The sequence below is a fragment of the Micromesistius poutassou genome, assembly GCF_964030765.1.
Source record: "Micromesistius poutassou genome assembly, chromosome: 15".
Classification (NCBI taxonomy): Eukaryota; Metazoa; Chordata; class Actinopteri; order Gadiformes; family Gadidae; genus Micromesistius; species Micromesistius poutassou.
In genome coordinates this window covers 15,924,092-15,981,591 of record NC_140285.1, presented here as the reverse complement: position 1 = coordinate 15,981,591, position 57,500 = coordinate 15,924,092, and the positions used below count along the sequence as shown (strand labels likewise).

Sequence of the window (57,500 nt, the reverse complement as noted above, 5' to 3'; positions counted from 1 at the left end):
ACTCTTCCATTAAGAGTGATGGATATGCAGCTCTTAGGCCATAAGACACTCCGAGGTTACGGGTCCTTCCAAAGATTGTACTTAACACTGAAAACGTGAAAGGCATATACATACATTCATTCACGTCCATGGACACAGGAACCACACGCACAAAGAGATCCCATGCACAACATTCATCATCGATAGAAAAATATTTCCAGACGTGTACAGACTAACAGGCAAAGGACTCGTCTGCGTTTGAACCAATTTCAAACAGGTGGAAACATATCTATAATGGTAATGGTTTGCAAAACATGTCTGAAATGTTGTATTTGACTTTACGGTTTTCAGTAAGGGTTAGCTTTGCTATCACATATAACCGCTTTTCTTTTCTTTTCACAGAATCTGTGCTCCCTCTGGTGGTGGTTCTCAGCTATGCGATTTAAAAAGATATAGCTCAGCTATTCGATATTTTCTTCAGAATTTCCGAAATACTAAGTAATTTATGATCAAAAAAAATAAGTAATATTAAATATGAATGAATACAAATTTGGTATTTAATTCAATTATGCAAGTAGCTTCATTCACATATATTTTGTCAAAAGGTCATGCCAGCTATACTTTCATATAATTTCACATTCATTTTACGCTTTATTAGATAATTTAAATGAGATAAGAAATGATGAGATGGAGAAATATACAGTGATAACAATATTTACCTGTACATTCCAAGTAATCCTTTGCATGCACATGTTTTTAACATAGAAGGCTGTGGGTGGTTGGCTGTTCATTAGAGAAATCCGCCTTGGCAAAAGACCCACATCAACGCATGTCCGAACAGTTCAGCAGCTGTGTGTGTGTGTGTGTGTGTGTGTGTGTGTGTGTGTGTGTGTGTGTGTGTGTGTGTGTGTGTGTGTGTGTGTGTGTGTGTGTGTGTGTGTGTGTGTGTGTGTGTGTGTGTGTGTGTGTGTGTGTGTGCATGAATGCGTGTGCGCGTGGGAAAATGTACTTGGCAAATTAGACGAATAGTTTTTTTTATGTGTGTATATTGTCATCCGTCTTTGTTTATCGCATATATGGGGATATTACAAAGATTAATAGCAGTGAAGCGTAACTCCAACGCAGGAATAGATCATAGTTATTAAAGGTTTGGAAAGAAAGTGGGCGATTCTGGCATGCGAAGAGAGCAAGTTCAAAAACGACAAACATGAGCCAAGTTGTTAATTAATTCCCAAGAATTACAACTCCGTGTATTTGTAAGTTAACAGTCAATAGGTTATGAGAGCCTGGGGGGAATGAAACAGAACTGTACACCGCCAAAGACTTCGCCAAGGAATGGATGGATGTGTGTCTGCGTGCCTGATGGACATCTAGTGTGTGCGTGTGTGCGCATGTATGTAATGTAATGTATGTGTAGCAGCAGGCAGGGGGAGGCCAGTGACGGGCGCCCCCTAGTGGTGAACAGCCCAGCCCTGCAGTGTTGACCATTGAAGACCATTGTATCACCAGACGTTATAGCCGTCCGGTGATACAATGCATTTACCTTTTGCTGTTTGTATGCGTGTGCGTGTCCTAGTGTATTGTTGTTGTGTGTTACGACCTGTTCTTATAAAACACACCCATCGTTTTGCAGAGAAACTCTGATCCGTGTGTGTGTGCGCACGCGCAGTGAGTGTTTAGAAAGATCCTTTGTCTGAGCCGGCAGCAGGCGAAGCGTGGACACCCCCAGCCAAGGCGCTTGCGCATTGCTTCACTGGACAGCACAGGCACATAAAGCCTGGTAAATTGCACCAAGGCAATAAAATGGCAATAAAATGACAACAACAGTGCATTAATCCATCACCAGGGAGCGCTGGAGGTACTGTAAAGACCTCCGGCTGGAGTCAAGAATGATTTCTAAGGTTTATCACCGATTGCAGCGCCTATTCATAATGCCAGGGGGCAGTGAGGAGCCTGAAAGGGCTGAGTCCACTCGGCCATACAGATATCAGAAAGACAGGAAACGAGCCATAATCAATACATCATGGATTTTCATTAAATAGTAGAGTTTCTTTTACTTATAGAACCATATAAATTATGTGACTATAAGTAGGGGTTTGAGCAGACAGGGGAAGATGGAAACACCCAACGCTCTGCTTTTACTGGCATATTCAATTTAGCTGTAGTATTTTCCATGACACAGCAAGCAGGGAGGCAGAGGCTGTGCTGTTCCAGCGGCACGGGGGCGCCCTGGCGGCCTTCTCCCCCCGCAAGCTCCCCGCGGCTCCCGAAGACAGAGAGCACCATTCAGGAGCACCTGAATTTATAGGGGAGGAGAGGATCAGCAGGTGTTGGAGACTGCCAGCCCAACGGCCTGGCTGAAGGGGTCTCTAGCTGGGCTAGCCCCGTTGGTTCAGAGTCGGACTGTGATTCCTGTTTCGGTTTGGCCCCGCGTTGTGTTTGCCGTGTCCTCTCTCCTCCTGGCATGCCTCCTCTCTCATTGCCTGCTGCTGCCGCGGCTCTGGCCTGAGTCATTCCCCTCAAAGGGGAAACAGATGAGCACCTAGACCCCGCAGTGCTGGTCCCATCGCCACGGCAACACATCTGAAAGACATTTTCACGTAGCTTGGACCGAATTGTCACATGTTGTGTTGAGGCGAAACACATGTGTTTGTAACATTAATTAATGTTGAAACACAACCATGGGTATCTACATTAATGTCCGTCTGTCCATCAGTCTGTTTCTCTCTCTATTTCTTTCTTTCTTTCTTTCTTTCTTTCTTTCTTTCTTTCTAAGCAGCAAAGGGCCCGCAGGTTGACAGCCCTTTTTATAATTTGCATCTTCACCACAGGCCCACTGCGTCTCAGCTGTTTATTTCTGCATCACAACGCTGACATTACAGCAACTCAGTCAAGGGTGACACATAAACTTTCTCTTTGTGTACGTTACTTCACTGCGGGATAAACATTTAGACCATGCCCAGATTTGTCTGCAAACTGGTTTGCCGACAGCAATTCTGCTGCAGCAGCAGCATTCTAAAACAAACCAGGTGTGGACATGCCATGGAGGAGAGGTCAAAAGTGGAAACACATGACACACTCTTTCTTCTTCTTCTTCTGCTTCTTCTTTTTCTTCTTCTTTCTATCTTTCTTCTGATATTCTGTACCCTCTGTTCATCTCATAACCAAAAGCTGGAGGAAAGGAATGTGTGCACAAATGATCGCTCAGTGGGAACTCTCAGGTTTGTGGAAACCGATTTGGAATCAGGATACAAAAAGGAAAAATATGAAAGAAAACAAATGAAATGAAAAGGGAAGGAAGCGGGTTGAAATAGGAATGGACGTGAGGTTAGACAGGGGGGAGAAGGGGAGAGAGGGGGGGGGAGAGAGAGCAGAGAGCCATAAAGACAGAAAATGGAGGCTACTAGACAGCACGGAGGAGGAGGTGAAGGAAGCCGGGGGTGTCCATGTTGTGGGGCGACATCTGTTTGGTCTACTCTGCTTCCCAGATTCTCTGGCTTTTCCTGGATTTTTGCCACACTGCGTATGCCAACGTTTATTTCAGGCCAACAGATGAGATGAAAGACTCAATGTTTGGACATGAGCTGTTTAGATGAATCGCCCTGTATGTGTTAGATATCCAGCATCAAAGCCCCCCATCACCCAGGCACCCTCAGAAGTACGACACCGACCACGGATAATATTTCACCCGTGTGCTAGCATGAATCAGCCGGCTGACCATCTCAGCCCATTCTACCAAGTTTTATTGCGAACTTGTTTACCACTAATGACCGTAATGGACTAGTCTGTGAGCACTCGAATGTGTGTTTAATGTATATATCCTGCAGGCCTCGGGGGACGACAGGAGCCCTAATAAGGACAGCGTTTATACTATGGAGGCATAAAAAGTATTCATGAACCTTTCATGAGGCCTGCTCGCCAGCACCCTAGATCATCTATTCTTTTTTTTTATGTGAACGATTTGTTATGCATTGCCGCTTTATTGAAGAATTTATCAAGCCTTTGTGAGCCATTAAAGTTGTAGTTCAGTTGAAGGCTAAGGCTGGTGCTTTATGTTGGGTAGAGAGCGTTGCTACTCGGAGCCAGGGCCTTTTTTGGGCAGCCCTTTCAAATTACCGTTATGCCAGAACTAGTCCTGGTGGATCAATTAATATGGACCTCAACATCTCCTGTTGAAATAAATACGGCCAGAGAAAATCTCGGGGATTTCATGCACTCTCTGAACTCTAATCCTTCACAGGAATGGCCGTCCTGAAACATTATGTTTATTTGACATTTTAGAATTGAAACGTCGGACAGGGGGAGCTCTGTAATAGACAGATGTTCCTCCCACCCTCCTCGCTGCGTCGGGCAGAATGTGTCTGTCACAGCTGGGGGGTTCTCACTTGGTAATGGACATCGTGTTATGGATCTACAGGCGCATAATACCTCTCATTCATAGATGGTGTAACCTTATACAGTTAATGGTGAGGTATCAAGGCTGTCGTGGAGGCCCAAGGCCAGATCATGTCGTGGTCAGTGCGGGCCATGCAGACTACCCAGGGCTGACTGTAAGGCAGCCTACAGTACGTGTCTCCACCGAATAGGAATGGATTAACGCAGCCACACATCCAGCTCCACTGCGGAAACCCAAGACGACTTTTAACAGTAAGAGGGCGACAATAAGTTGCTATCATTAATACGGAGACACATGCTGACCAAAGCGGTTTGGCGCGGGGGGGGTGGGGGGTGTACTGAAGGAGGCATGGCTGGACGAGCCTCTCGCTGGCCGGGCCAGATCATGATCAGTGTGTCCCAGCAGCTGTGGCCTCACTCAAGCAACACCCCTTGGTATCATGTGCAGCAGGTACCATGGCGGCCAGCCTTCCACACTAATCACGTACAGTGCGGCCGACCGTGAAATCATGCACACACTAACATGAGAAGCCGGGCACCCGATGCTGTGGCATAGAGACTAGGCTCAGCCTTTACTAAGCCCATGGCGTGTTTTTAACGTATTCAGTGCTTTAAACTCATACCCTGCTGAGCTTGCATTTTCCGCCACAACAGCAGCCCATTTTGTGGCGTCGTTTCCATCCAAATTGCTGTGAGTAGCCAACTCAGGCTTGTCTAATGTGTCTTGCCACATGGCAGAGGGAGCTGCAGAAGTAACGCTTACATTTTGCAGTCGCAATCACAATCACCACTTGTAGTTTAGCAGTGGGGGACTCTGAGCTAATCTTACAAGGGAGAATAATCCCAATTTAAAATCAATCAGTATTCATTTACCGTTTAAAAGCCTCCACTTGGGCCTGTAAATAAGAACCCGATTGAGTTGTAGTTGTACTGCAGTATTAAACCGAGTGAGTCATAACACTTGTCTCTTCCGGGCTTTCATTTTCAACATTTTCAATTTTTATAGTTTCTCCGCGCAACTCACGCACACAAACACACACCCACATATACAAGGTGTACTGAGCCGTACACCCACGTTGACACCGTGAAGCCTTTGGCAGACCATGCATACAAAGGGACCTACCAACATGAGGTCTCGACCTGCAGGGGACAGCGACCGGTGGCTCAACGTGTCTCACCCTCCTCCAGCATTTACCTCTGGGCAGTTAAAAATGATATCAGCTCATGGAGGGCAAGCATTACCATTTGCATTTTATTGGAGGCACAGAGATTTAGAGGAGGGGATATATCAGCTCTGAGCAGACAGAATTAGTTAACAATGCATTACCTGCCTTTTATGGCAGCTATAACTCTTTCCCCTGGTGGGGAGAGCAGATGAAGGGGGAGACGGGAGAGAGAGAGAGAGAGAGATAGAGAGAGAGAGAAGGATAGAGAGAGAGAAAGCGAGTGTGTGTGTGTGTGTGGTGTGGAGGATTTGGAGGAAAGCTACACAAGGATACTGGTGGCATGGCGCAGTGGGGGAAGGGCGGTGGTTGGTTGAGGGCGGTGGGGGTTGGGTGAGGGTGGTAGGGGTGCCTGGAATGAAGGCGCAGCCTGGCTGCGGAGCTCGGTGTGATGCACAGGGAGTGTGATAGGCACCCAAATTAGGACATCACGCCGCAATCACCTTCCCCGCGGACGGGCCCGCCCCGCCCGGGCGTTGGGCCGGGTGCTCACTGCGGACCTGCGGACGCAGCCACGGCCAGACGGCTGACTTCACCTGCACTGACACGAGCTGCCCCACACGCCACGGGCTTTATTAGGACAAGGACCGACAGGGATACTTTATTTGGGTGCGTTTTCTGAACAGGGTGAACGATTTATTGTGTTGCAATTTCCCGATTGTATTGCGCTGAAGAAGAAACGTTTTCAAAGGTTGTGTTTGTTGTTCTCTGGCGTTGGTGGAGAAGCTGCTCGACCTTTGCGAGGCCGGGCCCCATGGCAGCGAGGGCTTCCCTTCCCACGACTCCTTGCCAACGGCAGACTGCAGCTCACAGCGCGCTGCAGGAGGGCCAACCTCTGCCAATGTCAGAGGCCAATGGCATATTAGCACCGAGTTAGATTCCCTGTAAGGTTACAGCTACGTGGTTTAATGCCGAGAAAACAACCTTACCCAGACTCTTGTATGCTGCATACACTAATCTACGAGTGTCAATTCACTTTTCGATGGAAGTTATAGTAAGGGTCTATCAAATGTGTCTGTCTAACGAGGCATCTAATCAGCCAAGGAACAGTATATCAATATATATATATATATCAAATATTCAAATTCTAAAACTGAGTATACACATTTTTTATGTTTCCCATTATGTTTGTTTATGTACGTTTATCACGTTTATATTTTTTATCATATCGCTTTTTTTGCAATGTAACCATGCACCGAAACCAAATCCCCTAGATTGCGGGTTACAGGCAGCGCAGTATAGGTCCACCCCCCCCGGATCCCCCCCGTCCAAACCCATTGGGCCAGGTTTGTCAGCAGAGCTCTCGGCGCCATAAAATAGCATGCTGCTCGAGCCCTTAGCCAGACTTAATGGTCCCAGGGGCTGAGCGTTTACTAGTGACCTTTGAATTCCATTTGGAGTGGAACAGCCTCTTTTTCTGCTAGGAAAATTCCATCGCCTTAGAGGTGGAGCGATGCACCACTCTGTTGGTCCGTGCACATAGTGTGTGTGTATGTTTGGTATGTAAAGATCACATCCAAAGCCCGTTTATTTGGTGGGGAAGATTAATACGGGACACACACAATCACAGTGCCATGTGTAGACGTGTGTGCAATGTGGGGCTTAGCAGGCCCTGTTTTTTATTTAAATGCTCAAATGAAACCCAGAAAATGTCACAAATCAAAAAGTGTGAGTTGATATTAATGCAGAATAGATTAAGTATTATAGGACATAACCAAATTACATTTGGATTGTGCAAGTAAAAATCTAAACATGAACGCTCATGTGTTAAAAGGTATTCATAACATTACATCTATTAAGGGCTCTGTGGAATGATCCCTTTTATGAGTTTCAGTGTTTTATGGCCAACATGAAGTGTTTGTCTTGTAAATGGTTTGTATTAAGGACGTGTGGTTATATCTCATTTTATGCCAAACAACGTCCCCTGCTGGATGAATCTAGCCAACGTTATGGAATTATTAAATAAATAAACCCTATTGGATTACAGCCAAAGGCCGTCAGTCACAAATACCATCCGTGTTTGCACTCGATTGAGAATGCGATTGACACGTAAATATGGTAAAGAAACGCAATTAAATCCTTAAATAATAAACTTCCATTGCAAAACACTGGAATTGTTTATTAAAGATTGATACTATAGAATTGGGAGGCCACTGTTAAAATTCTGACAAGATTGATAAAGTCGTATTCAATTCAAGCAATGGCTAGCATATGTTGAAATGATGAATTGAAAGTCAATTACAGCAAACAAAAATCCTTAATTAGTTTAAATTACATGTTTTAAGTTATACATTTGATCCAGATAAATAATTTACAGTTGGTTGGTTACACTGGCTCAATAACACACAGAAGGAATACATCCCATTTCAAAAAGCAACAACTAAGCATCGACAGTAGAATCACATTGCATGCTCATTGCCTAACACAGTTTAGGAAGAAAAAAAGGAAGCACACCACTAAAGACATTTGAATTTGGTCCTTTTCTTTTTGACAAAAATAAAAACCTGAATGCCCTATCGGAGGATACTGCAGTGGGACAAAGTAACAGGTTTACTACAATATTTAAAAATCACATGTTACAATAAACCAAGTATATGAACACTTCAGGCGCATGTCACGTATGGTTACAAGAGTATCAAAGACAAGTCCCCTAAACATGGAGGTTACACTTCTGGTGTTGTTGAATATTATAATTAGGTACAATCACAATTACAGGGACTTATAAATGGACAATGGTTGCCTGAAGCAAATAACAAAAAGCCATCTAAAGATACTTTCCTCCACAAGGTGGCAGACTGAAATGACTGAGGAATGCTGGTTCTGTATGAAGATTGTCTGTGAATTCACGACATTAAGGGGGAAGATGGTGCTGTTATGATGCGCCTAGATTCCACATATTTATAATTGAAAGGAACAAAGAATCGTTTTATTTGAACTCTTTATACAAGTGCATAACAAATGTACAAATCCGGAAAAGACAACAAAAAAGAGAAAGCATCGCGAAATCTGATGCCTGATCAACAAGAGGTTTGCTTTTACAAACACCAATATTACCACTGCTGCACCTCATTAAATATCTGGAGAGCCATCAGGCTATAACATGAAATGGGTTTGTGTGGAGTCCATTTTAAAAACCGTCAACAGAAAGTAAAAGTGCACAGGATGCAAATAAGGTTCATGGATAATGCTGAATGTTGCCAACATCATCAGAAGAGGGTGGAATTTTGGCAATATTTCATACAACCTTAAAATGTACAAAAATAAAAACCAACAAATGAAACAGACTTGTCCCCAAATTGAAAAAAAGTGTAGTTACAACATTCAGGAAGCTGCAGCTACAGAGTCTGAACAGACTTGATAAAGACGTCACTAGAACATGATGGAGGGAACATTTCACAGAACCAAAGCACAGCTACGTCTCAAGTGGACTGAATGCCTACATGTCCATGCAAATGCCAAAGAATAAAAACGGAGTCAGTTTCACTTTAAAACTACAAACACATCAAAAAGACAAAATGGTACAATGCAATAACTCATGGTACAATGCAATAACTCCCTCCAACAGGATGTCTACTGTCTTCTCTGGGTCCTCTTTGATCATTTTCAGCCATGTGGGGCCGTTCTGTGATGACCGATACACGGGGCATCGCCGGAGATATAGCAGTTTGTGTGTGTGTGTGTTAGGGAGTGAGGGTCTTCCATTTGCCAAGGCAACTGGCCGTCATTATGGAAAAGATGAGGTTCTGAAAATGTCAAATCCGTCCCTGCATCAGAGGGTCTCTACGCCCACGGCAGGCGCTGTGCTCACACACTCACAGCATCCTTCTCCTTCTTGTCGCCGTCTTCGTGCCAGGTGAGGCGCTCCTCGTAGAAGGCGATGACGATCTGAGGGCATTTGTGATTGGCTTCCTTAGCGAGCACGAGGTCTGCCTCGTCCGAGTCTTTCCTGCACGAGACCAGAAAGAAGGCAATCAGTTCAACGCAAAAGGTCTACGGGGACCAGTGGTTCCCCCTGGACCTCTAGGGGGGTCCAGAAGATGTACTTTTTATTTTGTACATTTCAGGTTAAATTCATCCATCTGCTGCACTAGAGAGCAAGATCTATCCTCGTAAAATATTTTGCACTCTAGTAGACAATTATATAAACACATTTATAGATATGAAAGGTGGTGAAAAATATATTCCAAATCCAAACACCACTTGTAGATTGAGTTGCATTAGAAGGCCTGCCTCCATAACCCTACCTAGAAACTAGTTATGTGGTACGTTTCCACCGCAGGAACCAGGGTACATTATTCCCCCCCCCCCCCCCCCCCCCCCCAAAAGGGGGAGAAGGGTCTAGCTGCAGACCTCCAGCCTCAGGCCCCTCTCCAGCGTCTAACCTTTTCTTGCCCCCAGATTGGAGAAGAAAGTGACGTCTGAAATGTTTACACCAGACATGACCACACGATGAGGATTCGATAGCTTTGCTCATAGTACCTACATCCATAGTGATAATCAAGACCTGTTATTATGGCCGTTATACATATGGGTCATACTGCAGTCTCTACAATCCAATGTTTACCGCGGGATGTGAATAAAGGTTGCTTTTGATAAAGACAGTGTGCAGTTGTATCGCAACAGTCTCATTTTGGATACAAACTTAATCCGAAAGAGACAGTATTCTTTTAGTTATCGAAAAGGGAAACAACCTTAAAACTAACGTCTCAAAAGCTGGATGTATTAACGAATGTACACCCACTTATAATCCCCCTCATCCACAAACTTCACGCCACTATTTTGTACTTGGATTAAAACTCAAACTCTATCATAATTGAATCCTCTAAATACATAAGATATTGTTGTGAAAGTACGGGGCATACATTCCTATTCACCCTAATGAGGATTGGATAAATTTGTCGTCACTGCCGTGAATGGGAAATGCTGCATATTTGCACTGAGACTGAGGCATAGTTGGCACGATTTTGTTGGTCAGATATTTTCCTCACTATTTCTCGCTGGTCCTTCATCCGTTATGTGCGTGATGTAAAAGGACCTTCATTTGCCCGACCTTTAAGGATCTTTAGATAGTGTTGGAAACGCAGACAAAAAAGGGTCTGAAGGAACTGGGGATGCACGATAACTTTTTTTTTTTTTAACCAATACCAATAACCGATAACTTTCAGCTCCTAAAGGCTGATACCGATAACACATACACATATAAATATATATGATCATGACATTGTTGCTCAGACATCAGTAGAATCAACGGGGGGTTTAGGGGGGCGGGCTTGCAAGGGGCGGGCTATGACGTAGGGTCCACGATGGTCCCTGTCACTCAGGTGTGTTTTGGTCTGACCGCAGCAACGGAGGCAGAATAGGCAGAACTCATCGCGATCATCTTAAATGTTGCTGCAGCGATACATCATATATTCCGTTGCATCCACAACAATCGATGAAAGATTGGAGCATGAGTTAGACAAATAGAAGAAACGACGAATAAGAAAGGCATCGCAAACGGCTGCATTACCAGAGAGCGAGAATGGCAGTGTGTGTGGGTGTGTGGGTGGACGAGTGAGGAGAGCGAGCGGTAGCGGTAGCGCGGTGTCAGTTTAGTGAAGTAATTAACGAGTCTGGTTGTCTCTGTGTCAACGTGTACTGTAAAGTTAGTGAAACTAAGAATAAAGTACACAGCCTTTCAATAATCTGCGGCCGCTTCATTCCGACCTATAAGCAGACCCACTGCCGGTCAAAGGGAAGGGTGGTACCCCCGATAGAACAAGGGATGTGAATAACTCAAATTTTTCATGGTCGAATAATCAGTGGGTGGTATGAACGAATAATCGATTATTCGATGTGTGCCGACATTCACAAAGGCAGCCATGGATCATCGGCAAGAAATCACTTAATATCTTAAACGCAAAAAAACAAACTTTAACAGTGATCAGTGTTTGTGTTGTAATAGTGCTACAGATATCATATTAGTATATCATATCAGATTAGTTCCGTGCGTTAATTCTTGTTTATTTGAATAATTGAATATTCTGACCCATCCCTAGAGAGAACATCGACGTCTCCCCTGTGCTCTCGACTACGGTTTGGGAGCCGACAGCAGGAAAGGTGTAACATAATAATAATAAAAAACATTTTCTATATACGCGTGCAGCTGTGAACTCATGTATTGTAATTGATTGTATGATGTGTACTTTTAGGGTTACGATAAGACCTTCATTTAGCGTTTGTGGGAGCGGGGCACTGAAATTATATAGGCTATGTTATCGGGGCTATTCGTCATGATATCTGACTTTTTTATTTTCGGTTCATAATGTAACTCGAAATTTGGCAACGGCAGGCCGCAATTCCAAGTCATTAATGGGAAACACTGGGGACATAGTCGTGCCATGGTCATGAAGGATAGTCTGTGGGAGTCTAGCCTGTAAGGGCTTCCCTTACAGGCATTTTGCATCCATGGCCCACAAAATTAATTCAGCCGCTGGTTCAGAATTGCATGGAATGTCATGAACTAACAATAATAGGACTCTGTAGAGCTGTTCTCCCCACTGAACTCAAATGGGATGAGCAACTTGAACAGTGACAATCACGTCATTAATTACAACCAAATAAATCCTGAAATAGGGATGCAAGAGGTAGCAAAAAAACGGATTGAATGAATATACAGCCAAAATCGCAACAAGTGCTTTTGTTGGAAACTGTTTTAATTATTTGATGGTTTCCACCAATGTACACATATCTAATGTCAGTTTAACCCGTATTCTATATACTGTCTATATGCGTAACAGCCACAGCAAAGAGCCACTGGGGACGCAGTTTATTTTACCTGCCTTTCACGGCTATAGAGTGGGTACACTTCTAAACAGTGATTTGATGTTATAGCCATTGAGAACCTTTTGAAATGTGAGTCATACCAAGTTAGTTGCATTCTAGTCAGGCTTTTGTTTAAGTCCGGGACGGACAAGTCTCCTCGGCAGATATGCACCCCTGTACTCATACTGGTGACCAATTCTTTAGTCTGGCACTTCAGATCGTTGTAACTCTGGTTTGTGAATACCTATTGAGTATTATATCATAGTATTATTAGTAGTATATATTGCGTATTATTACATATATTTAAAAATAGATCAAGACTATAAAACTACAATTTGAGATATGATTAATAATTAGCACTATAATAATTAACAGTAGCACTACACTGCTTGACATTTCACTTAAAAAAATAAATGAATATGAGAGGGGCTTGCACATCTTGAAGACACATCCCAATGGCCGCCACTATTTTCATGGCAAAGGAGCATTTGAATGTCCGTTAATGTGTTGGTGGTAATGTTTTGGGTCATTGTTCAGTAATGAATCGCGAAAGGATTCATCATTATGGAAAGACATTGTGGTTTAGGACACTGCTACATAGTTTCTCACTTGAGACTGGTAAAACGAGGGGTTTCATTAGCCCAAGTTACAGTATATTTACCCAGCAGTGCAATACCCTGTTGTAAGCACTGCATGTGCGGCAGGCCCATAACAAACTGACTATGTATAATATAGACCGCCTTATACAGTTTGTTTGGCTGTGACACTTTGGTTTAGAGAATAAAAGGATTGATTTTAACATGTCAAATACCTTGAATGTGAACAATTGATTGCGGGCTGACCTACTGGTCACCGTTTCACCGGTCAGAATTAGTATCATTGCATAAGTTAACCAAAGCTTCCCCAAAGTTTTGGGCTCTTTAGAATATAGCATTAGAGGGATAACTATGAACTAACTTGCATTAATCATAAAAGCCAAAGACCCACCACTTCATGAGGAACATCAAGTCCCCACATGAATCTGTAGCTCCGATGATCTTCTCTGGTTCCAGTCCTCTCTCAAAGCCACGCGCAACAAGAACTTCATCCTGAAAAACACATACAATGACTGATGGCCGATTCAAGAATTTGTAGCCACCTTCCAACAGGTCCTCAATATGCATGACCATCATCTCTCCCTTGTATAATTATTTGAGCAATCCATGTTTATTTTAGTACGAGATTCTTATCCCACTTATCTAGGCCAGCAAATTTTAACATAAGCATCAAGTTTCAATCCTCAAAAGAAGTGGAAGTCAGTGGCAGTGACATGTTTGCTGCCGCTTTGTAACACTAGCCATGAGATACTTACTTCCTTCTTCTTCTTGGGCTTACTACCACCTTCCTCGTCATCAGAGTGCTTTTTCTTTGAGCTGCTTGTTTCTTTTTCTTTGGAGCGCGACACATTTGTGCATGATTTGCTCGCACTGCTAGGCGTGGAGCTTCCGCTAGTGCTGCTGCTCTTCTTGTAGGTCTTCATGAACTCAGAAATCAACTCTGGGCAGTCGAGATTTTTCTCTGGTTCCCAGGTGTTGTGCTTCCTGTAACAATACAAGCAAAAAAAAAAAGAATCACAGAAGGTAGTAAATAAACCCCCTTGAGTCCAAACAGTAAACATTGAATAAAATGCAACATCAAACTTACTCTGAATATCCCTTCCATTTAAGGAAGAACTCCACTCTGCCTTTCACTACTCTTCTGTCCAGCACTTTCTCAACAACATACTCTTCCTCTTGGGAGGACGAGGAATCGTCTTCGCGAGATTTCTTGCCCATTGCAACCAGTTCGCTTATTGACCCTTAGAAACTGACTTCAAAAAGGGACAGACACTTCACCCTGGCGTGTATAGAAAAGACAAGCGTAATTAAATGAATTCCAAGTAAGATTTGTCTATTTAATAACCGAGCACTATCAATAATTATGAAATACTGTCAAACATGTTACATGCAAGTCTGTTAGCACACATACGATAACATTAGCCACTAGCTTCCTTTATGCATTATGCTATTATGCATTAGACGGTTTATCAGACGTTTGCAAGGCAGTAATTCGTTTTAGTCATTAACACTTTACACATTAAGACAATTGAAGTGATGTTGAACAACACACTGCATATCTTCAGCGAAAGGTTAGAGTCGCAAATAGGAAATTTAGTCACCGGATTCCCAGCTAGCTGCTCTGCTCTGAGAGGCAGACACTGCTAAAGCCGGTAGCATTAGCACTTAGCTCGTCGATCTCAAAATGGAGCGAGTTCATAAAGGGCCCCAGCTAGGATCACTCAAAATATCACATTTGCATGTGTAAGATGACATGTGGTACTGACCTTCTAAACGCAGGCTGTTGTGCACGACTGCGGGGGCTACAGCTGTCCTGGTCGCTCCGGGATAACCTCTGGTGCGGAGGACTGGAGTCTGAGGAGCCCCGGACGGAAAAGCGCGGGTTGAAGCGCACGGGGAAGCCCCGCCCCTCCGTCAGCTGATGAGGCCTCTATCCAGGCGTCTATCTAGTATCTACTTGCGGCATTAATCCATCCGATATCTCCCTTTGTATCTATTTTACACACACATACACACATGCACACACACGCGCACGCACGCACGCAGGCAGGCAGGCAGGCACACACACACACACACACACACACACACACACACACACACACACACACACACACACACACACACACACACACACACACACACACACACACACACACACGTATCGCCAGGTAATATTGCACATACTAGGATTTGCACAGTTTTGTATAAACATTCAATTATACAAAACGTGCACTTTATTCAAATGAAATTACATTGCAACAATTTAGCAAAAAGGACGGCTTTCATGAAAACAATGATACACAATTAACCACTTCACAGGGATAATGCCGTTTTTGAGTGATTCCGTTAAATTAGTTATTTAGTTTCATTGATTGATAAATATTTATCACGATATTGAACGTAGCCTTATATCTTTCCTTTTCTGGACCGGGGTCATAGGCCTTTTTATTCAAAAAATTGTAATTGGCCGCAAGCTTTGATTGAAATCCTTTTCGTCCACTACATGTTTCCGTACACGATGACGGAAGGAAGCGGGAAACGTCCACCAATCGGTGAGGGCGGGGGGCGGGTCTTGTGTATTTATCAGCCTACTGGACCGCCTTGGGTTGTCCGCACATTCTCCATTCGCAGCTATCACGCAGTCTTCAAGTGTACTGCAGCAAGATGTCGAAAGACGTAAGTATTTACTATTCACTCCTTCGCCGGTATGCTTATTACAACTATGTCGGAACACGAATTTGGTATGCTAGCGTGGATCAACGTGAAAATGTAGAATCCATTCATGGTTGATGGCGCAGTACCGTTTTTTTTTGTATAAAGCCGCCATTTTACAAAAAGTAGGCCGCATGGCCTATTGTTCAATGTTATACATGTGAATGAAATGGGCTCTTCCGTTTATCAATGGGGTGAATTGGTAACGACGCCGGTATTATGGCGAGGTCCCCGGCCAGCCAGTGTCGTGCGTTTCAGGATTATGTCTTGTTGAATCTTACAAATGTAATATTTTTTTATCGAGTAATGGCGGCGCCGCGGCCACCCTCCTCCACCCTCTTGTGTAACGCGAAGGGCCCTGCGACGACACCATTCGTTAGCCTAGCAATGGCAGACCCGCCGAGCTTTGTTATGAAGCGACTGAACTAAGAGCTTAATCATCCGTTTTTGACTTTCATTTTCAGTGTTCTCATGATCAAGGCGCACGGGAACCGGAGCAGCTCCGCAAGCTCTTCATCGGAGGACTGAGTTTTGAGACGACAGACGAGAGCTTGCGGGCCCATTTTGAACAATGGGGCACACTCACCGACTGCGTGGTTAGTGTACTATTTCTGATTAGCCTTGTTTATAGTAAGGTCCTTTGTTAGTCATTGGTGTTTTTAATTAAAGTGAATGCATTTGTGTCTTCAAGGTGATGAGAGATACTGGCAGCAAAAGGTCCAGGGGATTCGGCTTTGTGACCTACTCCACTGTGGAAGAAGTGGATGCGGCCATGGATGCACGCCCTCATAAGGTTGATGGCAGGATGGTAGAGCCCAAGAGAGCAGTTTCCAGAGAGGTTAGTTTTATTTTACATATTCACTATTGTAGTAACAATAGTTGTTGTAACGATTTCTTGTATTCTGTGTTGTGAAACAATGTTTTCTCACTTTCTTTTTACGTCAGGACTCTAATAAACCCGGTGCGCATGTAACGGTCAAGAAGATTTTTGTTGGTGGCATCAAAGAAGACACAGAGGAAGCCCAGCTGCGAGACTACTTCAGTCAGTTTGGAAAAATCGACTTGGTTGAAATCATGACCGACCGCAACACGGGCAAGAGGCGAGGTTTTGCATTCGTTACGTTTGATGACCATGATGCCGTGGACAGGATTGTCAGTAAGTAGACGGCAAACAAAGTTGACGTGTGACTCTTACTTGTAGGCGATTTATTCATGTGTATACATTTCTTTTTATTTACAGTTCAGAAATACCACACAGTGAACTGCCACAATTGTGAAGTGAGGAAGGCCCTCTCGAAGCAAGAGATGCAAAATACGGGCATGAGTATGAGACGTATTTCAGCACTAAACATCTGTACATTATTGTTTTTGTATTTTTTTATGTCCCAGAACTGACACAGCTCTTGTTCACTCTCAGGTCGCCCCGGTAACTTCAACAGAGGGGGTGGTTATGGAGGTAACGATTTTGGCCGCGATGGATACTTCGGTGACCGTGGTATGTGGTGGTAGTGCCGCCAAATTTGATAATACATTTTGAATTTCTTAGTTTATAAAAATAATTCCAGAGACTTAAGTGATTCCAACTATTGTCTTTGAAGGTGGCAGAGGTGGAGGATACGGTGGTGACAATTACAACAATGGCTACGGAGGGGGAGACGGGGATAACTTAGGTTGGTGGTTTTCCCTTTGCACTACTCTATAAATGATGCATGGTTAACCACTCAGATGTTAACAAACAATTCACAATTCCCCTTAGGAGCTGATGTACTCAATACATCTGTTGCAGGTTATGGTGGTGGTGGATACGGAGGTGGTGGTGGTGGGAACCGTGGCTATGGAGGCGGACAAGGCTATGGCAACCAGGGTGGAGGCGGCGGGGGTGGTTATGGTGGAAACGGCTACGATGGCTACAACAACGGTAATGGAAACTACGGCAGTGGTGGTGGAGGTGAGTTCAACATTCTCTTCTCCCCTAATGCAACAGTTTTCTAAGGCGTTGTCTAATCAACAGATTCCTCTATAGGTAACTACGGGAGTGGAGGAGGTGGCAGCAGTGGAGGCAACGGTTACAATGATTTTGGAAACTACAACAACCAGTCGTCCAACTATGGCCCAATGAAAGGAACTAACTTTGGAGGTGGAGGCGGTGGTGGTGGCGGCAGTGGAGGAGGTGGTGGAGGACGGAACAGTGGGCCTTATGGTGGTGAGTGACTGCCGTAGTGATTAGACATGTGCCATTTATGAGTGGGTGGTATTTGATGCTTAATTCTCCGTTATGCTCTCAGGTGGCTATGGTGGTAGCACTGGCGGAGGCGGCGGTGGCGGATATGGTGGTGGTGGCGGAGGATCTGGCAGACGGTTTTAACATTGACAAGGTGAGGACTTTGCTTGACCCAGTAAAATTCACTCTGAAAACAAGTTCATGTTAAAATAGTGGAGATTATCTGTACATGTAGCTCCCAAGTATTAAACATCTCATCTCTAGTACAAATCTCTCTGGATGTCAGGTCGTTGGAAGTGAAGTTCACAGTTTAACTATGTTGTTCCGTATTGTTCAACAGGACTGAGTACTTAGGAGAGGAGAGCAAGCGACAGGGAAGGGCAGGTTTACCTCCTAGATCTGCTCAGCCAAACAGATGTACTGCTCAGTGATGTACATTAGGAGAATCATGGAGGAGCTTCATTTTTAAACAAAAAAATATGTGTCCAGGATTATTTTATGTTTCTGGAAAGGCATTCCAATGGGGTATATGTAGATTTCTTTTTAAGTCTGGTTTTTATTTTTGTGTATCTGCATCTAATCAAGTTGAAATAAAACACCTTTCAGTTTTTTTTAAACCGTTGTCTTGTTAGCCTCTTTGAGGGTTTGGGAGAGGGAGGGAACACTTGTGTCACCTGGTAAGATGGATCATGGGAAGGAAACCATCGGTGCAAGAGATGACATGGGTGAATGTGGAATTTATGAAAAAATTCAATAGTGGCAAATGATCTTGCTATGAAACTGCAACACACTAAGTTGATGAGAGTGGTGCACGAGTACAATCAAAAAGCCTCACGGGCATACTGAGGACAGATGTTGGAGGGGAAGAAACATCCGGAGGAGGCTAGCGTACATGCCAGTCTTTTGAGGCTAGCCATGGAAGCCAGCTGAGGGAGGGAAGTAGCAAAACCGACCCCAGGAGCAGTGAAGCAGGGGAGTGAGAACAGTGCTGAGGCTAGCATGCAGCAGCTACCAGAGAGCTTTAAGGCTGTGTAGGTAAGACAAGACTTCTCCACTCCCGTTAGTTTGTTTACATACTGTGTTCTGTAGTTGGTAGTAAGTTACGTGGCAGAGTAATTTAACTTTGAAAACATGAATTATTTCCTAATGGCAACTGAGAACTGGCTGTTATACTTTGCAAATGTTATGCATGCAAAATCCTAATAAATTACATTTTATTTTTAAAATAAAAAAGCCTTCCTCACGCTTGGTATCTCATTTCACAGGAAATTGGCATTGCGCTGCTGCAACATTGAATGAATGACGGTGGATCAGGCACTTTATTAAGGTTTGTCTAAAGGGTGGTGTAACAATGCAAGCACATTGACAGTGTTCTAAACTTGTTCCCTGTATGCCACCATAGGTTTCATGGACTGACGGTGTATGAGGCTGATAGGCTTCAACAAATTGCATGGCTGCTGTGCAGTCTTTTTTACTTTTCTAATAAAATATTTATACAACGATGTCTTTGTATTTAAGTTTTTCTCATGTTTATTCATGTTAAAAATGCAGGTGCTAAGCTTGACCAATACGGACAATTAAAATGAAATGAGCTGAGGCAGTGATATACGTTAAGAAATCATTCAGCGTTGCTGCCTTCCTTGCATAGCTTGCGGCACCAGGTAGACTTTGTCATCAGGTGTCTGCTGTAGGCAATACTCATCTATTGAATACGGCTGACCATGTTCATCCTTTAAGTAGGTAAACACTTTACTGTAAAGGTCTGTGAGATGGCACTTAACAATAGCAAGGCTGTGTTGAAACTTTATTCTCTGCTGAGCCAGCTGCTCTTTGTGTGCATGTAGCTGGTCCAGTTCTCCTTCAAGGTGAACAATATTCTCCAGCTTCCTCTTCCTGCAGTTCTGGGCAGCAACCTTGTTCTTCCCTCGACGTCTTATATCCCTGACCAGAGCCAGCTGAGACTCAGACAGTGTGTGCTGTGTCAAGAGTTCATTGAAGTCGTCCACTGGCAGGTTGATGATCTTTTCCACAGTAAAGGGGATTTTCAGGGCCGTGGCGCGTCTCTCATCTCTGCTTAGTGGTGCTGGGTTGGTGTGGATGTCTTGTGGATTAACATGCATGCTTTGATAAGAGCACCCTCTGCTGGACAACTCGGTGCCATCTATCTGGTCATTCAAAGTATTTTCATGGTAATGCTGGGGCTTAAGGGGTAGAGGGGTCATAGAGTTGGGTTCATGATTAAAGTAAGGTTGAGAGGGGAGGTAGGAAGACTGGGCTGGGTGAGAATACAAATGATGGTGCAGCTGATGCTCCACAGGGAAATGTGACTGAAGCCCTTTGGGTTGTACACCATTACTCTCTCCAGTGCTAAAGGTAATGCTGCGTACATCTGTATTTAGATATGATGAGGCATTCTGGGCATCATCTGGGGAGGTTAGGGGAGGACTAGAACCCAAAGACAGGCCAGAGTCGGACTCAAGGTCATCTACAGAACTATGATGCAGGTTTGGTCTGTGAGTAGTCCACGGCGTATTTGTTCTCCTGTTAGTGATACAGCCCATTTTCATCTGCTCTTTCCCATTCAAATGATGGGTTGGAGCCGAGGAAGGCAGCATTCTGGGTCTGGGATGAGTAACATTAAGAGCAAACATTGCCTCTGCAGTGGTGCCCAGATGATGGCAGGCTTGCCCAACCTCTGCGTAGGGTTCCTCATATTGAGCAGTGTTGGTTTCACATGCTGCAGAACGTGACTGGGTCATGCTGTAGGCCCCTATGGGGACCAGGGGCTCAACAGAAGTGTACGGTGATGGTTCATAGGAGCTCTCAGCAGGGACATCGAACCCCTGTAAAGAAGGTGACACAGAATAAAACTTGATTTAAGTAACTTCATTCTAACTTTTTGTTATACTGGTATGGCAACACATACACATATATAAATAGTTAATGATTATGAAACCTATATAAAAAAAGTGGTTTGTTCATGGTCATTTTTGATCTGTATTGTTATTCATCTGAATCAAAAGGCACCTGCCCCGCCATAGAACATCCCTCAGTGCAGCAGCCACCCAAAGCTTCTTCACTTCTTTCTTATGTATGATCAGGTTTCACATGGAAACAGATGGCCATTGTGCTGTCGTTGGGTTTAGGGGTAGCAGGTAGTGCTGCTAGTAACTACAGTTCTACACCCTTCCTACCGTCACTCAATCACTCCGTTATTACCCGTCTGATTGTGGTCAACATTCATCAAGGAAACATTTTATACCCGCACAATATTGTGTTTTATATACATTTCCTGCACAATGTATTATTTAAATACAGGTTTTAATTTGCATCCTATAGAGATATTAATACACACTGTTACTACTGTAATATTAGTTGAAGCGGCATTAAAATAACAAAGAACACTGTCTAATGCAGCCATAGGCGGAAACAGCATTCAGGATATACCTTTAATGTGAGTTTGAACATAGACAATAGGCTGATCTCCAAAGTGCTCATCATGGCCTTCTCCAATGGTGTCATTAAAGCATCAGGATGGCGACAAAGCGTGTTTTACCTGTAAATCTGTGATGGTCATCAGCTCCTGCCAGGCCAAATCCATGTCCTGGCCCATGTCTTCTGCCGTACCATGAGGCCGCCCACCCTGGAAGCTGGAGGCCATGGACCCCCCCCCGTACCTCCTCCCCGGGGCCCCCAGAGCCTAATGCATAATGACAACAACAACAAAAAAAAGGGGTTACATACAAACAAATAGTACATCTCTGCCAGGGTTTCTCCTGCAATGGCTTTGAACCAGACTCACCTCACAAGTTCTCCTTAGTGGGAGAACATAGTTGGCTGTTGAACACATTCACAACGCTTTTTAACAGAGTCCCCCTGGAGAAAATGAAAGGTATAAAGTGATGAATAGTGATGTATTTGTAATACCATTGTCTACAGCTAACATATACTGTATTAATATAAAACACACATTTCTCTTAAACCACAAGCGCAATATACGTTTGATGTTACTGTACAACCACTGAGTTACAAGTGATAACATTTAGACACATGAGCGCTACAGTTCCGTTGGGTCGGCTCCTCCCATCAGCTGAAGTTCAGCAAGGCTTGGGCCTGATAAGACAATCTGCTGGATGACAGTAGACTCGAGAATACCAGAGTACTAGGTTTGGAGTTCCGCAGTAATCCGTCTTCTTATTCTCCATTGCACTAGGGGTTTTCTTATTGAAATTAGATGTCTTATGTCAGTCAGTCAAGGACTTCGGTTCATCCAATTTTTTCAGTCTTACCATGATAACTATCTAACCTATCTAGGTTTTGGATGGCAAAATGTAGTTTTGCTTCTGAGACAAGCTGACACCCTTTCATTTAATAGTAAACTAACTTTGAAGTGTTTACGCCAGGATGTGGGAAAAATGTCCAGTCCAGAGGCATTCAATTCATAAAACAAGATTACTGTACGGTTAAACTCCGGCCACCATTAATCTCTCTGAAAATGTTATATAGTAGTAAAATTTGATTACGCAGTTAAACCAATGTTAATTTTTTTTATTTTTCCGTAGCCATTTGTATAACTAAGGATAGTAATAACTTTTATCATTTAATCAGAATAATTAATAAAAATGTACATAGACACTGTCTATGTAGGCTTACTTTACTGATTGATGTATTGCATATAAGCCTACAATATAGGGTCATGTCTTATATATATTGAGGGATATATTAACATTTCGGCTTAGTGTGCCTGTGTTTGGTAGTAACACAATAGGCTATAAGAGGTCAATATATATGTATATATATATATAGTAGTATATATATACTATAACTATATATATATATTATAACTCTTGATATGCCACAGCAAGTTTCTTCTACTGCCCACAATTCTTTAAATGTCTCTTGGTACAACAGAAATGGTTCAGCATAGCTGAATTTCCAATACATTTTACACTAATGGAACATGAAAGCAATTAGATCAGACCAGTCCATAATAGTGAACTGGTTTAAACTGTGTTTATGTCAATTTACACGGGACCTTGTGTTGAGAGCCTGTAGTTGTTAAGTAAAAGAACATACCTGTATGACATAACCTGCCTTCAACAGGTGAAATGGACGGAGAGTGGTGGTTCAGCTGTGAAACATAATCCTTGTAAATTAGAACTGAATGTCACTTTTCTTGGATGTATCTTTTGTCGTTGATCCCCTCCTTATATAAAAGGCATTTGCTCTTACTTGCTATCCTATTCACTCTGTCTGTCTTAACCCTGCACAGCTACAGATACAGCCACTGGCATAAATGGGATGGGCCTACAAGAACCACGCAAACTTCCTGTAAAGCACCCACACCGTTCTTAGTAGTAAACTTATCCCTGAACCCCAAAATTTCCCGTTTCCCCACATGACAAACCACAAACCAACAGTCTGGCATTCAACATAACAATCAGTCTGAAGCATTACCCAAAAAGGTAGCCATTTACAAACTGCTAGAAACTTAACATGACATACAGTTAACTTAAATAATAATTATTTTGGATGATGATTTGTCTTCCTACTTTACATTACGCTTACAATGGTTATATATGTCATGTGCAAACTAAGCAAGAACAATGATGGTACAAATGAACGGTGTATGAAATGTTTGATGCAGAGCACCTGGAACTAGAATGTATCTTGCAGAGATAGCCCTGTCCTAGCGGGGGTGGGTCGTAGGCTGGATTGAGACTTAGTTTAGGAGAGAAAGAATGTACACCTCCAGCAGGTAAGAAAGACTACATTGTTCCTATATCTGGCAAAGCAACCGCCAAGGGAGAGAGAGGAGCAGGGGGAGAATGGAAAGGAGCGTGTCTTACATAGCAAGTGACCATTAAAATCCTTAACAAAAAATCCCTTCATGGACCTGATCTGAATCTTTGTGAGCCGCAAGTGCAAACAAAGGCAATGTGTTAGGTAAAACTAGCCTTTTGTACACTAGTTTCATTTGGATGATTAAATTGGAAATAGTGTTAATTAATCACTCAATGAAGAATCACAAGACAATTCAAATTAGATTCAGGGACAAACTATTTGACATTAGTATACTATAAATACTATAATAAAAAAGATTAGTTATTATTTCATTTAACTGGTAGAACATCAAATTGGTTAGGGTAATCCCCAAAGTTATACATTACCTTCCATTTGGGGTTTTTCTTCGGCCAAAATCCTCCTAAATCATGGAAAAATATATGTTCATGGCCAGAATGTGGCAAAAACCAACTATATACTAAAATACTTCAAGTGACATGTGAAGTTAAAATTAACTGCATAAATAATGAATAGAAGTGATAACATTAATAAACTGAAAAAATGTTTAATGGAGCCATAAATGTCATTTGAAAGTTGCTGTTGGTCGTTGAAAACAACCAAACAGAAAACATCTGAACATCAGAAAATGTGCTTGCGTGACACAATTTTGGTTTAGGCCTACATATTAGTTTTAATATAATCATCAAATGTATTCATGCAAACATAACATAAAACCTGACGTTTTGTCATTTTGCCCAGCCAAATTGCATAGAATCAAGTTTTTTTATGAGTGTTATTGTTCTACGTTGGAAAGAGTAGGTGGCTGACAGAATCAAGAAAGGTGGATATCTACCAGGAATCAGAGAAGGGACTTCCCAACTGGAGCTCCTTGCACCCAGCCCCCTACCCACCGCCTCAGCCTGCCAAAGAGCAGCCTGTTATTACTTCAACCACAGTGGTTTTGAATCTGGACACAGCTCCACGCCCTATCCCCTGTTTGTGTTTGTTTGCTTCAATTAGGTCTTTGACATCTCTTCTCCTCTTTGCTCCTGAGCCTGCCCTGGCCTCAGAAGAAACCTCCATGCATTATCCTATAAGTGATGTGGCACGCATAGCTGTCATGTCCGTTGCGTCTTCAAAAATGTGATAGAACCTTAAGTGTCCTTAAAGAGGTCATTTTGGTTTGAATCAGGCATTGTTAGTTTTTTGTTTGGAGCTTGCATTTGCTGTGTTCAAATTAAGATGACATAATTAGTAAGCTGATCGTTTCTTCTCTCAATTGGTGCAGTCTTAACATTTCTGTCATTAAACATGGAGGTCTGTGGCAACTGAGGTCTTGTTTTAGCAAACCAAAATCTGCTGTGTGAGACATTAGTGGAAAAACGACCTCACCGCTGAACAAAATGAGTGTATTCCTCTGGTTGTGGCATCAGGAAGGGGATATTTTAAGAATCAGCTGCTGGGAAACATGCTGGGAAAGAGTTCGTGATCACATGTTTTTATTCCTTTATTCAGAATATTGACTAAACTAATGCTTGATGATGTATGAGGTTTTATTTGAACCAAGATTGTGTGTCAAACATACATTTGAGTATTACTTAAAACAAAAATATATATCTTAAATCATGACAATGAAGAGCATCACTGACTTCATGTCCTGATAACTGTAGGATGTCAGAATATGTATGCTTTACTATAAACGGAGGAAAAATGTATTCATGAAATGATTCTTTATTTTTTTGTTTCTTACCTACTTTCTTTTTTTCTATTGTTCTATCTCGCAAGATGCTTGAAAAAGACCAAATGGGGAACCTGGATCTGCATGATCATTCTGAATTTCTTCATAGGACTTTACATAGATTTACAGATATAGATATGCAAGACAATGTCGCAATAGCTGTATGTATTTCAAAATCATAGATATTTTTGACTGATATGTTTCCACAGACCAACCAACAAACAAGCCTCACAGACAATACTTACGTAGTGTGCTCTACGGTCTCAATGGCACTGCATACAATGAAAGCAAAATGGCCAAATATGAATCATGCATTTTTCCTATATGTGTGTGTCATGTACGGATAGTGAGCATGTGTAGATGAGGATATTAAAATAGTACACCCCACATGTACGACATTGGTTTTGGGGTCAGCGGCTGCAACGGGGAGGATGGCAGCGTGAAAGGAGGATGTTTGGTGGAGGAAGTCTTGCTGGGTGCTGATAAAGCCAATGGAGGATCTAATGAAGAGGGCCTCTAACTGCTGTGGTTTGTGCAGTTCATGCTGTTGCAATGGGCCTTAATGTGCGCTATTTACAGCTGTTTGTACAAACACGGACTAGGGTCATATCGATGTTATTCACGTGAATATGCAATTATTCGAGGAACTGCAATTGATAGCATAATTAGGTATTACATTGATAAGCACTTTGCATATTTGTATATGAGAACATGCAGGACAGGTTATTAAGGCCATGGCCACTGCTCGGCATCCACTGTTGACGTCAACCGACCTAATATGTCTCTCTGAACTCTTGAAATTTGCTGAAATTTTAAACTAAAGGCAAAGCTGTAGTGTCATTTATAGTCATAATGAAATAAAAAAGTTATTATGTAGACATACACGCTTTTAAAACTTGTTTTAAAAATTACTTTGCAACAAAAACTTCGATGTTGTTCACAGTATTTTGTATTTTGTGTTCTCTCCGATTATTGTGGTGACTAGTGAGTGAGGCTACCAAAGAACTACATACCTTCATCTTGGAATAAAAACGTACACTATTGTTTATGTGAACCATAAACTGTAGAGCTGTGGAGGCGGGACCTCGTTCGCAAGCGTTCTCCTCTAACGGCGGAACGCGTGGGAAGGGATGATCCACATGAGCGTTATGGGCGAGAGGCGGGACTTCCGGTTACAAATTAGTTGAGTGGCGAGAGCCTAGAGAGACAGGGCGGGACTTCTTATGGAGGGATAGTCGTTTCCCTTACATGTTTCGGATAAATTGCTTACTCAGGCAAAACTATTTTTTTTATTATCCTCGTAGCTGTTTTTATTGTTGACATTTTCTAATTTTTCTTGGGTCGGGGACTGTTGACTGGCGTACAACAGATCATAAGGAAGTTAAAGACAGGAAATGGCGTTGCGATAGACCGGGATAACGCTAAAATGTATGTGTCAGCCCAATTCTACTTCCCGGACGAGCCGAGCAATAGGAGAGCTCCGTTTGGAACACGTATCAGGCACAGACAGTTAGCCTTCTAGCTCCCGGCAGTTAGCTGACTAGGATCATCATGGATTCTCTCATCCTGGTAAATACAATATAGAATAATAGAATAATATTCGGGTACATATGATATGATCTTGAACGTGTGTGTTTCATACACGGATGTGGATTCTGTGGGGTGCACGGTGGCGGACGTTTAAAGCTACAGTATGGGGGCTAACCTAGCTAGCTCAGTACCTTCCTAACCTCACTGTTTAACCTGTTATTCTTATCGCAGTGATGACAGGTCAAAGTGCCTGCTGCTTCTACGGGCTAACTCTCTCCCTTCGTAGTTGTGTTTGCATGGCACTGGTGGCACTGGTTCCGATGAGTGTAATGTTGTCAACTGGTTGACGTTTAGGTGTATGGGAGTTGTATAAAACAGTGCAATGTCCCATTGTAATAACATTACAATACAATCAGAATTGATTTTATTACATCTTATTGTACAAGTACACAATAGTAAAGTGATTAGGCCTTGTTCCTCAACAGCCACATAGCAGCAACAATATAAGATAAAGAAAATAAAGACAAGTAAAAAACGTTGTTTTAAACATTGCAATGTCCCATTCTAATAGGACTCCCATTACAATACAATCAGAATTGATTTCATTACATCTTATTGTACAAGTACACAATAGTAAAATGATTAGGCCTTGTTCCTCAACAGCCACATAGCAGCATAAGCATAAAGTAAATAAAGACAAGTAAAAAACGTTGTTTTAAACATTGTTTTATATTGTTTTATAAGAACCAAGCAACAGCAAACGTTGGCTGTTCGCTTTACTTTTGTACGGATTAATATGAAGCCATTCATGAAGATGCCGTCCACCCACAGGAGCCATCCCTGTACACTGTCAAGGCTGTCCTCATCCTGGACAACGACGGAGACCGGTTGTATGCCAAGGTAGGCTTCTCTATTCGCTCGTTATGCACTATTTTGCAAGGCACTATAGTCGTTTTTTTTAATAACCTGTATCGTTATGTGTTCTAATTACAGTATTATGATGACACATATCCCACCGTGAAGGAGCAGAAAGCATTTGAAAAGAATATTTTCAACAAAACGCACCGAACTGACAGTAAGAGGAAGCATAACATTTATTTAATTCAAACCCATCCTTAGCACGGCTACTTCTTTACTTATTGTTAAGTTTTGTTTGTTATCTACTTCCCTTCTTTAAGGTGAAATTGCATTACTGGAGGGTCTCACAGTTGTTTACAAGAGCAACATAGACCTCTTCTTCTATGTGATTGGCAGCTCGCATGAAAACGAGGTAAGACGTTCAGCTCTGCAGGTCCACACATACGGTAGCAGTAGACCTATGTTTTTTGGAAACATTATTTTGTGTTTTGATTCTTAAGCTGTTTAAAGCAATGCGCTGATGTACATGGGAATATTCCATCATTGTGTTAAATAAATAAGGGATATTATCTATCCAACATCAAATATTGTATAACCTTCTTTCACATGACAAAGAGATAATTTTCTTAAAATTAACAGTTTCAGTATGAATTTGACACAGTGGATAACTGTGCCATTGGTGAATGGCATCTTATTTGCAGATTATAGATGGATGGAAATGACAACAAGGCGAATATCGGCCGATAATGATATACGACCGATAAATCGGTGCATGCCTGATAATGTTGTACTGGAGTAATAGCATCTGGATGTGAATGATTTCTTATCCTCATTATTTGTATTCTCTCCAGCTTATGTTGATGGCGGTGTTAAACTGCCTGTTTGATTCCCTCAGCCAGATGTTGAGGTGAGTTGTCTAACCTTAAAGGAGAATATAATATAATGGACACTCTTAACTAATAATTTTGGTTGTAAGGGACTCGTGCAGACAACACTTTATTAGATTCGTCCACCACAACGTTGTGCTTGGTCGATAATGTAACCCTCGGGGTAATTGCGCCCCCTCCTCTAAAAGTCATTATCGAAAGGATGCCTTCAGAGGAATCAAACTTGTTTCTTTACCTTTTGCTTGATCCGGTCTGTTTGTTTTTGTGTACAACTCTGGCACAAGGAGGAGTCTCGCTCGGAAATCTCATGGGTGCAGGATATTTCCTTATGGTCATTACAGTCTCAATCTCAATAACCATGAACTACACTTTCCTACACCAGAAACCCTCCTGCCTGCAGCTCTCAGTCCCGTCTCTAGTGTTCTCTACCTACAACTCAACTATCGCCAGACTTCTCATTGAGTGAGATTTGGTTGGATACAGAAATAAAGCAGAATAGTGTTATTACGCTGTAGGGATCCTTCGCTCAATCCCTGAGTAATCTCAAAAATCGTTGTCCGCATTAGTCCCTTCAAGCCCAAATGATCATTTATCCTTTGATGTTTACTATTGTGCTCCCCCAATACTTACGTTTTTTTTTTTTTAATTGTTTAAAACCTTTGTCATGGTGTAAACCCTTTTTTTTTTTCCCACAAATTGCAGGAAGAATGTTGAGAGGAGAGCATTGTTGGAGAATATGGAGGGACTGTTCCTGGCTGTGGATGAAATTGTGGATGGGGGGTAAGTGAAAGCCTTTCATATATTTATTTATTACTAGAAGGACTGTTAATGGGCCTCACATGAGTCAGCTGTGTTAGACAACCTCACCAGTCCTATCGGAGGTAACTCCTAAACTAGCGTGTGTCCCCTCGTTGCGGCCCACAGGGTGATCTTGGAGAGCGACCCGCAGCAAGTTGTCCACCGCGTGGCCCTGAGGGTGAGGGCTCCACTGCCACACACACAGCTGCATCTTTGCTTCTCTTCTTTTGTGCTCATTTCATGGTCCATCCTGTATAATGTTGTGTCATGTTATGCATTTCGACAAGTTGTAAATGTTCTATCATGCCACCCTACTCTCTCACGCACGCACGCACGCACGCACGCACACACACAAACACACACACACACACACACACACACACACACACACACACACACACACACACACACACACACACACACACACACACACACACACACACACACACACACACACACACACACGTACGTGTGTGTGTATTCCAACGAGTTGTAGATGTCCTATCGGAACAATGTAAAGCCATGTTTTCTTTGCTTTAGGGCGATGACGTGCCTTTGACAGAGCAGACCGTCACTCAGGTAAGAAACTTGGCAGTTGTGGTTTAAGTGTGAATTGTCAATCCTTCAGTGCATATCTTGCTGTATCGCCGGTCAAACTATTGTCTGTATAACCTCTGTTGGAACCTGCATCGCAATCTATTCTGCCTGTGTGCATGATTGCAAATGATTCTCGGTGGTGAGGTTTGCCGTCAGTAGTGATGCATGCGTTTGAGTTCTGGTTCTCCTTCTGTACGTGTGTGCTGTTGATTAATGTCCCATTTAAGCGGGCAGTCTACCGCACAGCCTCATCTGGCCCTGATTTATGGCTGCTCCTCTTCCCCCCGCTTTATGGTTATGGTTTTTCTTTTATTCAGCAAATTAAGATGATTAATTAAATCTGGAAATTTCCTCCGCGTGTACATCACTCTTTATCGCCCCTCATTGTTCATTTGTAAAGCGTGCATTATATTTATCAATATTGTTTTAAATGACCTTTTTAAATGTATGTGGTGGTTTCTTCTTGCAGAAAGTTTCTTTAAATATCTTTTGGAACAAATGGGGTAAAATATTGTCTGTGTTTAACATTTTATTTGACTTAAGACCTTATTGTTATCCCCTCACAGGTTCTGCAGTCTGCGAAAGAACAGATCAAATGGTCCCTTCTACGATAGAAGCGCTCGGAGGCCTGTCTACTACACCGCCCACCGTCGTGGACCTGCTCCATGCTCTTCCCCTGCTCTGATTTCCTCTCCTCTCCTCCAATCGAAGCTGTGAAGAGTCCGGCGCCCCATCCAGTTGCACTCCAAGAAATCCCTCAGTCCCATTTCAACACAGGCTCCTTTTGTATGTCGTCACCACAATGTTTGTAAACCGATGCAGTTGTGGTGAACATTCCCACTGATTGGTGTCGCTTCCCTCTCAGAGCGTCATCATGTGAAGACGATGTACTGTAGTGTCCTGTGATAACATTCCACTATTTTGTTGAGGAACAAAAACAAGGTTGTATTGATTAGAGTGCAGTCTTTTTCTCCATGATTCAAATGGGTCATTTTAAGACGGTTGGTGATGATTTTGTTTATTCTGTTATAGCAAATGCTCTGATGAAAAGTGCACAAAGTACTGTATGTATACACATGGAGAAGGTAAAGGCTGGTTTAGATCTGGGCCCATCATCAGTTCTTAATAATAAATACACTTTCTTGACTTAATAATCCCGTTTCTCCTGTTTTCGATTGCTCCGGGCCCCTAGATAGTTGACAAGAACAAATCATGCGATTTTTGTGTTTCAATAATAAGAAATTCAGTTATTGTTGACTCATCTTGACTCATCCCAAGCGACGTAGCAACACGTCCCAAGTTCTAAAGCCAAGTCTTGTCTCCTCTTCCCAGCGCTGCTCTCCTACACGTGTCATGTGCTCTTTGCTCCTGACTACCAGTATCAAGAGCCAACTAGAACAAGGGCGCCATCTCCTGGTAGAGGCAGGGCGGCGCTGACGGACCCCTTGTAGCCGTCCGTTTCAAGGTCTGTTGATGCTCGTATTGCACCACTTACAAAGGTGAAAGGCAGCGAGGGGGTTCATAATTAATATCCACCCAGAAGCCCATGTCTCTGTCATTTGTGGTGTACATCCACGCAGCTACGCCCATGAACCCCACACAGACGCGCATACCTCAAACCGAGCACAGTGATGGAGCCGAGGTGACCCCACCCCCGCCTCCATACTGTCCGCCCCCAGAGAGACCAGGACTACGGGGTTAGCAGCACTAGATCACGGAGTTACCACGTGCATATTACAAAGCAGGAGGTCCTCTATCTACATAGTCCCACCACCACGTTGACCTCTGGAAGGAATTTGTAGCGAGATTTGTGCTGTGTTGCACAACACACACACACACACACACGGAGAATACTTGATGAAAACCACATTGGGTACGTGTTGGGGTCCTGGCCGCCCCAACCCTCCCTCCTCTTCTGGCCGGTCCGCTGGCCTCTGTGGTCCAGAGCCAGCGTAGCACATGGTCTCTACCTCGGTCTGGAGCTCCTTGTTAGAGAGCACAGAGACACACACACACACACACACACACACACACACACACAAAAAGAGAGAAACACACGCACACACACACAGTGATTTGTTGAAAACGCTTGATTTAAGCTCTAGCCCTTACAAACTACAAATATTCCTTGGTATGGCTTTGTGTACATATCACGGCTAACAAGGAAGAGGGTTCATAGAGAAAGTGAGGATTATTTCAGGTCAACTCACTCTTAATGTGAGGAGATTTTAAAGAAATGACAAACCAAAATGTTAACTGCTTATTATTGGCTAGATGACTGCAGTGAGAGTGTGGCCATTTGGGTGTTTTAATTATACACAGATACTTATACTATGGATTTGATGTATTTTGGCATGATTCCAATTTCATGTGAAATGGAAAAGTGGGAATGTGAAAGAGTCTCGCCATGGACAGCATGAATGAAGACTAATAATAGTTGGGAACTGGAGAGTAATCACCACAGAGCCCAATCACCCAACAGTGAGCCTACTGTCTCTGATGTTGGGTCAGTCAGCTGCCTTGTACGTGTGTGTGTGTGTGTGTGTGTGTGTGTGTGTGTGTGTGTGTGTGTGTGTGTGTGTGTGTGTGTGTGTGTGTGTGTGTGTGTGTGTGTGTGTGTGTGTGTGTGTGTGCGTGCTGTGATTCTCAGGGAGGTAAACATGGACCGTTCACAGAAGTGGGTGTAGGAGTCAATTTAATAAGATCCCAAAGAGGGGAAACAACGTGTGTGAGGACAGGGCGTTGTCGAAGAGATCCAGCCGTGGATCTGGTCCAGGTTTACTTTTAATCCCCGAGCCCCGCGGCTCCATCGGACCCTCAACGACTCGCTCTCATGGGCTAATTACAGCTGCACCGTCGTAAAAAAGCAGGGAGGTAATTTATATTAATTATACAGGAATGAGTGTAATAGTCTCAAATGCCATTACTTGACACGCTGTACATAACATGCAGTAAAATTGTCATAGACACGCGGGTTAGAGCCTTGTAATTGATCGATGCATATCATGAAAGAGGTCTCTGTCTCTCTCTCTCCATCTCCTTCTCTCTCTCTCTCTCTCTCTCTCTCTCTCTCTCTCTCTCTCTCTCTCTCTCTCTCTCTCTCTCTCTCTTTCTCTCTCTCCCATCTCCATCTCCATCTCTGTCCATCATGAAAGAGGTCTCTCTTTCTCTTTCTCCCTCACTTTCTCTTTCTCCCTCTCTTTCACTCTTGGCGGTGTTGCAAGTTGTGTGTGTGTGTGTGTGTGTGTGTGTGTGTGTGTGTGTGTGTGTGTGTGTGTGTGTGTGTGTGTGTGTGTGTGTGTGTATGTGTGTGTGTGTGTGTCTGTGTCTGTGTGTAACAGTCAATAAATTATCAGCAGCACGCTTACAGGGTGTTTATGTCATAGCCAATGTGCCTGAGCATCCACGGAACGGCCTGACCTCAGAACGGGGAACAACAGCAGGAAAAGACAATGACACTGTATTAGAGTCGGTAAAGCACACACATTAAGCCTAGCGTCGTAATAACAGGATGACGGAGACAAAGGGCAGGACCCGCGTGATATTTTATGACCTACTGAATTAGCATTAACGGGCACACCCATGGCACCGCATTCACATTTGAATATTACACGCCTGTACCGTAACGCCTCGATAGATGAAAAACTAGTGGTACATTTCTTAACCAATGCAACTCTTAAGCGCAGTGATTCAATTGCAATTCAAATTGCTAAAGCAATTTTCGAATGCCCTGAAGGCAAAATGCATGGATTCTCCTGAATGGGTCATAACAGGCTGCACAGAATGCATGTGGCTGCACACGTGAAAGGGGAGAGCGGTGGTACGACGGGGGCCCCCGGGGGCCGGCCCCCCTCCTGCCACAGAGGAGCCTGGCTGTAGCCTGACGTGCTTTATGGCCGTGGCTGGCCCTCACCGGGCCTGTTTATGGATTCCCATCGAAACAGAGAATCATGGTTGCTGGAGGAAACGCCAGCCAAAACCAACACCTCCAGCGGCGCCCCTCGCCCCCCCCCGGGCCCCTGCCGTAACTCAGCACGTTGTTTATGTTTGTGAAGAGCAACGGAAAAAATACAAGCAGTTATCACCTTAGATGGCTTTACCATTCTGGTGTTAATGTTTACTCTTTTTTTGGAGGTTGATATAAGATAAAAGTGTCATCCTGAACGAGGCCTGGTTTATTGGGTGTCATAACAGTTTGGTGAGGAAATTGTTGGACTAAAGTGAGGGAAAGATCTTGTTTTTTTTTTGGTAGCGGAATTTGGAATATCATTGCGTTTGCAGAATCCCGTTATTTTTTTATGGCACCTATACGATTTATTTCATGAAAATGTCCCACTTTGATAGGATAGTGAAATTGCTTTGCCAAGGGCATGGTTAAAATATAGAATATATTCTACCTGCTTTTCCTCATGTTATGACGCTATCCTTCTCTGCAGAACCAGCGGTGCCGCAGCCTCCACCCCTGCAACAGAGAGAATGCTTTATAGCACTGTTCCTGATGTAATCCATATGTGGGAATTAAACTGTCTTCCCTGTGATCTAAGCAATCCGCTCCTTCCTGAACCAAAGCCGGGTCCTACTGTGCAGCGCTGTCAACCCCGGTCCTCCTAGGAGCCATCACAATTGAATACATGTGCATGTGCAGGTTTGCGTCCCGCTGAGCGGAGCACCGACGCGGGCAGAGTCCGAGGACCCCGCCGGTATCAAACAGAGGCTGAAGAATGGTGGGACTGTGAGTGTGGATGCGAGAGGGTGCTAAAAGAAAGATAATCTGTCATTCTTACTGTAGACCGTCCGCATCAGGCACAGTCGCGCAGGCCGTTAAGCTTTATGAGCGCTTTTCCCGCTGTTGTTTGGATTCCTGCCGCAGCGCCTCTGGGGGCCTGGTTCCTCCTCTCCTCCCGACATCCCATCCTCTCCAGAAAATAAAAAAAATAAGGTGAAGCAGTATTTATTCTGTGGCATGCCTCAGAAACCTCTCTGTCTTCCCCTCCTCCCTCTTCCATCTCCCCCTTTTTCTCTCTCTTCACTTTCTCTCCTCCCTCCCACCTCCCCTCCCTCCCTCCCTCTCTCTCTCTCTCTCTCCGTGGATTCCCCAACCACACCACAATGCCGTTAACAGGCGCACCCCTGACAGATTTACCGCCATCTTCTTTCCATTGGCCGCAAGCGTGACAGTCCAGATTTAATGCCGACTTCTCATTGGCCGATACATGACAGGTTAATTTATGGGTGTGCTGTGATTTGATGCCGGGTGCCTTTGAAGTGAGTTACAGCTCTGTCGCTTATAGGACACAGAAAGGGTGTCAGGTTGCAATCGTAAAATCTTATCCCCGAAGGGAGGTGGTGCTGGTGTATAATTGTCCTGACGTCATAAGAGCAGGAGAGACCTTCCGGAGAGCAGAGACCGAAAAATAACAAATACCAGACAAAAAGGAAAGCCCATGGCTGGATGCCTGTCAGAAAGAGATGACACAAACCGAGTGCCAAAATGCTTACTAAATGAAACTCAAGAAAAGCAAATGTTTTATTTGTAGTGAATAACTTTTATTTTTCAGAGGTACGGTATTTATATATTTACTCCTATATATGCATCGGTTCTTCCCCACAGAGTTGTTCTGCCTCACTGGGTCAGCATATATAAACGCCCGTTTCGTCTTGTCCCCATAACCCTGCCCCTTTAACACGGCAGCCATCTTCCCTGCTCCCATCGGCTCATTCCTCTTGTGATCAGTGGGCTCTCAAAATGTTTTAGAGGACCTTAAGTGACAGGGAGTAAATCTCTATTGCATAGCTGATCAACAGCAGCAAACTGCCAAAGTCACTTTGACATCTGCCTAGTGTATCTGCTTAGTGCAGTGTGCTGTTCGTGCAGTGCCATCATCTATCTGCGGCCTATCTCCTCATCAGCCAAGCAGTTTATCCTGCCGAGATCAGGAAGAGCAGGAATGTGGCCCTGTAACGGCCATGACCCATGGAGCAGTAGAAGGGTAAATAGCGAGGCTGCCCCTGCGCTGTCTATCAACCCCCTGAATTCATGCGCCATTTCCCGTCTATATCAAATCCCTCTCCTTACTCGTTCACTTTACACTTAGGGCCGTCTGCTCAAGTGGAAAATTGCTGGAAAATAAAGAGACAGAGACAAGCCCCGGACTATCCTTGCAAAAGCTGGATTGCATTATTCTGTGAGGCACCGACTCATGAACTTGATAACTTTTGAGATGGGGGATGGGGTTACGCAGCGCTCCTACTGACAACGTGTCACTGATGAGAAAGAAAACAGTCTTTCCATGTGTAGAAGTTATGACCCCTCTCTGAGGAATGATGGAATGTCTTGGTGGTGTTCTAGATGAGTTCACGCATATCTGTACAGAGAACGCACTGGGTCGGACACGCCCCGTTCGATGTACTACATCTCTTTGTCCTAAGTATTTTCTCATGAGGAATTGGCTTCTGACAGGCAACGTTTGCTGCTGTCAATCGCGGGTGCGTTTCGGGAGTATTGACAGCAATGCAGCAGGCAGGTCACAGGCCAACACATTGTTCCTGTTGGACTGAAATGTTCACTGTTGGTGTACTCACAGTCAAGAGGAACTTGTTTAAAGGTTCATTGGTGATCTGACCTAGCACCCCACAACTATTAACTCTGTCATGTCCTCAGCCTCTTATATGTTATCCCACAGTTTACACTAATGGACTGGTCCCGGCTAAACTAAGCTTCAACGTGCCGTCTCTCCCTCCACCATCAAACAACTGAAGTATTACAAATGTGTGCGTGGGGCGGGTGCAGGCCACCTATTTCCTTTCACCAACTGTTTGATATCTATTAACACCTTAGGGTTCTTTTTTTTTTTAAACGGGTAAACTGGCCCTTAAAGTTAAGACCTAGAGTGGCACTTACTCATAGGCCCGTGTCTGAAGTGACAGGGGTTCCCGGGAGAGGTTGTTCAGACTCCCTGTGTCGGCGGGAGAGAGCCATTGATTAATGTGGTGGCATAATGCCATGGCGTGTTAATGCATCTGCTCAGGCCGAACGCGCCTCCATTGCAAAGGGATCTTTAAACCGGCGCGGCGCCAGAGAATCCCTCCTGTCCAAAGGAATGGGGACGACGCTCGGGTTAAATAAATCTCCGCAAATAGACAACCTCCTTTGGATCTGCATGGAGAGGTTTGAATCTGCATAGACTAGTAGGCCTAGAATGGCTAATTGCTATTGCCAGGTAAGAGTGCATTCTTTTTCCCCCTGTCAAATGCTCCTCGGTGGTCATGGCCTATCTGCCTCGCTATGTTTTGTTTGAAGGAGATATTCTACAAATCACAGATATTTTCCCCAATAGAATTGATCAAAAAACGAAAAAAAAAAATAGTTCTGAAAAGATGTCACAGTAATTCTACTCTAGATAACTAAGAATACTTATTGTTACAGTCAAGATCAGATTTCCCAAATATTTTTTGCCGATATTGTAAAGCCCATAAGACACTACTTGCTACGAACTACCAATTAATGCAACCATACTTGAGTAGTCTGCAGTGCATACACACTGCATGCTACCATACTTGAATAGTCTGCAGTGCACACTACATGTGAGCAAACATCCATTACAAGAGCAACTACCAGACATTTTCTCCATTACAAGAGCAACTACCAGACATTTTCCATCTCTGGTCACCATTTTTGTTGGTAGCTGCTGTACTTCAATCTCTTCTTATGCATGTGCAAAATGTGACTATAAAACTAGTACTATAGACATGAGCAGGCAAAGGCCATATCCATGCCTTTTGCCTGCTCATGTGTGTAGTACTACTCACAGTCATATGCAACGATAGTCATGAACGCATGAACACACACACACACGCACACACTTAATAATAAATAAACAATAAATCTGATACACCTATTAAGATAACATCAACTCTCCCTCTCAGTGGTTGCTAATAAATGTCTCAGATCTATAACTATATAATATATATACATATATATATATATATATATATATATTTAACTCATTAATGATGAAACGCATCTGTTCATGACATGAGGCTGAAATGCAGAGATTAATTCATCTGCTTGAGTATTAAGTTAATTAGAAGATTAGTGTCAGTTAACTGAATGTGTGTCACATTGAAATGTGGCCCCTCGTATTGAGATGTTTATGCGTCATGTGGTTGGCAGCCCCCGCCCGGCCCCCCCCCCCATACCTGTCAGCTCTCTTCATGGCTGATGGGACTAAGGTGTCTCAGTGGCACACACACATCTCTCCATATTTCCACTTAATTTCATTTGGGGGCCATTTTGTTTGTGCTCCAAGCTGTTATTAAGATGGCTGCCTTTCCTGTGGAGGCCCCCTTGCGTCCCCCCTAAGGTAAATACTTCATCTACATTTCATCCTCCCACCCATGCTTTATTTCATAAAAATGGTTTATACTATAGTAGAGTATTGCAATATTTGGCAATCATCGTTAATATGTCACCACGAGAACCGACTGTTCTGAAAATGAAACAACAGATATATGTCCCATGCTTTATTGAAATGCAAAATCATCTTACCAGCGACTGGGAAGATGGCAGATTGATGATTGAAGCGGGTATGCAACTGCTCGCAGAATTGATTTGACCGCCGTAACATGTTTCTTGATTTCTGATATTTGAAGGGTTGTATTTAACCTATTATACTCATAGGCTGGCAAGACTGCTGATAATATTGGGTTGAGTTGTGTGTGTGGGTTTGCACATGTGTGTGTGTGTGTGTGTGTGTGTGTGTGTGTGTGCATTGGTGCAGCGAGGTGGTAGAGGTAGGACGCAGTATCTGGGGTGGCAGAATTGAATTCATAATGATGAGCAGTGCTGCCACTGTGCTGACGGCCAAAGACCACCTCAGACAGCTTAAATATCACCGCTAATTAACGTGGAGAGGTGGGCTGTCACGCGCGTGATGGATGTTGGGCGGGGGGGGTGGGGGGGGTTGGGGGGGGGCGGTGAGAAGGCACAGCAGCGCTCTAGGCCAGCCGACCGTTCCTTTATTAATCAAAAGCCTCAGATGAAACGGCACTCCCACACCTCGGGAGTGAGGAGATAGCGGGAATCCATTGTTGTGGAGATGGTTTCAATCATCCTCCTGACCCTGAGAGGTATTTGATCAGAGGGGGGGGGGGAGGGGGGAGAGGGGGAGGTGGGGGGGGGGGGGTGGGGGAGGTGTGGGGGGGTGGGGGAGGGGAGGAGAATCCAAACACCTCGTGGGGGGACAGGGGGGCTTAGCTGACAAGGGCTTTTGTTTTTGTAAACCTTCCATTTTTACAGTCAGCTGAGATTTAGTAGCCACAGGGGGAATCCGTGGTTGGATGTCCTGTTGGTTTCTGCATTCACAGACAGCAGCGCTGCGTCCCCTTGCCCCCCCCCCCCCCCCCCCCCCCCCCCCCACCCCCCGCCCCCCGCACTCCTGATGAAGGGTGGGAGACACTGGAGAAGTCAGTGTCCCCCACCCCCTCTCCCTCGCCCTCTCTGCCTCTCCTTCTCTCTCTCTTGGATTCAGGTTCAAAGACGTGGAAGTATTGGCATGGAAAAAATACGTTGTCACAACACGTTGTGTTGTCACAGCACAAAAAAAGTATATATATATAGGTAGGTATATGTATGTTTCTCTCTCCCTCTCTCTCTCTGTCTCTCGCTCTCCCCTATAGGTATATGTATGATTCTCTCTCCCTCTCTCTCTCTCTCTGTCTCTCCTCCCGGACCTCCCTCTCCCCTGCCCAGATTTGGAGGCGGGAGGGGACTCCAGCCCCCCCTTCTATGCATGAAGATGGAGTGGTCTCCCCCCTCTGATCTGCGCCCCATCTCCCTCACTTAAGGCGCCCCAGCGTTAAGTGCTGCGGGGCGCTGGGTCCTGTAAATCAGGCTGGAGAGGGAGAGGATGGGTCCCGTGGGGGCGCGGCGCACACTCCCAGCACCCTGCAGGCTGAGCTCATCCCGACACTTTAATTAAAGAACTGGTCAATAGTGAGCGAAAAGAGGAGATGCTAAGGGTGTAATGCGTTGTCTGTACAGGCGGATGTGTCGATACACACGGAGCTGGATTATAAGGGGGTGGGGGGGGGCGTTGCATTCATTGTGTTGTAGGTCCACTTTTTCTTCAAAATATCTGGAGAGATGGTCACGTTTTCTGTACAAAAAAGCATTGGTTGATTTTACATCTGTCAACGTAGAAGGCAGTGTGCTCTGATCTCAACAAAGGTGTAAATGTGAAAAGGTTATTAATTAATATTTTTTTTTATTTGAATAGCGCTTCACTGCACACCCAAAGCACTTTACACTGCTTTGTGTGTGTTTGTGTGTGGGAGGATATCACACCTCATCCACTATCAGCATATAGCCCACACACCTGGGGGTGTACGGCTGCATGGGCCCAGACGCTCACCACACACAAGGCTAGTAGGCCAACTACTAGTAGTAGAACATCAATAGTTTCATGGTGGTAAGTACTGTACTGGAAGTATATTGCATTCCTTTACCTTAGCAATTGTTACAGTTGGTTTTGTTTGCAGTTCAAAAAGTATGCGGTTGTCAACTAAAGATAGACAAATGTATGAAGCCAGTAGCCATACCTCCCCCTTGTGGTAAGATGTATAAGAGCTAAGTTAAGACACAAAAAAAACAATATATAATACCAATATATAAACTAAATAACCTGTAACCTCATTGGTAATGTATTTGAACAATTTAGCGTTAATGAAATAAAATCAAACATGCTCTTGCGATCACTGATGACGGAGACATGTTCTGGAGGGCCATCTGGTGGAACAACGAGCAAATGACACATAGCCGGCTTCTCGGTCTACTTTACCGCCAGAAAGGTTCACCGCGCACCACACTCAGTGCAACAGGAACTTTACAAGTTCCGGTGTAAATATTGTACTGATATAACTTTTAATTGGAACATTACAAGCCACCAAAGAAAACATGTTTGTAATAGTTGGGGAACAAGAGGGTGCTTAAAATGTACACATTTATTCAAGTTTGATGCCCTGATTTACATTGTCTTTCTATGTTCAAAATGGATTTTAGCTGAAATGTGAAACGACAAAGATGACAAATAACATTTATTTTAGAAAAAAAAAATGTTTTTCCTTCCCCCCTACTCTTTACAAAATCATTGAAATTATGTTATTTAAGGGAATCAAAAAACACATAAAAGAAAATAAACAGATAAACCATGACTACACTAAAAAGGGTATTGGGGGGCGAGTGGCAGCTCCTAATACAATTTATAATATATATTAACTTCATACGCAGTAAAAAAGAAAAAAACTTTGCCTTAAAGTTTCACATCATCTAATAGCACGAAAGCAATGAAACTACCTACCATAAAAAATGTCTGTAGTTCTATTAACTGTTAAGTCGTGTTTTGACCACCACATTTTGAGCGTCTGTAAGAATCCAGTTTGTACAGATCTGTTGTCGCCGTGGCGCTGAAAAGATTGGCACATGGCGTTGAGTCGATGGTGACGTACTCATGATCTACTCATCTTCACTGAAGAGGCCAGAGGCTGCAGTACACCACAGAACACGCCAGTCTATAAACCTTTTGGCTCACAGTCCAAACAGATAAGACACACAAGGATATTGGAAGTTTCTTTAAATAAATCATGTGTGGGAAAAAAATTACAATACAATAAAAACCCAGAGATTTGGATGGCCGGTCTATCTCAATGAAAATATATTTTCCATCTGTCTATAATATTTGTGTTTGAAAACATCTAGACAAGTCGGGTACCATTCAAGAGGCCCTGCTACGGGTAATCAAGTTCTCTGTATCTCAGATAAATCACTAACATGTTGACCCAGCTTTTTGTGTTGAAACAGGGAGGGCCTGGTCCTCTGACAGCACATCATAGCAATGAAACGATTCAAACAGGGAAGACGTATCGATGAGATGATTCTAGGGGGGTTTCAATGTTATTACACAAGTCCTCCTTGCTGAACAAAAACAGAATCATATACACGTTAGGACTTTTGCTGGGACATCCCTAGATGTAGATAATCGTACTTGTCTCAGTAAATAGTTTACCAAAACTCCAACCAGAAGTTTTCTTGTGAACTGTGCTCCGTAACAGTTATATCATTCGTCGTCGGTACAGAAAATGCTGGCGAGAAATGTGAGAATATTAATATTATGCCAAAGTTGGTTAACCAAGTCCAATTAAGGCCAAATGGTTAATATGGAAAAACAATATTATGAACGAATATTAATATTATCGTCTAGTAAACTGTGACTTTTTTTTGGAGCTCCGATGGGGTTACACTGGTAATTGTTCATTTTAATAGCATTTTCTCTGCTAGGTCAAAGGCAAGCCTGCATAGTAAGAGTGAAGTTATAGTGAGTTGAATACAAGACTTGTATCCGTAATGAAAGATTGATTTAACTTAGGTTTATATTCAAACTGGATGTAAGATAGCCAGCTTGATCCTAGAACACAAACCCCCCTCTTGCAGAAACTGAAAAGTTAACCCTTTTTGTTGCAAGAGGAAAGAAGTACATCTACTGGTTAGATATGATTACTACTGCCCAAAGGCAGTACAGTTAAGGACACAATTCATCCAAGCAGCTCTAACTATCAGGGAGGTAAATGAATCACAATTAGCAGGAGGAAAAGACTGTCCAACACCACCTTTTATAAACAAAGTCTTGTCTCGGGTGTCTGGCACATGTGGCGATGCACCGAGTTCAGTAGTGTGTCTGATAGGATCTACCTGGTGGTGGTACCACTAAAACAGGAACAAAAAGATAAAATGGAACTAAAAGGAAGAAAAAAAAAAAGATCTTGTCCACAGCACATGTAGTAAAATATAGTCTTCCCTTGCATCCTGGCACAGGCCTTACTCTGTGTGCGTTGTTTGATTATTGCCATAGTGACGTTAACCAAGACCGACTGACCCTGTATTAGTCATATACCATGAGAGTAGGTATTCCCCGCCCCTCCCCCCCCCCACCCCACCCCCCGCCCACCACAAAAATAAAAAATAAAAAAAGACAAGTTGAGAACAATGTACACCCAGCGCTTAGCTGGTGAGAGCAATCCAGGGCCGGTTCGGTCGCTGTGGGCCAAACCAGCGTGAGACTGTAGCACCACCTAGCTCCATGGTCTGGTGTTGCTGAGCAGTGGACCGCTACACTACCATCCACAGGGCTGGTCTCTCCATCCTCTCCCTTCCCCTCCTCCCTTCAGCTGGGGGGGGGCAGGGATCAGACAGTCAGGCGGTTGTTGGAGGGCTGTAGGGGGCTCCAGGTGGCCGTGTGGCTGGGAGGGTCCTGGGGATAGGCGGACGCTCGGCTGTCACAGCACGCCTGGATCTCCTCCTTGCTGACGCCGCCCGCCGTGCACAGGCGCCGGTGCCGTAGGAGCCGGTCTGTCCGTGAGAAGTTCTGGACACAGACGGACAGACGGAGAGACAAGAGGGGCCGCCGTCAGCCATACAATCCATCGCAGGGTTTAAAAATAGTGTTTAGGGTTAACCAGTTACGTGTAGTTACGTCTGAATCGTTATGCTTGCCCTTGAAGAGATGGTCAGCGGAGACCTAACCAGAATCTGGGCGCCATAAATTACACTTCTGCTGTTTCATGTCTTGCCTCATGAGTTTGTGACATTTTACTGTATCGTCATAATTGGCTGTAGTCAAGATGATTTTAAATCAATAATTTGACGTGATGTGGTGAGCCACGGACTACAATGTTGTGTATGTGTGTGCACGTCTGGTTTTCTTCTGTGTGCAGCGGCATGACGAGCCGACCCTCTCACCTGATGGCACCGGTCACACTGGTATGGTTTCTCTCCGCTGTGAACACGCTTATGTCTGTCCAGGTGGTAGCGCTGGATGAACCGCATCTCACACGAGTCGCATGCATACGGCTTCTCCCCTGGGAACAGAAAGGAAAAGAGAAAGGGTTTCTTTTGTGAATTCAAACAGCTACTTTAGCAATCGGGACTTTGGCTTTCTCAAACTCTTTTACTTACTTTTCTACCTTAAGTGATTTCTTTTTCACATAATTTAAATTGATCGTATTCATTGTGTATAGCTATTATGCATTACATTTACACTTTTAACTATAAAAATGTATATATTCCCATTGCCAGTGTAAATTTCCCGTCTTTGATCCATAAAGTACATTTGAGCTCAGAGGGACTCACCTGTGTGTGTGAGCATGTGCCTCTTGAGGTGGTAGCTGCTCCGGTACGCCCCGTAGCAGTGGTCACAGATGAAGTTCTTCTGCACCTTCAGCGAGTCGTCCTCCATGACCATTGGCGGCATGATGGGCTACCAAAGGACCACACGTTCATTACTGATCTGACCCGACGTCAGCACACCGATTAAAGCCCTAAAGTCAGTCAGCGTAGGGGTCCTTACCTCCATCTTCTCCTTCATTTTGTTGGGGATCCCTGATTTTTTATGCTTTTTCTTGGGCTGCATATTCTGGTTTGCCTGGATGCTCTTTTCATCCATCATTCTTGATGCGTGATAATCACCATCCTTTCTGATCAACTTTGAGGAAACAAAAGACAATATGGATTTGATTTATGATCATGAACAGTGAATTTGAAATGAGGCTGTTGTTTTTTCGGTTGTTTTAGATATTCACACTCATGTTAATTAATATGGCCTTTACTTCTTCGTAAATGAGAGCTATAGCTATATATTTATGTACACACACGCCTATTTTTCCTTGGGATTAATCCAGAATATGTTTATGTTGTTCAGTAATGCAAAATATTATAATGTCTAGAGGCCAGCTTTGCGTATGAATGTTTAACAATGAGACAGCCTGTCCACTGACCAACTGACTGTTCTTTGCAGTTTCTCTCACCAGTGGCGGGCAGCTTCCATTGGAGGGATGGCCCATGTGGCCGTGATGTAGCTGGTGGCCGTGGTGGTGAGGCTGATGCCCGTGGCTGTGATGGGAATGGTGACTCTCAGGGTTGTCCCGCTGGCCCTGGCCTAGCGATGACATCATCTTCTTCTGACCTGGAATGCCGTTGGCCTGCATCAGTGCCATGCTGGACAGCACTGCCTCACAGCCCAGAAGTCCAGCCTAGCAGCGCAAACAAGTGAGGACTAGGTTATCATAACAGAGAGCAGAATCCCCATGAACACGGTAGGCTAGGGGAATGTGTGAATATGCAGACGTCACAGGTGTAGAAACACAGACAAAAACAATGTGCTTTTATGAGGCTTTCTTACACTGACCCATTTCATATGATCTCGAACGGAAGTATTGGAATGGTGTGTCATCTTGGCAGTTTGAATGTGTGTGGGGAGTAGGGGATAGGGGGACAGAGAGGACGTCACTCAGGGTGAGGGGAGACGGAAGACACCGCACCCACCAAAATCATCAGGGGCACAAGCCTGCAAGTAGAGGTACGACAAACAGGAAGGCTATGAATTTACACGTCTGGTCAAATCAGGACCTGGAATGCCAGGCCAATCAATTAAGATTCAACCAATAGACTGATTTGGATATGAGCAGAATTAAGACTCATTTAGGATAGGGTTTTGACAGGCGTTAACAGGGCCCCAATGGTTTGGTGCATGCCAAGTGTCTCACAAGAAGGACGGGAAAATAAATCACAACATAAAAATGAAAACCGATGTTGAGAGCAGACATACAGATGATACAAAGCAATGTGCTTCTGAACACACTCAACTCCTGAGACAAGCAATCACACTAGCCCAGTATAAAGAATAACACGCCAAAACACTTAGAGAAAGTGTTTTTGTGTTTTGAAGTGAAGCATAAATAACTTCAGCCCAAGACACTTCATATTTTAGGCAATACCTCAAATAACTTACCTCAAATCACATTTAAATCCGATGGGGTTTCGAAGAGACCTTGCGTATATGTATTGTATTTTTCAACAAAGCAATGCCAATTGCAAGACAAACTATTTAATAAATGTATTTACGCATCAAACTTGGCTTCAAATATAAGTTTATTGTTTAATAATGTAATCAGCCTTGATTTGTCTATTTAACCCTGTTCGCCTTCCCAATTGTAACACGCAGAAATTAGGGCATGGGGATGCGAGCTGTGGGCTATTTACCTTTAACGCGCATGGCGCTATGTTTTCAATGGGTCGATCATTTCTAGGTTTACAGTAGGATACTTTGTGGGCCCCATAGTTGTGTGATGCTTAAACGAATCGTTCAAGCTACAAATGTTTGAAACAATTTTCAAACAGTTGTGAAATGGGAGGTGAAATGTGTCTGGCTTCCCAGTGTTGGAGTTGTACAATGTTATTGGTAACGTTCACCTTACGGTTCTCTACTCCGTTTCTAGTTAATGAATCTTAAGGACGTGGTGCATTCAACATGCGACCAGGAGGGTCAAACGCGTTCATAATTTTCAACCACGATATATCTCTTTTATGCCGCCGTAATTCAGCATTAACACAGCGACCAGGCGAGTCATCAACCATCAGCAGAAAACGATCGGGACGCGTTTATATGTTCGACTTCCACGCCGAGCAAAGTGACCCACGGCACACGATGAGGGTTAATACTGGGGGGAAAATGTTGACCAAGATTGAAAAGGCTAGCTAGCCTGCTAAGCTAAAGCTGTGCCACAACTCTGAGCCTGCGAACCCCCAACCCCCCGCAGCCCCCCATCCCCCCAGCCCCCGCCAGACAACACAACAGCGAGGCAGGGCGTGCAGTTTGAGCGCCGACTACGAATAACAGTACTCTCAGGACGGATACGGGCTAGAATTGAACCAAACTCGGACCACAATGAGATGCAAAATGGATCGTGTACACAACACCGCAAGTAAATCCCGCTTACCTTTGGATCTTAAGAGTTTCTGAGATCAATTTATCTTGTCGCACTTCCAATTTTTCCTCAGTTTACAAACACTGACAGGAAACGCTACCGGAAGTGCTCCCGCAGGGAAGACACGATTGGTCGGGTTCGTGGTCATGTGACGTAGCCAGAGTGACTCATTTCGGCGGCCATTGTTGTGAGGTAATAAGCGTCCCTCGGTCCCGTGGAGCGTCAAGAAGACGTCCACTTAATTGCGCTGACAGGCCTGTATTTAAGAGGAACAACAGGTTGGGATGAATAACATCACTTGCTACATTTCCAAATCCATCGTTACATTTAGCAATGCCGTTATTGTATCGAGGTTGGCGACCAATACAAGAGAAAGCGTAAAATCAGTAACTGATACGCTTGCGTGGTCGCCATCTTGAGGCGGTAATCGTCTGCTGCTTAGGTGCCTGTTTGGAACTTAAAGTTGGTAAACAAAATAATAAAATGCCACAAACATGTGCAGCATTTGGGTGCTCCACCCGCAGGAATGACACAAGTAAGGGTCGTGGTATAACCTTTCACAAGTAAGTGGGCATTTTGGTTTGTGTACTTAAAAAAGAAAAATGTTTTTACATCCTACTACTGCACCAATACATCTGAATCAATTCATAGAAGGCCTTTTGTGCAAACTTACCTGACAATTAAACACAGTCACAAATTGTACTACTCATTCAGCCGTAATGGATGCATGCATATATTTATCACAGGTTTCCCAAGGATCCAGTCAGAAGAAAGGCCTGGGCTAAAAGCATGAGGCGGAAGGACTTCCAGCCTAACGACACAACAGTACTCTGCAGCAGCCACTTCACTACAGACGATTTTGACCGAACTGGACAAACTATTCGCTTGAAGGATTGTGTCAGTCCTTCGGTATTTACATCCACCCCAGAACATCTGAAAAAAGTGTGTATGTGTTTTATACTTAAAGCTGCTGCGTTGTCTTTCTGAAAAGATGCACCATTTAGGCTGCATCAAGGAGCCATAGTCTATTTTCAGAATAAACCTGGAATGGGAAATGACCTGACGTGGGACTTGTTGGCTATGTCTTGTTTATTTGAAAATGTTTTGCGTATTTGTTCATTCTCCTTTTTTATTAATCTAAGGTGCCTCATAAAGCCAGACTGACCAGGACCTCCATGAAAGCTGCTGAAGAGAGTGTTGTTGTTCCAGTAGTGGCTTCTACACGCACCACTACATCAACCGCTGTAAAGTGTATCCCGGTAAATATTGCAATATATAACAGCATCAGTGTTTCCCACAGACCAGGTAGCAATGTGTGGAGGATTTGTTGACGGGGGGGCGCGATTACGGGCTGGTAAAAATAAAATCAAGTAAAAATAAATAAGAAAAGCGGAATCAATTTGTTGCGCTCGTTGTTCAATCTGTGGCGCAGCGCCACACATTGGCCTATGTGTGGGAAACACTGAGCATTGTGTTGCAGAATCACGTCGACAAGAAGGGAAAGGTATTGTAAAATGTGCTATTTTACAGGATCATCACTATGCACTTGACCGCATTCAAGTAAAATCCAAAGTCATCAAGGCTCAAAAGAGGATAGATGAACTGGAAAAGCAGCTTAGAAATGCGAAGGATCGCGAGAGAAGGTTGAAACTCACCGTGAAGTCGCTGATTTCAAGCCAGATCGAGTAGAGGGCCCCTTTGACTCCATCATGGCATCGGGTAAGACTTAAACGTTGCATACACAACTGTCTAACATTGTGATCATTTGTTCACATCACTACATATTTCTTCATCTGTACATTTCAGGTTGAATGGCATCTTGGTCTGTCTGTCGTCTGGTGAGATCAGTCCTCAGGGTTCTTCAGGAAACGGCAGACTGGCGATGGTACAGCACCTACATGTACAATACACACCTGGAGGACCCTAGCGCGTCTCAGTGTAATCTCATCAGGCAGACATCGTAACGCTCCATCAATATGAAGACCTCATGCGGCCAATGCTCCCTCCCTTCGGAGGAGTGAGGGGTATGACGGGGTTTAACGTCTAGAAGGTGAATTAAGATGCAGTCAATGTGTGGTCGAATAGATGGGGGGGGGCGGTTCTGCATCAGCAGCCCATCAGTGCAGTTTATCCATTGGTCCGTAAATAGGTCGGGCTTTGGTCTGACAAACATTTGAAGGATATTCAATCTTTGGGACAATATTGAGGAACCATTGCTTCATGAGATGAAACGGGTTTATTGGTAATTTTCATTACAAAGAGTAACTTTTGGAATTGATCTTCTTGTGAGGAATGGAAGGTCCAATACAGTAGATGCTGTGTCCAAAACATATTTCCTTTGGGACATTAAAGTACATATTTATTTTATTTTATTATTACGTGATTTTTTTTATAGACACTCTGTTGGTGTCAATTTTTTTCTTTCATTTTTAGTAGAATTTGTCTAGTCATGAACTGGCAGACAGTGTTCAGTGATGTACAGCTTTAAAGTTGATTTGGCAATTTACCTAAACGTAATGGTAAATGTATAATAACTGGGCAATAGAGGTGAGATATGATTCAGTTCAATATGCTGGATGACTCCGAAATAATAAATGGGGACTTCTGACATGCTTCCACCATTCCCAGCTGTAGCATTCATAAATATCTCTTGTTCATGTCCAGGACCTTTTCAGGCATACTTTATTGAAAGAATAAAAAAATATGCATATCAGTTTATGAAAAGAAAATAATGAACAAAGTTCTGTGTTTACAAGGTCAGAATTATAAATAGAACTGCAGTGTTGCAATTACACACCTGTGATTGATAAGCATGATGGATTCCCTGAATCAATCAAGGAAGAGTTGTCCTGATTGGTCGGAATGGAGCTGGAAGCGGGTAACCCAAACAGATATTTCAGAGCACTTCCATCACTTACAGCTGATGGATGGCATTTCACCTTTTTGTTTACTGAAACCATAGCCCCAAAATCGGACCTAGAGCACTTTTTTTTAATAATTAGTTAATTTGTAAAGTAAGTTTTGGCCATCCACAAGTGTATGCTTTCTTATTTCATGATGTCGAAAGCAGTTACGCTTGTAGAAAACCGAATAGAAAATATATATTTTTCTTCAGCTCCTTAAAGCTCACCCCAAAATATCAATGTTACCATTTGCATGGACCATTATGCATCAACAACAAGCATAAGATAAATGACACAACAATACAAAATATAGGCTTTGTATGAAAATAAAAATTCTAATTGAAAGTAGTATAGAATATTGCGTTGTATACAATTACTAATAAGAGTTGTGCTTTGTTTTTGCCATACATTTCAAAGATGTATTTAACGTTCACGAGGAGGCATCTTTTATGTTGGATCAAATGAGGGAATTAAACATTTTGAGAGCACGTGATGATAATCTACAAATCTGATGATTAAGACATAATGGTAGTAAGGTGTGCATGTAAACATAATGACAGGCATAGTGCTGGACTTAGCTGCTCTCCAGTAGAGAATCTAACATCTCAGGGTTAAGGTCCAAATCCTCATGGCTGAGGAGGGAATGCAGCTTGGCTGCTGAGGCATCTTTGTTTTTACGAGAACGCCAACTTTTCAACATGCAAAATGCTCGCATCTTTTGGGTCTTATTTTCTGCTTCAATCTCATCCAATTTCTCACTGCTGATTTCCAGCACCAGTATTCCAACCTCCTTCCAGTTACGTGACATTGCACCAGCCACCTTCATCAGCTGTTTCTGTGTCACTATTTCAGAGCCTGTGCATGAAAACGGGGAAGAAGACAGTGGTCAGTGGGAAATATGGGTATTAATATTGACAGGACATGAACATGAGTGCAATCACCCACCACTCGTGCGTGGTTGATTTGTAGATCTTGACTGTTCTGCTGAATCTTCAGCGGTCCTCTTAGATGCTCCTTCTATAACATAAATAGATTACACTCAACAACAGTACATATGTATGACAACATACATGGAACAACACATATAAACATTTGTACCTGTAGATAGATTGAGGTCCATGTCTGGGTTCACCAGGATGGACAGACTTGGGAAGCTCTCTTGAAAGGTATCTTCCTTCAGCAGTTGCAGCAGTCCGTGAGAGGCCTTAGGCCCTCCATCGTATACAAGATCCAGTAGAGTGGTCACCTTCTCCGTTGAAATCTGCTGGGCTCTGACCCTCTCGTACCCATTTTTTGTCACAAGCTTGCGAGAGAATGCATGCTGCAGAACTAATTCAGGATCAGCACTCAAGATGTCAATCAACTTTGGTTTCAAGGACCTCAGCAGCTGATGGTTTGTTTCTGATTCTTTATCCATGCCTGATTGTTACACTGGCATCTGAAATGTAGGAACGTAAAATGTTTTACCTTGTTGGTAGCAATTTAAAACACATTTACTCAAATAAATGAGAGGGCAGAACAACATGGTCATAAGAATCTTATGACCATCTTATGATAAGATGCGCTCTAAAATGGGTGGCCACTTAAAGCACGTAGCATTCGTTATTCATTATTCATTCGTAAAAGCAAGTGGAGACTAACTATGTGCCTCATCTTCATTCAAATTAAGTTGAGTTGCGTTTTAATACAGGATTTTTTTGAGCGCTGCTTTTACCAATGTTGTTGATCCAGGGGGAAATAACGTATCCTCTTGAAGTTTCAGTTTCGAACCAGGGCGGGGTATGCTCTTCTTCGCGGCAGACACTGAGACGTCTACTGCCATATAGTGGAGAAATTGGTTAATAGTTGAGTTCCACATTGTGCAACTGTGACACCTTGTGGCATTATTTATATATAAAAAAAACCCGATTGTTAAAAGACTAGATATTAAGCGACGAAAATGTTTCCACTAATAAATATGTCTGAAGCAAAGAAAACAAATTTGCTCTTTAACAATTAATAATGCAAATAACTTTACATGTGCAATATAAATACTTAAGTAATGAAGGATAAGATTTAATTAAAGAGGACAAAATTTTAGCATATGTAAATATAATTGAAAGCATAATCGTGTTACGTATGGCAATGTTCGTTTTTTCTGCTATTTGATTCTCTGTTATTACAAAGTTATATTACCAATTCAAGCCTAGAGGCACTAGGCCTATGATATTTTTTTTGTGTTGTTATGCAATGTCTACCAAGAAATAAGATAAAATAATATTTATGTTTCCAGAACATTCATTGATGAGATGATATCTAACCCTTCAACAACATTGAATGCTGTTCCTGGTTCTGCGGTGAGCGAGATGCTACACATCCTAAACCGGAGACAAACCTTCCTCACGACAGTCAATTCAACGTTGAGTCATTTAAACAGCTCATCTGTATACATTAACCCATGTCAACCAAGGCTGGTGAAAACTATACTGTAAACACCAGAATAAATATTTGATCATTTGGTTTGAGTTCAAAAAGAGCCATTGCATGCATACTAAATAGCAGATCTCCCTGTGTGTGTGTGTGTGTGTGTGTGTGTGTGTGTGTGTGTGTGTGTGTGTGTGTGTGTGTGTGTGTGTGTGTGTGTGTGTGTGTGTGTGTGTGTGTGTGTGTGTGTGTGTGTGTGTGTGAGTGAGAGAGTGTGCATGTGAGTGTGCATGTGGGCATGCACACACATTACAAACATTACATTCACACTACAAAACATTCACACAAGTGGTTTGCCTCAGGGAAGGGTTACCTTATCAAAGACTGCTCTCACAACATGGCGGACATGGCCTGTTTACACTGATGGGAAATTACAAATCAATGCCTTTTGTAGGATGGATATTTGCTTTGAGTGAAAGGAAAAGCCTCTTGAGTCTTTATCTGCAAACAGTAGACGCTCTGAGGCACTGTGTATTCTGTCTCTGACTATAACTATAACTATCTCTCTCTCTCTCTCTCTCTCTGTCTCTCTCTCTCTCTCTCTCTCTCTCTCTCTCTCTCTCTCTCTCTCTCTCTCTCTCTCTCTCTCTCTCTCCCTCCCCCCCCTCTCTCTCTCTGTCTCAATCTCTGGCTGTCTCTTTCCCTCTCTCTATCTATTTCACCCTTTCTTTGTCTTTAATGTATGCTATTGCTTTGCCATTAAAACCAATAGAAGAGCCATGAGACGTATGTTGTACACCTTATTTTAATAAAAACTGAACCATCAAATAAAGGTTGTACTCTGAGTAAGGCACACTGATTACCTATAACGATTATGTTCAGCATCATACTATCCAGACTTGCATTATGCTCTAGGAATGAATCAAGTCGCTCAATCGAACTAACGTGTTTACATGCATCTATTATTTGAATGATTGCCTTAATCTTATTAAGATCTGTTAATTAGTGTGCAAACATAATGAGTGCATCAGACTAGTCTCGGTGGTCCTGGGGGAGCCAGCCGGTCCTGGGAGTGTTGGAGTGTATGATTTATTTATTGTTTAGGCTTTTTAACCACATACCTTTAGACGCACTTGGGAAATTTGGATCTTGGAACTGAACTGTGTGTGTGTGTGTGTGTGTGTGTGTGTGTGTGTGTGTGTGTGAGCACCTGTTTCTCTGCCAGTGTTTGTCTATGATTTGACAGCTGTGGAAAGATTTACATTTACAAGCATTTGTCACCCTAAACTACCAAATGGGGTGAATACAAGTGGGTGTTTGTGTGTGTATGTGTGTGTTTTCGTGTGTGACAATGTATCATTATATATTATATACAGTATATATATATATATATATATATATATATATATATATACTGTATATATACACACATCATTTCATGTAATTGATATTGGTTTAGTTTAGTTTTGTATCGCCAGTCTCTCTTGGTTGAGCATGAATGGACATCGGCAGGCACCTTTGAAAGGCCTGAGTGACTCTGACATTCGTTTGTTTAGCATCCATTATATATGAAAGAACGTAACTGAGGAGTGGTAATGGGACCCAGAGAGAGAGAGAGAGAGAGAGAGAGAGAGAGAGAGAGAGAGAGAGAGAGAGAGAGAGAGAGAGAGAGAGAGAGAGAGAGAGAGAGAGAGAGAGAGAGAGAGAGAGAGAGAGAGAGAGAGAGAGAGAGAGAGCGACAGCGAGTGAGTTGTGAGATATAGAGGGAGAGAAAAGAGACTATATGGGGTTAAAGAGTAGTAGAGTAGTACAGTAGAGTGAAAGACAGATTGAGAGAGAGAGAGAGAGAGAGAGCATAGAGATAGAGAGACGTATGGAAGACAGAGCAGAGGGGGGGGGGACCCGTAGGGTGAATGCACCTGGTTGGTAACGGGGAGGGCAGGGAGGTCAGCCACCGGCTGTAGCTTATCAGCCTGGCAGAGCACGCCTGCTCCAGGGTGTCTCCACTGTGTATCTGGGTTCTGTGTGGTGTGTGGCTGGGGTTTTGTGAATGTATCAAGCGGAAATGCCAAGGGTTATTAACTGTAGGACATGTCTACTTTTGAGGACAGTTTCTTCATCTATTTTCACATGTATCATCACATGTTTATGATGTTAATCAGAGGATGTTACCCAGACCAACGGGAAATTTAAGGTGACATTGTACATTTGTTAAATTTATGTACATTTCTTTGTGGAACTTTATGCCCTGATAATAAATTTTAAAAATAAAAATAAATATTTTTATGGATTGATTTCTATTTGATCCATATAAAAGGATGCAAACACGACAGTATGGTGTGTGGGGGATGGATGCAAGGTGTGGTGGTGGAGCAGTCGTGGCATACAGCGTGAAGTCACAGAGGGGGCAGCAGAGAAGGCACGAGGTCAGGGGAAGATGGACAACATGGTTGCCAAGAGAGAGGACTGTAGAGTAGCTGTAGGTTACTGCAGAGAATACCCATATCCCAGCCAGGCATCATCCTCCTCTTCATCATCATCATCCTCAACCTCATCATCATCATGTCATCAACACGAGGGTTAGGTGTCATCTGATGTCAGGATTTGATAACCACTAGCATAGGATGAAGTCATCAAACTATTTGCTGTACTGGGAGAGAGAGAAAGAGGGTGAACTGGTCAGAGGCCATTGTGTCCGTTGTTGCTGAAGTTGGCCTCTAGAGGGAGTTGTTGTCATGCATAAGTCAGTCTGATTTGCTGGCTCTCACGAAACAATAACTCGCCATAATTTATGGCAAAAGATTATTATGAAAATGTATGTATGTATTGCATATATGCATGTGTATGTAATGAAAAATATTGTTTGTGCATCATCCAAAGATATCAATGGTGTACATGATGATGATGTACATGATGCTGTATAGATACTATTTACACACACACACACACACACACACACACACACACACACACACACACACATTTCATTGTATGTGTATACATCATAATTATATTTCCTATTTTGGACACATAATATAATCCACATAATGTATATAGAAAATATATAGGAGTATAAAGACAAAAAAATACTAAAAACTAAAATAATCTCTGCTGAAAATAAATAAATAAATGTGTGTTTGCTTATCTTCCCTCCAGGAAACTGTAACATACACACTATTAAGTATAAGACAAGGAACACGTTGACGTAACAATATTGACAGACAGGCCCCACAAAGTGGAACAAAATGAGCAGCAAAAACATTAACTAAGGAATCCTTATTATAATGTTTGTCCTCTTTAGACAAATATAGACTCAGAAACAGCAACAGCAGCTATGATACTTTGAAAGTACATCTTGCTTCCGGTAGAGTTGTTTTGGTGTGAAACATATTCCCTTGCTTCAGAGCTGTACGACTAATGCAGATAATCAGCAGCCAGCTGTGCAGCACTTGACCAAACAGTTCATTAAAAACATCTTCTTAACTTCTGACTGAACCCACTCTACATTGGTACAGGAGGATGTAGCCTTAGGTAGTGCAGTATGTGGCTGCCATCTAACTTTATTTAAACACCTTTCAGCACATGAACTAATTAAAGCACCGCGGAACGATGCAACGATTCATGATTTGTTGTTGATCTCTGGGACTTTAAGTGGTGGTGACATCCCTCGCTCATTTCTGCCTTGTCTATAGCTTAGCTTAGCTTAGCTTTTAATGTGTGTGTGTGTGTGTGTGTGTGTGCGTGCGTGCGTGCGTGCGTGCGTGCGTGTTGTACATGTTCAATGATTGGTGATGGCAAAGATATGGCAGCCACTCAGTTGTCCCCCTCTATTCCTGGCAGAAGTGTGTTCTGTGCTCCGTTTGAAGGGAGCACAACACTGCGCTGTAAAGCCGACCGCGGCGCTGCTCCTGCTGATGTCCTGGGGATTGATGCGCTAGCCAATGACTCGCCATCTCAGGTCGTCAAAATGCCCTAATTCAGCAAAGCTGGCGCAGGATCTCTGTGTGAACGTGTGTTTGTGTGTGTGAGTGTGAGTGTGAATCTGTGTGTGTTTGTGTGTGCGTATGTCAGTGTGTGTGTGCGTGCGTGCGCTGATCGGGGAAACCAGCGCTGTGGTTGGTGGACGACGATAACTGCACTCTAATTAAAAAGCCATTCATTGGAGGAAAAGGGCCAATTAAAGACCTAATATTTGATAAGGCTCTGGGTTCACACCGGGCTCGGCCCACCTGGGAAGAGTTTATTAATAGTTAATGGAGGCTGTAATTAATATTCAGGAAGGATTAACGCCCTGCTGAATATCATTCAGCCCACCGTAGGAGAGACAGAGAGAGAGAGCAGGAGAGAGATACTGAGGTGGGAGGGGAGAGGGAGAGGGAGAGAGGCAGACAGAGAGATGGAGGATAAGATGGGGGAGATAGGGCTTGTATGTGTGTGTGTGTGTGTGTGTGTGTGTGAGTGAGAGGCACTTGATTCAATAAGTGGAAGAAAAGGTGCGTGAGGTAGGAGAAGGGAACCAGGTGAGAGCTGTGTGTCTGGGTGTGTGTGGTGAAGGCGGGGCTGTTCCCCAGGTCGGTGTGATCACTCCTTGGGTGAAACTGGAAGGATACTGTGGCAGAGATAATGGCATGCATGGGCCAGGTTTTACATGCTCTAAATATAGCCACCATGATGGTTCTTGTTGATTTGTGGCTGTGTGTCTCTGCATATTGATAATCACATTGGACTCTGGGCCCTGTGTGTGCGTGTGTGTGTGTGTGTGTGTGTGTGTGTGTGTGTGTGTGTGTGTGTGTGTGTGTGTGTGTGTATGTGTCTGTGTGTGTGTAGCGGGGGGTATTTCGTGGGTATTGTGAATAAGTACATGAACTGGTTCTCACGCTTAAGTTGTCTGATAATTCTCTGTATACCAAAGTCTATACGTGTATATATATATATATATATACACATATATGATGTCTTTATACATATTTAAAAATACAATATGTGTGTTTAGGCAAATATTGACATATGCTGATAAAACATTAATTCAACCAAATTTAGAGAGGCATAGATTATGCATTTCCCTGACCATAATCTCCAAGTGTGGTAAATGCTTAATATAGCTGGTTCATGCAAAGCTAAGATCTGTGGTGCTAATTGCTAATCCATGCTCCACTTGTTGTTCTCCTCGTGCTGTGGCTGCCTGACCTTCTGCACACCCTACACCCCACACCCCACACCCCATACCCCACAGCCCATACCCACCCACACCTTGCCT

The 57,500-nt window shown here is 43.3% G+C and overlaps 7 protein-coding genes across 12 annotated transcripts; 3 read left to right on the top strand and 4 right to left on the bottom strand.

Moving 5' to 3' along the window:
• Window positions 1-7,695: 7,695 nt before the first annotated feature.
• Window positions 7,696-14,872, bottom strand: cbx5 (chromobox homolog 5 (HP1 alpha homolog, Drosophila)). The gene is made up of 5 exons (XM_084479316.1): window positions 14,764-14,872; window positions 14,085-14,276; window positions 13,753-13,981; window positions 13,389-13,489; window positions 7,696-9,543 (listed from the first exon to the last, which is right to left on the bottom strand). Exons 2-5 carry the CDS (start codon window positions 14,213-14,215, stop codon window positions 9,402-9,404), a joined length of 603 nt encoding a protein of 200 aa, XP_084335442.1. The 5' UTR covers window positions 14,216-14,276; window positions 14,764-14,872; the 3' UTR covers window positions 7,696-9,401.
• A 725-nt stretch (window positions 14,873-15,597) lies between these two features.
• On the top strand, window positions 15,598-18,547 carry hnrnpa1b (heterogeneous nuclear ribonucleoprotein A1b). Of its 3 annotated transcripts, none has more exons than XM_084479379.1 (11): window positions 15,598-15,673; window positions 16,174-16,305; window positions 16,401-16,547; window positions 16,655-16,865; window positions 16,950-17,033; window positions 17,127-17,204; window positions 17,308-17,379; window positions 17,496-17,657; window positions 17,733-17,912; window positions 17,995-18,084; window positions 18,271-18,547. In XM_084479379.1, the coding sequence occupies exons 1-10, from the start codon at window positions 15,662-15,664 to the stop codon at window positions 18,072-18,074; spliced, it is 1,158 nt and encodes a 385-aa protein (XP_084335505.1). In that variant the 5' UTR covers window positions 15,598-15,661; the 3' UTR covers window positions 18,075-18,084; window positions 18,271-18,547. The 3 variants fall into 3 exon arrangements, with proteins under 3 accessions (XP_084335505.1, XP_084335504.1, XP_084335503.1); XM_084479378.1 differs by having other exon boundaries at window positions 17,466-17,627; window positions 17,721-17,912; XM_084479377.1 differs by having other exon boundaries at window positions 17,466-17,657.
• A 969-nt stretch (window positions 18,548-19,516) lies between these two features.
• nfe2 (nuclear factor, erythroid 2) lies at window positions 19,517-23,112 on the bottom strand. Its single transcript, XM_084479376.1, has 4 exons — window positions 23,007-23,112; window positions 21,733-21,806; window positions 21,487-21,630; window positions 19,517-20,773 (listed from the first exon to the last, which is right to left on the bottom strand). Exons 2-4 carry the CDS (start codon window positions 21,778-21,780, stop codon window positions 19,553-19,555), a joined length of 1,413 nt encoding a protein of 470 aa, XP_084335502.1. The 5' UTR covers window positions 21,781-21,806; window positions 23,007-23,112; the 3' UTR covers window positions 19,517-19,552.
• Window positions 23,113-26,939: 3,827 nt separating this feature from the next.
• copz1 (COPI coat complex subunit zeta 1) lies at window positions 26,940-31,270 on the top strand. Its single transcript, XM_084479163.1, has 9 exons — window positions 26,940-27,021; window positions 27,814-27,882; window positions 27,976-28,057; window positions 28,161-28,252; window positions 28,692-28,747; window positions 29,430-29,507; window positions 29,652-29,703; window positions 30,066-30,104; window positions 30,689-31,270. Exons 1-9 carry the CDS (start codon window positions 27,004-27,006, stop codon window positions 30,734-30,736), a joined length of 534 nt encoding a protein of 177 aa, XP_084335289.1. The 5' UTR covers window positions 26,940-27,003; the 3' UTR covers window positions 30,737-31,270.
• An 11,892-nt stretch (window positions 31,271-43,162) lies between these two features.
• On the bottom strand, window positions 43,163-47,019 carry znf740b (zinc finger protein 740b). Of its 3 annotated transcripts, none has more exons than XM_084479156.1 (7): window positions 46,950-47,019; window positions 45,353-45,517; window positions 44,979-45,203; window positions 44,522-44,656; window positions 44,305-44,431; window positions 43,915-44,033; window positions 43,163-43,540 (listed from the first exon to the last, which is right to left on the bottom strand). In XM_084479156.1, the coding sequence occupies exons 2-7, from the start codon at window positions 45,401-45,403 to the stop codon at window positions 43,361-43,363; spliced, it is 837 nt and encodes a 278-aa protein (XP_084335282.1). In that variant the 5' UTR covers window positions 45,404-45,517; window positions 46,950-47,019; the 3' UTR covers window positions 43,163-43,360. The 3 variants fall into 3 exon arrangements, with proteins under 3 accessions (XP_084335282.1, XP_084335283.1, XP_084335284.1); XM_084479157.1 differs by having other exon boundaries at window positions 45,359-45,517; window positions 46,950-47,018; XM_084479158.1 differs by lacking the exon at window positions 45,353-45,517 and having other exon boundaries at window positions 46,950-47,018.
• Window positions 47,020-47,375: 356 nt separating this feature from the next.
• LOC311359856 (THAP domain-containing protein 2-like) lies at window positions 47,376-52,208 on the top strand. 2 transcript variants are annotated; one of them, XR_014638306.1, is made up of 6 exons: window positions 47,376-47,500; window positions 47,684-47,879; window positions 48,080-48,196; window positions 48,468-48,656; window positions 48,744-48,822; window positions 52,113-52,208. XR_014638306.1 is itself a non-coding variant. In XM_084479884.1 (5 exons), the coding sequence occupies exons 1-4, from the start codon at window positions 47,421-47,423 to the stop codon at window positions 48,624-48,626; spliced, it is 552 nt and encodes a 183-aa protein (XP_084336010.1). In that variant the 5' UTR covers window positions 47,376-47,420; the 3' UTR covers window positions 48,627-48,656; window positions 48,744-49,344. The 2 variants fall into 2 exon arrangements, 1 of the variants encoding a protein (XP_084336010.1); XM_084479884.1 differs by lacking the exon at window positions 52,113-52,208 and having other exon boundaries at window positions 48,744-49,344.
• On the bottom strand, window positions 49,528-51,623 carry LOC311359855 (uncharacterized protein). The gene is made up of 4 exons (XM_084479883.1): window positions 51,555-51,623; window positions 50,939-51,278; window positions 50,786-50,857; window positions 49,528-50,695 (listed from the first exon to the last, which is right to left on the bottom strand). Exons 2-4 carry the CDS (start codon window positions 51,255-51,257, stop codon window positions 50,415-50,417), a joined length of 672 nt encoding a protein of 223 aa, XP_084336009.1. The 5' UTR covers window positions 51,258-51,278; window positions 51,555-51,623; the 3' UTR covers window positions 49,528-50,414.
• Window positions 52,209-57,500: the final 5,292 nt, after the last annotated feature.

Bases quoted from the DNA above. Each gene is read 5' to 3' on its own strand.
- LOC311359855 (XM_084479883.1), bottom strand. From the start codon at position 51,257: ATGGATAAAGAATCAGAAACAAACCATCAGCTGCTGAGGTCCTTGAAA. The intron at 50,858-50,938 runs GTACAAATGTTT...TTTATGTTATAG, and splicing joins GGACCTCAATCTATCTACAG to AAGGAGCATCTAAGAGGACC. The intron at 50,696-50,785 runs GTGGGTGATTGC...TTTCATGCACAG, and splicing joins AAATCAACCACGCACGAGTG to GCTCTGAAATAGTGACACAG.
- LOC311359856 (XM_084479884.1), top strand. From the start codon at position 47,421: ATGCCACAAACATGTGCAGCATTTGGGTGCTCCACCCGCAGGAATGAC. The intron at 47,501-47,683 runs GTAAGTGGGCAT...TATTTATCACAG, and splicing joins CGTGGTATAACCTTTCACAA to GTTTCCCAAGGATCCAGTCA. The intron at 47,880-48,079 runs GTGTGTATGTGT...TATTAATCTAAG, and splicing joins CCCCAGAACATCTGAAAAAA to GTGCCTCATAAAGCCAGACT.
- nfe2 (XM_084479376.1), bottom strand. From the start codon at position 21,780: ATGTGTTCAACAGCCAACTATGTTCTCCCACTAAGGAGAACTTGTGAG. The intron at 21,631-21,732 runs GTGAGTCTGGTT...ATTATGCATTAG, and splicing joins CACTAAGGAGAACTTGTGAG to GCTCTGGGGGCCCCGGGGAG. The intron at 20,774-21,486 runs GTAAAACACGCT...CCTTCTTTACAG, and splicing joins TGACCATCACAGATTTACAG to GGGTTCGATGTCCCTGCTGA.
- copz1 (XM_084479163.1), top strand. The intron at 27,883-27,975 runs GTAGGCTTCTCT...TTCTAATTACAG, and splicing joins GAGACCGGTTGTATGCCAAG to TATTATGATGACACATATCC. The intron at 28,058-28,160 runs GTAAGAGGAAGC...CCCTTCTTTAAG, and splicing joins CAAAACGCACCGAACTGACA to GTGAAATTGCATTACTGGAG.
- cbx5 (XM_084479316.1), bottom strand. From the start codon at position 14,215: ATGGGCAAGAAATCTCGCGAAGACGATTCCTCGTCCTCCCAAGAGGAA. The intron at 13,982-14,084 runs GTAAGTTTGATG...GTATTGTTACAG, and splicing joins AAATGGAAGGGATATTCAGA to GAAGCACAACACCTGGGAAC. The intron at 13,490-13,752 runs GTAAGTATCTCA...TGTGTTTTTCAG, and splicing joins AGCCCAAGAAGAAGAAGGAA to GATGAAGTTCTTGTTGCGCG.
- hnrnpa1b (XM_084479377.1), top strand. The intron at 16,306-16,400 runs GTTAGTGTACTA...TGTGTCTTCAAG, and splicing joins GCACACTCACCGACTGCGTG to GTGATGAGAGATACTGGCAG. The intron at 16,548-16,654 runs GTTAGTTTTATT...TTTTTACGTCAG, and splicing joins AGAGAGCAGTTTCCAGAGAG to GACTCTAATAAACCCGGTGC.
- znf740b (XM_084479156.1), bottom strand. From the start codon at position 45,403: ATGACACACCATTCCAATACTTCCGTTCGAGATCATATGAAATGGGTC. The intron at 44,657-44,978 runs GTGAGAGAAACT...GTTTCCTCAAAG, and splicing joins ATGGAAGCTGCCCGCCACTG to TTGATCAGAAAGGATGGTGA. The intron at 44,034-44,304 runs GTGAGTCCCTCT...TTCTGTTCCCAG, and splicing joins GCACATGCTCACACACACAG to GGGAGAAGCCGTATGCATGC.